This window comes from Schistocerca piceifrons, chromosome 4 (assembly GCF_021461385.2).
Source record: "Schistocerca piceifrons isolate TAMUIC-IGC-003096 chromosome 4, iqSchPice1.1, whole genome shotgun sequence".
Lineage (NCBI taxonomy): Eukaryota > Metazoa > Arthropoda > Insecta > Orthoptera > Acrididae > Schistocerca > Schistocerca piceifrons.
This window is the reverse complement of record NC_060141.1, coordinates 594,452,683-594,524,771: the sequence shown is the minus strand read 5'-3', so window position 1 is coordinate 594,524,771 and position 72,089 is coordinate 594,452,683. Positions and strand designations below refer to the sequence as shown.

Sequence of the window (72,089 nt, the reverse complement as noted above, 5' to 3'; positions counted from 1 at the left end):
TAAACATGACTGTCCTTAACTGACACACAATATTTTTAGCGCAACGCAATCTGACTTTCAAAAATCCCTACAAAAGAATGGCCCTGACTAACATTAACCTATACGTTTCACAAATCACTTACCTCACAAAAATCTTGGTTACTCGAACTACTGCAATACAGCGAGCACCACTACTGCCAGCTGAATAAAAGATTCAAACTACGGAAGGCACTAACTACTGATAGGCATAGTCAGGAAATGAAAGATTTTAATAGAGAACAAACAATGTATTTACCTTAATATCATCAAAAGTCATAACATATATAGGAGTTCATAACATCCATTTTTACAAATATCAAAACTCCGCCATTTCTCTCTCCACATCCACCACTGCTGGCGGCTCACCTCCAACTGCGCAACGCTACGCGCTGTTCACATCCAGCTGCCGCTGCCCGACACTACAATGGCAGACAACAATGCAAACTACCCACAGACTGCACACAGCACAGCCAGTGATTTTTCATATAGAGCGCTACGTGGCGTTACCAATAAGGAAACATAAACAGCCTACTTACAAAATCCATTTTCTCCATTCCCACCTAGATTTTTTTCCCTCCTAGTTGTGGGGCTGTCATTGATGAACATGGAGAAAGAGTCCATTGAAACATTTCTGTTATGGAACAAAAATATCAGGGCCCCTGTAATGAAGCAATGCTTGCAGATCACTTTTTTCTTTGTGTAGGGACGCTCCGGAGTTCCGTTTCCACAGGCAAGCTAAAAGACGACTATCTCATGCAGTCACCAGATGATTCTCTTCAGACCTAACTACATGGGAGGTATACTGCCCACAATTCAAAACACTTAAAATGTAACAACCATTGCAAGGGGGCTTAATTAAAAAGAAAAGACTAATATTAATGAATAATTTTGATAGCTGTGTGACCGGTTACGAAGTCTCATAACTGGTTGGCCCTGACTAGTATTAGCACGCAATCTGACTGGATAAAATAACAATAAAAAATGACAAGGACTTTCCATTAACACAATTGATTAATTAAGTCCCTTGCAACTATAAAAGCTACGAAACAACAAAGCACAAGTCTAACTGTTCTGTATGTGGTAGTGTGACTCAACGTACATGTATCTGGCTCGGTTCTTTCTCAATACGACAAAATATTTTAAACACCATTTACAACGAACTAATTGAAAAACCAGAAATACTATGATTTCACATAGAAACCAGAATTGTAAGTCTAATATATGAACATGAGCCAGATGCTTTCTTGACTGTACCTGTGAGCAAGAGGGATTGTTATTAAAGAAAACTGTAATACCTTTTTACCTCATTATGTACTGACGAAAATATTCCATTACGCCAGCATCATAAATCAATAGCCGATCTCCAATCTCAAATATATTCTGACAATTGCATCTTCTCCCATCTATACATTACACTTACCGGACAGTACAACATTTCAGTGAACACTCAGATCGTCTATTCTCTCGCCCAACAGAACAAAGACTGCTCTCGACATCCTCTGAACTACTACTGCGCCAGTGGAGGCGGCGGAATAATAATCTTTGGCGCAATCTCTGGCGCTGTCACTCAGTGTAGCCACCTTTCACCATTTAAAAAATTCAAGTACACTTTTAGTGGTAGTATACGTAATTAGAATGTATCTCTTTCTCTTAATCTGTTGGTGTGGTAGTGTACCACAGAATCTAGAACTAAGGAAAAATTTTCAACCAAAATTAGTAAGAACTAACTCATAAAGCGCAGAAAACACTAAAAAACGGTTTTTCTGCTGGACAGTGTACTCTCTCAATGCAGTTTCACTAACAGCGCACAGTCTCGCTTCTCGACAGCCATAATGTTCACTCAGGTTACGGCTTGTCAAACGACATCGTGTGTGTCACAGCCTCATACAATAACTGTACAGCACCAGATTTGAAGCTGGTGGCGAAAACCGGAACTTTTTTTTCCAGTGTAAATCGGTTACACACTAACGTATTATCATATCTACCAAGTTTCGCTAAGATAAGATAACTAAAGCCCACACCGGACCTACGTGAGTAGCTGCATTTTAATTAAACTACTGGCCATTAAAATTGCTACACCAAGAAGAAATGCAGATGATAAACGGGTATTCATTGGACAAATATATTATACAAGAAATGACATGTGATTACATTTTCACGCAATTTGCGTGCATAGATCCTGAGAAATCAGTACCCAGAACAACCACCTCTGGCCGTAATAACGGACTTGATACGCTTGAGCATTGCGTTAAACAGAGCTTGGATGGCGTGTACAGGTACAGCTGCCCATGCAGCTTCAACGCGATACCGCAGTTCATCAAGAGTAGTGACTGGCGTATTGTGACGAGCCAGTTGCTCGGCCAATATTGACCAGACGTTTTCAGTTGGTGAGAGATCTGGAGAATGTGCTGGTCAGGGCAGCAGTCGAACATTTTCTTTATCCAGAAAGGCCCGCGCAGGACCTGCAACATGCGGTTGCGCATTATCCTGCTGAAAGGTAGGGCTTCCAGGGATCGAATGAAGGGTAGAGCCATGGGTCGCAACACATCTGAAATATAACGTCCACTGTTCAAAGTGCCGTCAATGCGAACAAGAGGTGACCGAGACGTGTAACCAATGACACCCCATACCATCACGCCGGGTGATACGCCAGTATGGCGATGACGAATACACGCTTCAACGTGCATTCACCGCGATATCGCCAAACACGAATGCGACCATCATGAAGCTGTAAACAGAACCTGGATTCATCCGAAAAAATAACGTTTTGCCATTTGTGCACCCGGGTTCATCGTTGAGTACACCATCGCAGGCGCTCCTGTCTGTGATGCAGCGTCAAGGGTAACCGCAGCCATGGTCTCCGAGCTGTTAGTCCATGCTGCTGCAAACGTCGTCGAACTGTTCGTGCAGATGCTTGTTGTCTTGCAAACGTCCCCATCTGTTGACTCACGGATCGAGACGGGGCTGCACGATTCGTTACAGCCATGCGGATAAGATGCCTGTCATCTTGACTGCTAGTGATACGAGGCCGTTGGGATCCAGCACGGCGTTCCGTATTACCCTCCTGAACCCACCGATTCCATATTCTGCTACCAGTCATTGGATCTCGACCAACGCGAGCAGCAATGTCGCGATACGATTAACCGCAATCGCGATAGGCTACAATCCGACCTTTATCAAAGTCGGAAACGTGTTGGTACGCATTTCTCCTCCTTACACGAGGCATCACAATAACGTTTCACCAGGCAACGCCGGTCAACCGCTGTTTGTCTATGAGAAATCAGTTGGAAACTTTCCTCATGTCAGCGCGTTGTAGGTGTCGCTACCGGCGCCAACCTTGTGTGAATGCTCTGAAAAGCTAATCACTTGCATATCACAGCATCTTCTTCCTGTCGGTTAAATTTCGCGTCTGCAACACGTCATCTTCGTGGTGTAACAATTTTAATGGCCATTAGTGTATAACAGTAAAGAATTTCTTCCAGCTTTGAATGCACAGTGACAAATTCAAAACGTAACGGAGACACTGATGCTGGTACTAATCTGACGAGGCGAAAACCGACGGCGTTCTCAGTATTTTGCCGGGGATTCTCTTCTGCGTGACCAAATTACATTTCCAGTTATCAGCATACATAAAATGCGGAGTCGAGTACTGTGCAGGAGGGAAAAGTGCATTCCAGGGAAGGGCGAGTTTCCTCTGGCGGAGGGGCGCCGGGGCTCTTTCGCGAACCCTTGGCGGACTGGCGGCGGGCAGTTTGTTAGCATCCGTCGGCGGCAGACAGCTCCATTAGTACGCGGCCATTACCGGGGCCGGCGGCGACGCTGCTGCCACCTGGCCGCCGCAGCCAGTTTCCGCCGCCCTCGTCGGCCATGCAGCGAGTTGTCGAGGAAGAACTTTTTTTGCTTTTTTTTCCCGTGTGTTTTTTTCCCTCCTCTCTTTCCATGCTCTTGGCACCTCCGTTTTAATAGTTTTTCATTAGGGGGTAATGGCAGCGCCACCAATGAAGTAGGAAGCCCTCCTCCGCGCGAAAATTAAATTTGCCCTCGTGCTGACGCGGCGCGCGTGAGAAGACCGCTCGGAGCCGCGGGGGCCAGCCTTCTGGCGCGGCCGTTACTACCTGTTTGTAGGCCCGTCGTATTACTTAACGCCGAGCCCCGTAATGTTCTCAGACTTTGTATAAACACTCTCCGCGAAAAAAGCATCTGCTGCCTCTTTAATGTGCGCAGTCACTCCCTGCTCCGTAATGTGTAGTTTGCGAGTTTCACGAAGTACGTGTAAGCTATTACATTTAAAAAATGAGTTTAATTACGTGGCAACGCCTTACGAAATACTGCATACTACAATTACGACACATTATGTGCACAAGGCTCGATAAGTCTAAACTTAAAACTCGAAGACTTCTTTCCTCGAAGCACTTTCTCACTTTTCGACAGAACAGTTGTGACGCCTTCTAAAATATTTGTTTCCGTAGTCCTTTCTTTTACGTCAATAGTTAGTGGAAACTCTTCGCTTTCATTAACTGTTGCAGGAAATACGAGAAGCAATTGCATGCCACTCCACTTAGTAAGAGTTCTTTCTTTGTTTCACTGGTGCCATGTCCCGCGCTGACGCAGGGTCGGCATTGTTAGGAACGAATTTGGCAAGGTTAGTGGAAACGGGTGGCCGCATGCCGTTCCTGCCGCCACCCCGTATCCCCCGGGACGGAATGAGTGTACCCCTACTGTCTGCGTTGAGTGTAATGAATGGTATAGTGCGAGCGTGTTCAGATGTCTGCGAGTCGTGTAACTAAAGCGGAACGTGGGGACCAGCCCGGTATTCACTTACCGGGATGTGGAAAACTGCCTAAACACCACATCCAGGCTGGCCGGTGCACCGGCCCTCGCCGATAATCCGCCGAGCGGATTCGATCTGGGGCCGGCGCGCCCACCCGAGTCCAGGAAGCAGCGCGTTAGCGCTCTCGGCTACCCTGGCGGGTTACTCCACTTACTAACCCAACAAATGTACGAGCGCGATTGCCAAAATAGAGAATATTAAAATAACAACAAATGTAGGCTTTCAGCAGTGAAGCAGTTTTCCTCCAGTAATTTTTCGATGTACGTGTTGATATTTTGTGGAGACAATGGCAAAAAAACAGCGTTTTATACCTACTACATTAACCAACGAAGTTATATAATGACAACACACTTTGCAGATGACCAGTTTCCTATAGCCGACGGTGTGGGCATTCTTCAAAATGCTATTTACACACAGACGTGCTGAAAAGTAATGTCTCCGAATTTTTTGTGTGAAAAGTCTTAAATCTTTTTAAATAAAACAAACGTCATTTACATTCTACACCTTTATTCTTCATGCCTACGTATTTATTTCTGAAAGTGGTTAGTCTGGTGACGATTACTTTTCTACCAATGAAAGATCAGTTTGTTGATACTGTCGCTGTAGAATGTTGGCGGAGCCACAACCGCACGTCCGCTTCCTTTGCTTCATCATTATCAAAATGAAATCTTCGAAGGAAACAGACGAAAATCGGATGGGGCCAAGACGGGGTTGTATGGGTTGTTTATACAACGTCTGAGAACATTACGGAGCTCGGCGTTGAGTAATACTGTCTTCTCGTTTGTAAGTGATTGGGAATCTCTCTCTGTGCCCAACGTTTTGAAGGAATTCCAGTAGTTCAAGCGCTAGATAAACTATGATCTGTAAATTTACACTGCATGTTGTGCAGATACCACGCCCCCTCTATCAGATTCGGGAAAAGGGGAATCACTTAACGTATCTGAAGCTGTTGTACAGCAGAACAGTTCCGTTAGGGTAGACTCATTGTGTCAGACTGATACAGATGTCGCATCGCTTATGTGTCGTCTGACAATATCATGCTGAAGAAGAAAGTGGTTCATGACTGGACGAAATCTTCGAATTCGAAACTCGATTACAGCATGGTGTTTCTGACGCACCGCCATTGTTACGCTACAGACTGCCATGTTACAGGCTACAATTTGGGGCCCTCAAGCGGCTGATAATATGTAGTCATGAAGCATAAAAATGTAGAAAGTTAATAAGTTTATTTTGTTGAAAAATCTTTGGGCTTCCACATAAAAGATTTGGAAGCATTAGTTTTCAGCACGCCCTCGTAAATTAAATATATCTGTCAAAAGCTGTAACTTTTCAATCTGGACCAACAAACAAAAGTCGTGGCTTTTAAAGGTCAAGACCCAAACAAAATAATAATAAACAAACACCCTATTTTCGGGTGTGAATGAATTCAACTTGTCCTTCCAAAACGAAATAGATATGCCGTTTATATATAGAATCCTGAATGAAAAGATGAAGAAGGAAATCACAATGACGTTCTACAAAGTGATGGCAATACCGTCCATACATTACGGCAGTGACAGTTAGACAATAACGCCCAAAATTAAGGAAGAATACCAGCTGCGGAAGTGAAGATTTTGGGAAGTGCAGCTGGTTATAGACTATCTGACATGATAAGGATTATTACAAATATACATGAGCTATGACTTGAAAGCACAAATGGACAGTTCATCGAGTATAGAAATAAATGGAGAGAACAACTCACAAGAATGAATCAAAGGAAAGGACCCAACATAATAACGAATCAGTGACCAAGAGGCCAAAGATCAACAGCAGACCAAGAAAGAGGTGGTGAGATCAAAAGTAACCTACCCACAGACGATAAAGACACTGATTAACAGGGTGTAACAGACAAATACCTAACATTCGAAGAAAGAAGAAGAAAATGAAGAAGAATATTGATGGAAACTCTTGACTCGTCTGTTATTACAACATTTTTTAAGTTCGTGGATTAAAATGTATGTCAATATGTGTAGTTTTCTCCAAAGGAACTTTCAGTCCATGGGCTACATACTGGACAACAGTTGCGTAAGGTCCCTGTCTTCTCGTTTGTAAGTGATTGGAAATCTATCTCTGTGCCCAAAGTTTTGAAGGAATTCCAGACGTACATGGGCTAGATAAACAATGACCTGCAAATTTTTACTGAATGTTGTGCAGATCTCACGCCCCCCTCTATCAGATTCGGGAAAAGGGGGATCACTTAACGTTTCTGAAGCTGTTGTACAGCAGAACAGTTACGTTAGGGAAGACAGAAAATTTCAGAGTTCACCGGTAAATTTGCCACGGCGTGTGTCGTAAGCGAATACGCTGGCAGAAGCTGACAGAAGCTCAGCAAGGCAGTGAGTGTGACTGCGAGTGATTCAGCAGGAAGTGTGCGACAGGGAGAGAGCTGGGAGAGATTCGATGCGCCTCCGCAACGTAATGCAAGAAGCACGATTCGCTTTGCAACTTCACTCGTGAGCCGTGTGCGGCTCGAGTTGATGTTAATAGCTTGGCATCTTCTCATAGCGCTAGTGGCGTCTCGTTTTCTTAGTGTGTTCACTGGGCCACTACATTTGCTCACCTTGTCTGTCCGTGAGTGGTAGCAGCAGCGCTTATCGATACCGCGTACTGTGGTACCATCTTTGGAGCGGCGTCTAGTATTTTCGGGTCGTCGTGTGTCGAACGAGTTGGGCTGGGACGGAGCAGCAGTGAGGTCCGGACAGCCAGTACTCGCCCGACCGCTGGCGACACACATGGACTGTCCGACTGGAGGATGTGGTCGCGAGAGTGCACGACCACGTCAAGGACCAGATTCAGCGAGTATTAGTTGAATGGACCGTGATATTCGAGTAGCGCAACTTTCACCCGTGTGTGTGTCTGCCCGTCGAAGTGCCCTCATGGCAATATGTTGTCAGTCAACGATTTATACTGGGATCTTCATTGGTCGTTCGGTCGGTCGTCGCAGCGGACGACGTACATTTCGTCTTCCGACCACCTCAGGCTCCTCTGAGTTTGTTCCGACTTATAATTCGTCCGTTTTGTTTCACAGTGGCTGGTTTTAGTATTGTGAGTTGTTGGTGGAATTGTTTTCCCGGAGCCGTGTGTATCTTATGGTTTTGAATGATCAGTTATTTTAATGCTGTCTGCATACTGGATTTAGTGAGGGGTTCGAACGGATATCAGTTCGGTTGGGGCGCAGTAGGTCCGTGCAGCGGAGAGGCAAGCCGGGGCCGCTGGCGGCGTGCTGCCGCTGCCGGTTCGAGGAGGGGTAGCTGCAATAGCGACGACTTCGTTGCACACCGAACCCTGGACGTTTAAGTTGAGTGAAGAGTTAACTGCTAATGAAACCTCGACTATTCCGAGACCACGCCTTTGGTCGGCGGGTTGTTGCTCCCAGGGCCGCTGGGCCTAGCTGCAACGATTGAAGTGTTTCGAGGCGGTGAAATATTGCAGCCGTCTTGCTCTGTTTGGTATTCATCATTGAATTTAGTATTATTCTTATTAGTGAATTGCAACCAGCGGCATTTTCTGCCTTGTGACCGCTAACGCCCGAGTTACCTGCCCTGGAGGTTAGCATACTTTTCTTGCAGTGTACCTTTCCTCTTCGGGTTGATTCTGTCCGACACGGCGTGTAGTTCAACAGCCTCTTGTGTTGTACTGTGCATATTTTTTGAGAGGTCTGCCTTGTTTCTAGAGTGTCCTTCGGCCTTAGGTGTTTTCTGAAGATGTAGTGCTGTCTGTCTCTTCGCCCTTGTCTAAAAATATTCCGTCGTTGTACCGATGATCGCACGTTAGGCGGATTGGTTGGTTAGTCTGTCAGTCGGCGCTTAAGCTGTACATAGTTTCAGTTGCCATCCCGTTACGTGAGCACAGCTCTTGGTTGCCTGTCTCACCCCATCTTATGTTTATCTTCCCAGGCCGAGCTTTTGAACACTTGCTGAGAACCGCTTGTCCTGATTCCTTAGATTATGATGTTTGTTTTAAGAATATTTGTAATTTTCTAATTATTGTTGGTATGGCTTTCAGCTGAGCAATAATTTCGTTTGTTTCGTGATAAGGCCTTCAGCCGTGTTACAATAAGTTTTTTTAAAGCTAACTTGTTTTAAAAGCAAAGGATTTATTGTAAAAGTGTTATTTGGATTTGTTTTCTTTACTTCTAATTAGGCCTTCAGCCGTTTGTTGTTTGAGGTTATTGTTGGTGGCCTTCGGCCCTAAAATTGTGGAAATTTTTTCGTGATAAGGTCTTCAGCCATCATACAGTCAGCTATGTTTTTTTAAGAGATTGTTTTAAAATTTTAATTTCTTTAAATAAAGTTTACGTATTTGTTGTGCAACCGAGAGTAACTGATTACGGCCCCGTCCACAATCGTAACCTTACCCTGCCCCATCCTGAGAAACGAGCTCTCAACTCACTGTAGGTTTGCCAACAGGAGTAACGTAGCAAAACGAATCGTTAAGCAAATGTAACAGTGGGAGAGACTACTGACGGCTAGAATTGAAGGGGGACGCTTCACTTATTACGAAAGACGTCTAACAGCAAAACCCCTTCTCAAGGCCGGCCATTGTGGCCGAGCGGTTCTAGGCGCTTCAGTCTGGAACCGCGCGACCGCTACGGTCGCAGGTTCGAATCCTGCCTCGGGCATGGATGTGTGTGATGTCCTTAGGTTTAAGTAGTTCTAAGTTCTAGGGGACTGATGACCTCAGATGTTAAGTCCCATAGTGCTCAGAGCCGTTTGAACCATTTGAACCCCTTCTCAAAACGTAATGAACATGCCGACAGTGGAGCAGACACTCGATCAGGAGGATCGATGGCATTCATCTCGTCCGCAGTCGATTCTCTGATTATTGTTAGGTAACAGTTTGTGCAAGATCGTTCAACGTCTCTTGGCTGCACTGTTGGTCGAGGATGACTGCATCTTCGTCAGCTGTCAGGAGCCATCTACGAGACCAGAATAACAACTGCCATTGATGAGACTGTCACCGTGATATCGAGTTGGGGCATAGCTGCCGTCACCTCGCCGTCTCTGATCCATCACCGTCTTGCTGAAGGCCGGGTCAAGATCGGCGGACAGCACGTCATCACAACGCAGTCACCAGATGGGCAGTTGCGTCGCTCGCTACGACAACCGATAACACGGCAACATGCACCGCCTGGTAGGGCACTCCACAACGCGGAGTGGGAAAGTGAGAGGAGCCACGGGAGGTGACCGAGAAAGCCCACATCCTCTTAGAGGTCCGTCACGGGACCACAGCAACAGATGGACGCGAGGGTCCGTCCCCAAACCAGTAGAGGATGGGATACCGCCTTGATTGTAAAATTACTGAATAAAAATGTCTTAAAATTGATTCTTCTGTTTCTGCGTCCGCCGATGTGTCCAGGAACGTACAACGACCATCCTGGACAGAGTACGGTCACCAGTCGGGAGTGCCGTCCCCTAGAAAGCTAAAAAGGTATTCGAAGTCTTTGTTGTATGGCTGGCAACATTTATTGCAGGCAGATGTTTAGTCCCGCCATCAGATGTTTCGCAGTTCAAAACAGATGCCGTAAGCAAGTCTGAACCATTAACAGCAACACAGATGAGTTATAGCTAAATTTACATAGAACCAGTATTTATTAATAACTTCACAAATTTTTGTAGATAATAATATATACTACGAAAATTTAAGATTTAGAAGCATAACACAGTAATTTTGCCTGATACTGGATACAGGGTCTCTTCCAGCATACGAATGAAAGCTGAGCACTCTAGAACATTTCAGTCTGTCACGCAAGCGAGCTACGTGGTAATAGGAGCACTGATTCGAGCAAAGGTTGCTGTTTTTAAGGAAGTACTACTACTAGATGTACTATCGAGCCAGCACTCAAGACGTTCATAGCCGCTTGCATCGACTAATGGGTACTGATCATAAGTTCGATAAGAGAGGGAAGCTTTGTTTTCATTTAGATGAAAACATTGGGACTTTGTGGACCAATTCACCATGCCAACCCAGGTGGAGGCTAAGTTCACAGATCAGGACCACACACTCTGCAAAGTATTGGGTGGTTATACTTAAACTGAACCAATTCCGTGTGCTGCACTGTGGACTCAGTTCCTTGAAGGACGCTAAAGCATCATAGGTACGTTCATTAATCACTGCGCTAGTGGAATATGCTGAAAAAAAATTGTTCTACTTTTTGTCACAAGGTGAAAATATGGCGCTGTAGACAATCAGAATGTGGTGTGGGTGCAGGAAAATGAGAGAACATGATGATGGTTGCTTTGACAAGTTTATAAGCATATGTTCAGAATTTACAACTTGTAGTCAATATAGTCACTGGACTCAGCAATGTGTTACATCCGTAATACATCATGGTTGACAGCTGCTCGCAGGTTATTTAGTGTAATCAGAGCGATACGTCGTCGTATGCTGTCTTTTTAGATCTCGAAGAGTCCGAGTACATACCTGACAGAAACGATCGCCCAGTAGGTGGGGTTTCTCCTCTTCAGTTTCCATGTAGCATATGTCTCACATCAAAATTAAATGTTTTTCTTGTTCGCAGAATAAACCAACATTTTCTGTGCGTAATTGTAATATACAGGGTGTTACAAAAAGGTACGGCCAAACTTTCAGGAAACATTCCTCACACACAAAGAAAGAAAATATGTTATGTGGACATGTGTCCGGAAACGCTTACTTTCCATGTTAGAGCTCTTTATATTACCTCTCTTCAAATCATATTAATCATGGAATGGAAACACACAGCAACAGAACGTACCAGCGTGACTTCAAACACTTTGTTACAGGTAATGTTCAAAATGTCCTCCGTTAGCGAGGATACATGCATCCACCCTCCGTCGCATGGAATCCCTGATGCGCTGATGCAGCCCTGGAGAATGGCGTATTGTATCACAGCCGTCCACAATAGGAGCACGAAGAGTCTCTACATTTGGTACGGGGGTTGCGTAGACAAGAGCTTTCAAATGCCCCCATAAATGAAAGTCAAGAGGGTTGAGGTCAGGAGAGCGTGGAGGCCATGGAATTGGTCACCGAATCTGTTGTTGAGAAGCGTACGAACACTTCGACTGAAATGAGCAGGAGCTCCACCGTGCATGAACCACATGCTTTGCCGTACTTGTAAAGGCACATGTTCTAGCAGCACAGGTAGATTATCCCGTATGAAATCATGATAACGTGTTCCATTGTGCGTAGGTGGAAGAACATACTGACGAAACTAAAATGAGCTCTAACATGGAAATTAAGCGTTTCCGGACACATGTTCACATAACATCTTTTCTTTATTTGTGTGTGAGGAATGTTTCCTGAAAGTTTGGCCGTACCTTTTTGTAACACCCTGTATACTTCACACCATGTGCTTTCACTGTATCACTTGTTTTCCATCTCTGCGTGTTTCCAGTAGGTTGCACCTATGCATAAAAATGGTGTTCATCGTAGAGTCATTACTTCACTGAAAAATAAAGGTAATTTCTGTTTAGTTTTAGTAGTTTTGGACTAGATTCGTTTAGACAGTGCTGCGATATGCTAGCAGACCCTACACAATCGAATAAGTGATTGTTTATTTCATCACAACACTATGGCGGTGTATTGTTTTCGATGTAGCACTGGGACTGTATTTACCAATTGTTTGTATTTTCACATACAGTGACGGTTTTTTTCATAACTTTTAGGTGTTAATACTGAATTTTCTGGATATTACAAATATTTTAATTATTTTCTAACATGAAGAGAATTCACTTTGAACATGTTCTAAAATTTTTATGAATCGCACCAATTCTTTGGTTTCAGTAATTTAATCTAATATTGCCCAAGAACAACGCATTGAACCATAATATAAACTTTAATTCACAAAATATGAGGACTGAGGAGGACACGGGGGGCTGCACATCTTGAAATTACAAGAGATGAATTGGTTGTTGCGGAATGTTTCTCAAAGCAAATTTTTCACTTTGCAAGCGACATGTGATCTCGCTCTATCGTGAATGGAAATAATGGTGTCGGACACAGTAGCGATCTTGCAAATCTGGAATCACGTGTTGCACAAGGAGGTCCTTATAACTTGCAGATGTCATTGTACACCTAACAGGCCCGCGAGGTATCATCTCATCCTAGAAAAACAGACCCAGAATGAAGGAGCTGGTCAAACCACCCCACATAGTCACATAAGCTGAGAGCAGTAGACGTTCCTGCACAGTATGTGGCGGAGTAGAATCCCGTATGTAACAGCTCTGAGAATTCACGACACAGTGCAGTGTAAAATGTGCCCCGTGCGTACAAAGAATACTCCCCGACCTCATGTAATCTATTCCTACGCATGCCAAAAAAGCGAAGGGGAAAGTCATGGCGCTGTAGCCTGTCTTACGACTTTATTTGGTGGACTTTCTGAATATTGTAGGGATAAGAGTGGAAAATGCTCTGCAGAATCTTCTGAGCTAATGACCAGGAGAGAGACAACGGCCGTGACATAGCTGAAGCACTAACTGCAGAATTTGAGGCATTTGCTTCGCAGCAAGTACATCAACAACTGCAATGGGAACGAACTGCTTCGCTCTCCCTGCTGAGTCACCTAATTCACCTGTTTCTTCAAAATTTTTGATCTTATTCCTTAGCACAATTATTGACAGGGGGCCTCCTTCCAGCTGTTTCTTTCGGCGAGATACCCGGAAAGCAGGAAGGGGTAGAACGTTTCCATAAGAAACATAATGGCTATTGCGAAGAAAGAACGTTCACTACTGTTAAGTCCTGATAGAAGAAGTAGTGCACGTTCTTTCTTCTCAACAGCCATTGTGTTTCTTATGGAAACATTTTTACCCGTTTACACCAACAGCTGCTTCAAAAAAGAAATCAACACGTGTCACCAAGCGACAAACAATTTACTGGCGTCAAAACAGGAAACATTTCACTTTACAATTGCTTACAGCGCCATATTTTCACCCGGTGACAGGTTCGAATCCTGCCTCGGGCATGAGTGTGTGTGATGTCCTTAGGTTAGTTAGGTTTAAGTAGCTCTAACTTCTAGGGCACTGATGACCTCAGAAGTTATGTCCCATAGTGCTGAGAGCCATTTTGCAATATATACAGCCCGCACTGCGGCATTTGGAACACTGTCCATTTAATTGTAACCACCTGTATGACGTTATGCATTTCTCTGGTGGCCGAAGCAACTGGTCAAGGCTACAGACGCGGTGCTATGAACCTCGATGCAATGCGTACTTAACACTGATCTGAGCGGCCTTACTTTCACTGAAATATCAGTTCTGGGTTCTACCCTGACTACACTGTACGCTACGGTGACGTCAGGGCTTTGGCCAGGCATTGACCTCGGGATTGAAGTGCAGTACAAACTGAACAAACTATCGCGAATAACTGGTCAGATCTGGAGAAACATTTCTCCTCATGGTAAGTTCCCTATCAGCCACAGACTCCGTGAACTTTGATGGTGCAGGTCCGTTCCAGCGTGTCGTTATTTGTTGTGGGCGCTGTCTCCTATTTCCCGTGTGTTATCAACGACCTCGGCAGTTGTAGCTGCGAGCAGTAGCGACGATTTCCGCCATTGGGGAATGCCACATGGTGATAACTGACAGTGGGTCGCAGTTCACATCGGGCGAGTTTCTCCTGTTGTGAGAATGAAATGGCATTAACACACCTGAGCACCATCCTTTTCCACCTAGCGACGGCCTCTGAAGCAGAACGGCCGATTAGATCGTTCAGGGCCAAATAAGTAAAATGTTTTCTCGTCCAAGCGGTGACGTCGATATCCTACATCTACATCTACAGACTTACTCCTCAGGCCAGAGTACGTTGCTTGGCGGAGGGTACCTTGTACCGCTACCTGTTGTGTCCTTTCCTGTTCTATTCCCAGGAAGAGACACGCCTTCGTATGAGCCCTGATTTCTGGTGTTTTATTTTCGTGGCCCTTAGGTGACATGTATTTTGGCGGCTGTAGGATCGTTCTGCAGTCAACTTCAAATGCCGGTTCTCTAAATTTTCTCAGTAGTGTTCCTCGAAAGGAACGTCGTCTTCCCTCCACGTATTCCCATTTGAGTTCTCGAAGAATCTCCGTAACACTTCCGTGTTGTTCGAACCTACCGGTAACAAATACAGCAGTCCTCCTCTGAAATGCTTCGATGCCTTCCTTTAATTCGACCTTGCGCGGATCCCAAACATTCGAGCGGTACTCAAGAATAGGTCGCACTGGCGTTCTATATGCGGTGTACTTTGAAGATGAAACATACTTTCATTATACGAATAAACCGAAGTCGACCACTCGCCTTCTCTACCACAATCCTCACATGCTCATTCCTTTTCACATCTCTTTGCAGGATAGCGTCAAATATTTAAACAATGTGACTGTGTCAAGCAGAAACTACTAATACTGTATCCGAACATTACGGATTTGTTTCTCCTACTCAACTACTATAACTTTTTAAAAATCTACAGTTAACTGCAAGACTACAAATCAAGCTCTTAATCTTATACAGTATTTATTTGTTATGTGTACTCTCAGTTAAGGAGCCTGTAGTACCAAAGGAACAATAGATATCGTCGTGTTACTTTCAGGCAAGATAACCAAATAATTCCTATCTTTTATGAGGTCTTCCAATATCTCTTTCTCCATTCGGATTGTAGTTCATAGGATCTTCGCGAGAATTCGGTAAAGTAAAAGAAGAAATTAAGAGAAGTAATGATGAATATCTGAATGTACTTCCGTTCGCTGATGATATCGTTATTACTTAAACGAACAAAGATGACCTCCAACGGTCAGTATACCAGGTGAACGAAATAAGCAGTAACAATAGTTATCAGTAGAAAAGTGGCTTCACAAATGTATAATTTCAGAGGCAACAATCGTAAAATGGAAATCAATAACGCCGGCCGGAGTGGCCGACCGGTTCTAGGCGCTACAGTCTGGAACCGCGCGACCGCTACGGTCACAGGTTCGAATCGTGCCTCGGGCATGGATGTGTGTGATGTCCTTAGGTTAGTTTTAAGTAGTTCTAAGTTCTATGGGACTGATGACCTCAGAAGTTAAGTCCCATAGTGCTCAGGGCCATTTGAACCATTTGAATTTGAAATCAATAACGGACTAAGTACCAAAAGACTGATTCCGCGTAATTCAGTCTTTTTTGAGAAAAACATTTTAAAGAAAAATCGTTAGTAACATTTTTCATTTATAGTCTATGGTGAGAGTCACACAATTATTGCAATTTTCCTTTCATCGATGAAAATAAAAGATTTATTCTAAAAAGCGTAGAACGTTTTAAATGCCATGCATATATCGGCAAAAACGATGTAGATGGCAAACAATGAAATCTCAAGTATTAATCACTTTTGTTAATAATAAACCTTTTACAGATACATTTTGCAGATACCCCGTCCTGTGATTAATTTGTTTTTAATCGTTCATTTATATTTATAGAGAACAAAGCAATTTTAATTGATTAAATTTTCGGAAACTGTTCTATTAGCTGCTTTCAATAACGGCAGCATCTGTTAAAGAAGCTTTTTCGTACCACCTGACATGTTGTTTTCGATTGTTATGATGGTAAAACGAATTTCTTTATTATGTCAGTGGTAATCCCTTTATTGAAAATCTTGTATGTGATCCCGTCTTCAGTTTCGTCAAATATTGTTGTCATCTTGCTGACACGAGGTGCAACTTTTTTTCCGCTTGTAGAAATATTTATTTTCGTTGTTTTAATATATGTATCGGCTGCTTTTCTAAAGTAAAGAGTCCACGGGCTGGAGCGTAGTAAAAACAAATCGTTTGTTTCCTTTCCCATAAGTTTTACAAGGTCCTTAGGTACTTGACACTCTGACATTCTTCCAGCCTCTTACGTTTTTCAGTCTGGGCAAAATCTCTGTAACACGCTGCAAACAATTACAAGGCCTTGTGGCACTTAACCCACTTTAGCCTCAATATTGGGCAGCCACGTACCGTTCATGCTATCTTTTGTGCCTTATATGCACTACAAGAAACCGCCGCAGCGCTTATCCCGCTTTTCAGGTTGTTTGGTTTTTTGGATCTAACTAAAAAAAAAATTTTGGGACTTCGACCATTATTGATTTCCACTCTACAATTTGTATTATCATTGTTGATCATGAATCCATTCTCATCTAACATCTACAGAAGAATTAATTTGTTTTAAAATTAAGTAATAGATAATCTGTTGTATTCAGAAATGCTAATATGACACAAGCACTTTAACGACAAAAATCCTCCTTCGCAGCTATCAGAAGATACTAAAGAAACCAGCCAGGCACGCGGGTTGTGTGCTTTGGATTTTCTGTGTCGGACAGGGCGGGTGCCACGATGGTGTTCTTGCAAACTGGGCTATTGTAAGAAACGATATTTTTTTCGTGTCTTAAAATACATTAAAAATGTCACGAAATGCCTGACACGCATTCGCAACACACCAATGTGTCGTGGCATGGCGGTTGAAACACTCTGGTCTAGCAAAGGCTTCGTTGCAAATATTGTCTGAAAACCTACTTGATTCCATCAGGCACTGTTGTGCACACCAACTTAGACTGTTATATCGAAGGATATAGCAACACAGCAATCAGTCGCACTCACATTAATTTTTTATTGTTCTTGCTCCTTCAGTGAAAGCTATAAATAACCGTCGCTCAGATGAACTCAGGATGGCTGCTTTTAGCCGAAATCTGTAGATGCAAGAATAATAAAAAAAACTAATATGAGTGTGACTGATTGCAGTGCTCGTATCCTTGCTTATAATACTGTTTCAATAAACCACAGAATAAAGAGAAATTAGAGCAATACACCAGTAACTGTAAAACACCAGTTATTGAAACTAATGTTTATTACAAAGAAATGGTACTTTACGATATGGACAAGGCAGAGACAAATAACAGAACTGAATATAAATGTATATTAGAAAGTGACATCAAAAGCAGTGTGCAGGGATGGCTGTCCCGTGATTGCCTCACATTGCTACGGTCGCAGGTTCGAATCCTGCCTCGGGCATGGGTGTGTGTGATGTCCTTAGTTAGGTTTAAGTAGTTCTAAGTTCTAGGGGACTGATGACCTCAGAAGTTAAGTCCCATAGTGCTCAGAGCAATTTGAATTTTGCCTCACATTCCTTAAGAAGCGCTGACATACCGGCACGCGTCTTCCATACAGGATTCTCTCTCTCTCTCTCTCACTTACAAAAAATAGTTTTCTTGTAGCGTGGGTTTGGTGGCACTGACTTTTCATGTGGGCTTCATGTACTGAAGAAGGCGGTGTTGTATGCCATCTTGATAACTGAAACGATATTAAAACTTGTTTCTGCCCACAAAAAGTCATGGGCTGTGCGGCTGATCCCGGCGGAGGTACGAGTCCTCCCTAGGACATGGGTGTATGTGTTTGTCCTTAGGATAATTTAGGTTAAGTAGTGTGTAAGCGTAGGGTCTGATGACCTTAGCAGTTAAGTCCCATAAGATTTCACACACATTTGAACTTTTTTTTTTTTTGCCCACAAAACGTATCTTTCCGTTTCAGTTTTAAGAGTTTCGTGGATGGAATTACTGTCAGTCATATGTCAAAATCAGTAGTGTATTAGACATGCTGACAGTTGCAATACTGTGCTAGTGCTTTCCAGGAGGCCTTTGAAATGCGGATGAAATGTACTCACATGTAATGTAATCACATGTTTTGTTGGAGTGATCACACTCCCGCCTATCCGCTCATAATATGAGAGTCAACCGCTGCCTTCATAGGTCAAAATGGTTCAAATGGTTCTGAGCACTATGGGACTTACCATCTGTGGTCATCAGTCCCCTAGATCTTAGAACTACTTAAACCTAACTAACCTAAGGACATCACACACATCCATGCCTGAAGCAGGATTCGAACCTGCGACCGTAGCGGTCGCGCGGTTCCAGACTGAAGCGCCTAGAACCGCTCGACCACACCGGCTGGCCTTCAGAAGTCACATATGCAGATGGACCAAGGGATTTATAACCATAGCCACGTTCATTTAGAGCATGAATGTCCTGTTCCCATGTAAAACTTGTGATATTAATTTCTATTGCAGGCTTTCACTGCTGCACAATGTTCAACATATTTCAATGAGTGGAAAGTAGGAAGAGAACTAAGATGTATATTATTTTACATTATGAGTTCCTTTTATTAATCAGTAAGCATTAAAGAGATACAAAAAAGGTTACAAAGAAGGGAAAGCTATCTAAATCATGTAAAAAAAGGGTATTGTCGATGATAGGTGCAGGGCATAATAATTGCAAAAATTCGTAGCGTCTCTCACTCCTCCGCCCTCACAGGACCTTCTCGTAATTTTCGTCATCCACGATCCTGTACTTGTTCTTCCTGTAGTTCTGCAGGTCCTTGAGGAATTCGAAGCCGACGGCATCGAACATGTTGTGGTAGTAGCGCGGCGTGAGGCTGGCGCCCGACAGCTCCGCCAGCCGGTCGACGTACTCTCGCTGGAAGGTGGCCATGTTGTGCGGCAGCACCCCCTGCGAGCGCCGCCGCTCCACGTCCTCCAGCTCCTGGAGGCGCATCGTGGCCGGGTCTGGCAGCCGGCACCTGCCGTCCAGCACCGCCACCCAGAACTGCGCCTGTGGTGCACACCCGTAGTCACTGCACTGGCCAGAATGCCTACTTGTGACTTGAAGCATTCACTGCCTAAGCAGGTAAGCACATCGGACAAAACATTATACGGCGTGTCCCAAAAAACGCAGGGTCAAAGATGGACGGGTTGTAGAGGGTGTGCTGAGGAACAAATCGTCATCCAACGAGGCCACAGAGTGTCGAAGTTGTGGACGCCAGAGCACGCCACTAGACCAGCCTTTGGCAGCAAACGTGATTGTGTACAGTGTTTGTTAGTCAGTGACGGCGACTGATTCCCATGACTGCCATTGTAGAGAATGGAGCTAGCTGATGCATGGAGAGGCCTTGTCTCCTACGAATGTTATACTCTGTTGCCTCGATGGATAACAGTTTTGAACATAGTTTTCCTGTATACGGAAAACAATTCGAGATTTTAGAAGGTTTCAGGCGGAAAACCGCAGATCGAAACTCATACCCCAAATCGTCATCCACCGAGTCAACAGAGCATCGCTTTCGCAAGATTCAAAAATGGTTCAAATGGCTTTTACCACTATGCGACTTAACTTCTGTGGTCATCAGTCCCCTAGAACTAAGAACTACTTAAACCTAACTAACCTAAGGACACCACACACATCCATGCCCGAGGGGGGATACGAACCAGCGAGCGAAGAGGTCGCGCGGTTCCAGGCTGCAGCGCTTAGAACCGCTCGGGCGCCTCGGCCGGCTCTTTCGTAGGAGACAAAGCTTTTATAGGCAGCAGCTAGCTCCAGCTTCTCCACTGGCGATAGTGGCAATCAGGCGCGATCACTGAACAAGAAACAGAATTGCGAGTTGGTCCTCATACAGTGAGTAAGCGTACGAAGTCGCGTTTACTACTGAAGGTGAGGCCTAGTGGCTGGCACCAGTGCCTTTAAATACGACGCTCTGTAACGTCGGTGGAGGACTTTTTCGAATTCGGATTTCTATCCTCGATTTGTTTATTACACCCTCTACAACCCTTAAAATTTATAGGAGTATTTCTGGGACAACCAGTACACAGGGAGTTCGGAGAATGAATGGCGATATTGTGATCGTTGGTGCCTTAATACCTCGATTTTTCTCTGCATCAAACAATCTTCTTACTAATACACCATATAAATTAATACCTGATGTTTTGTTGCATGGTTTTAGATCCAACACTACGTGGGCTACACCTGCAATATAGCCAACCGTTTGGCATCAATCCATCCATCCTTCAGCAACTGACCTATTGCCTGCAGCTTGCTCTTGCCACATCCTCTTGGAGCTACTAACCAAACTAAAGGCATACCGCTCCTAGTAGCTTCAATTACTAGTCAGAAAATGAAGTAAATACTGTTATAATGTTGCCCCTCAGACACCAATAAAAATATCTGCACTTATACCTTTGCAGGCAGTAAATGAAACAAAAGAAAAATTCGGAGTAGGAATTAAAATCCATGGAGAAGAAATAAAAACTTTGAGGTTCGCCGTTGACATTGTAATTCTGTCAGAGACAGCAAAGGACTTGGAAGAGCAGTTGAACGAAATGGATAGTGTCTTGAAAGGAGGATGTAAAGTGAACATCAACAAAAGCAAAAAAAAAAAAGGATAATGGAATGTAGTCGAATTAAATCGGGTGATGATGAGGGAATTAGATTAGGAAATGAGACGCTTAAAATAGTAAATGAGTTTTGCTATTTGGGGAGCAAAATAACTGATGATGGTCGAAGTAGAGAGGATATCAAATATAGACTAGCAATGGCAAGGAAAGCGTTTCTGAAGAATAGAAATTTGTTAACATCGAGTATAGATTTAAGAGTCGGGAAGTCGTTTCTGAAAGTATTTGTATGGAGTTAGCCATGTACGGAAGTGAAACGTGGACCATAAATAGTTAACACAAGAAGAGAATAGAAGCTTTGGAAATGTGGTGCTACAGAAGAATGCTGAAGATCAGATGGGTAGATCACATAACTAATGAGGAGGTATTGAATATAATTCGGGAGAAGAGACATTTGTGGCACAACGTGACTAGGAGAAGGGATCGCTTCTTAGGACATGTTCTGAGGCATCAAGGGATCACCAATTTAGTATTGGAGGGCAGCGTGGAGGGTAAAAGTTGTAGAGGGAGGCCAAGAGATGAATGCATTAAACAGATTCAGAAGGATGTAGGTTGCAGTAGGTACAGGGAGATGAAGAAGCTTGCCCAGGATAGAGTAGCATGGAGAGCTGGATCAAACCAGTCTCAGGACTGAAGACCACAACAACAACAACAACCCTGTACAGGTAGATTCAAACTAGTTGTCACTTGAAAGGTAGCGGGCAGGACTGCTACCGCCAGCAAAACGGCAATGGGAGATATTCTCGCATTCTTGGGTATTACTGTGTTGCAACTTACGATCCGCTGCTCATAGAAGTGTGCTAGCCAGTCTTGCTGTGTCGTTGTAGTAAGCGATTCGGGTGATTTTTAGCTTCTAGTATCTTACAATGAATGATTCAATCATTCGATGGAGAGGCAGTCCGAGTGTGTGCAGTTATACGACACTTTAAAAAAGTGTCGGACGCGGCTTGGTTATACGTCGTCATTCGCGTGAATTCGTATGTTCCTTCAGGAAGCATCTTGGAACACAGAGAGGGATCCAGGAGCGACTCGCTTTCCTTTGGATAAAGTGGCGACCTGTAGCTGATCTACCAGTCAGTGAACAATTAGTAATAAGAAATAGCTAGGAGAAATTTGCGAAAGAAGACTTAGGTCAATCATCTAAATTGTCGACGCCTGAGAGGAAGAGACAACTCGAAAGAAGGGTGTAAAGCGCGTCTCTTTGCAGCAAGATGCAATTCGTCATGAAACATACGAGCTCTGTTCAAGGAAGTTAGAGCTGATACACAGAAAGTTACAAGGCAGAAAATCGTCCTTGCTAAGAGCTGCAAAAACATTTGGATTCCACTTTAAGTCTGTTTGTGGTCGCCAGTTATTAAAATCTAGTGCTGCGACTTTCTTTGGGAATTAGTAGGTATAAATTTTGACGATACCGTTTAGTTTCGTCAAACTTGGGTGAATACAGAACATAATTTTACATGTTTATGCCAGCGCAGAGAAATGTGATTCTCGCTGTGGGACGGAATGCGTGTTCATACTTTCCTTCGTCTGGCAGCGTTACTTTCCCTGTTTCTTGCCATGGGCCAGGGATCATATTCAAACGCCCTAGGTTACTGCCTTAATATAATGGTTTATTTCGAAATTACCTTAAGTCCATTATTTCAAAACAACGGGAGACCCCATAAAATGATTTGGCAGTAAATTAATCACAAATTATAGCATCTCATATGTTCGGAAAGCTCTCTCGTTGAAGGGCCACACAAAACTGCGCAGGATGATGCAAATAAAAGTGACCCAGACGAGTGGATACTATTTGTGGCAACCTTAACGAAGGAGGTACAGTTATTTCCAACAGGATGGAGCAACTGCGCATACAGCCGGCCGAACCTTGGAGCACATTTACTCAATCTTCAAGCCTGACAGGGTTGTTAGCAGAGTTTAGTCTTGTCGCGGCCCTAGCTGGCAACCCATGTCACCTGATATGTCACTGTGAAATTGTGTTGTGCGAGGAGCCATCAAGTCTAAGCTGCATCGCAACAACCCTCATAGGCTTCAAGAACTGCTACAGAATATTTCGGATGAGATTGTAGCAATTCCAGTAGTTTGGCAATGATCCACCTCCAGTAACTTGCTGACCAGGCAATATGTGCTATAATTGGGTTACTACTGTATTTCCTTTCCTCTGCTGTGTTTCTTCGTACCTTGGAGCTCTGATCTCCGGGATTTTTATTTTCCGCACTCTGTATTCTCTGCTGTTTGTTGCACAGGCTTATAGGTAATACATCATGCGTTAGTGTAATGGTGGCAGCGTAACTGACAGTCGAGCGGGAGCAACTGGAGGTACACGCTGTCCGATGTGAGGATCTAGCGTGAGTCACCGGTGATAACACGCCGGCGTGAACGTGGTAAGAAATGAGTGGACAGCTGTAATACGGCAGCTCCGATCGGCAATGCAAACAGAATAACTGTAGCGCTTTCCGGATATTCAAAATGTTTCATTTCTAGCTGTTATTCTGTTCAAATAAGAAGTACGACTAACACGAAGTGATGAACCACAATACTTTGGTGACATAGTTAGGATACCCTGATTCGAAACGTAACGAAAAATTCCACGATTGTTAGAATGCTTCATATCGTTTGATTATACATAATAAGGCGTCCACTTAAGTAACGAGGGATAAATACATCGTCAGGTGGCTGGAGAAGCATTACAAACTGGTTGACAGTAACAACACGTAAAAATAAATTTAAAAAAATACGGGCATGAAGCGCTAAGGTTTACTCCCACCAGTTGCCATTTCAACGCAATACAAATGATTGATCTCATGTCAAACGACTTATGCCGCTGAAGTACAACGCCTTTTGTATGATGAAACTGAAAAAGTGACACCAAAAGACTGAAAAAAATCAGTGAAACATCTGAAATGAGTGATAGAGGAAGTAGGGAGTACTGAAGGTATACTGGAACAGAGAGCCGAAGATTTGATTAAATCTCACACTACGAGCAGAGACTCCGATAGTTCCACAGTCTCTGGCTCTGGCACTGAACTGCGTTGTTTTCCCATTGTCTGACATGTGTATAGTGTACTTAAATGAACTTCTTACTTCCAATAAATATTACGTTTATTGATTTATTTGTGTCACTGTCTCTTCCTTGTTGTGAGACTATGGAATATTGTTCAGCCAACTCTCAGAACTTCCTAATTGTAAGTTGTACTACATTTTAATTATATTTAACTTTGTGTGGACACCAAGTTATTATTCAGCGAATGCCATAGTTTTCAAGATATAAAGTGATGTGAAGGAAACTTCTTCGGACGCGATAATTTTTCCTATTTCAATAATCAACATACTAACGGGCCTAATTAAAGTTGATGAAATATTTTTGACGTGTTAGCGATACTACTGAGACGAATACCAACATGAATTTCAGGATTTTTACGTTGCTTTCGTAAGAGTTAGAGTTCAAAACTTCACATTTGTTACGTGTTAAAAACTGACACAACTGCATAAAAACGGCGTTTCAGACCTTTGTATATGCAGGGAAGGCAATGCAGGAGACAACATTGAAAATATTTGTTTCTGAGAGAGATATTTTAGTAATAAACAAAAAAAATATTGCTCTGTGATCAATAACTTTTGAGACTGGACGTTATAAGTGTGGAACTTCGGATACTATTACATTTATTTAATTAATGCTGACAAAGTTATAAAATTGCTGATAACTGCAAAACAGCTGAAATAATTCATATTTTTAAAAAGAGTCAAAGAAAGGGATGTGACAATTAAAGAGGTAAAAATCCCACGAAAACAATTTATAAATCTTACTTAAAAATAAAAAGTAATCGCCTAGAAATAATAGAAGATGCACGTTTTGGAGAAGAGCAACTTGGGTTCAGGAAAGGAGTCTCGTGCAGGGATAATATTTTTACCGTAAAGAGTAGTCAGTATAGCAAATGTTGCTTTCACTGACTTCGAAAATACCTTTCGATCAGGCATTAGACAATGGACAATATGCTTAAGCCGGGACACCCCATGCATCTTATGCAGGTAATAAGAGGTATACGTGAACACACCAAAATAATTATAAACACAGCATCTTTAACAACAGAAAAAACGATAAATTTCCTTTACTCTACGTCTATGGTCACAAGCTTTTCGCCAACAGATTACCGGTTTCGTTGTATAATGACCATCTTCAGGTCTGTTTTATGCAAATAATGTCCTAAAGTACTGCAGCCATAGTGGCATTTAACATTTGGCGATGCCACTATGGCCTGAAAGAAATTACTGGCTAAGTGCTATTCTGTATGCAGACGGAATACAAAATACATAAGTAGGCTTACAACACTCTATGTGTAAGGTAGTAAAAGTTATATGAGTTGGGAAGAAAATATTACTGTCTAAAAATCTGTTGTATAAACGAAAGTTATGGCCTACTACAGAAAATACGCTGTTCTATCTAAAATTGTTATCGAAAACAAGATACCGGGTAGTTATCATAAATTGTAGTGCAGCTACAACTACAAAAGTATCATCCACATAACGCCAGAAGACGTTTGGCTTAAGTTCTACGGAATCAAGTGTACTCTCCTCATTGTCTTCCATAAAAGAGTTTGCTGTCAGGGGTACAGAGGACAACTCATGGCATCACATTCAATTCGTTCAAAATTATCACTGATGAATAAAAAGTAGGTGGAGGAAAGGGTGTGATGAGACAGTGCAGTCATATCAGCTTGGAACTTACTTTTCATGACTGACAATAAGTCCATGAGAAGCACCATTATAAAGAGTGAGACACATAACAATGAATAGACTTCAGTCTATTAATAAAGTTACCGGAGTTCCGAATACAATGTGAAGGTAGGAGACGAGGTACTGGCAGAAGTAAAGCTGTGAGTACCGGGTGTGAGTCGTGCTTCGGTAGCTCAGATGGTAGAGCACTTGCCCGCGAAAGGCAAAGGTCCCGAGTTCGAGTCTCGGTCGGGCACACAGTTTTAATCTGCCAGGAAGTTTCATATCAGCGCACACACCGCTGCAGAGTGAAATTCTCATTTTGAAAATGTGAACACTTTCCCAAAAAAATGATTCAGTAAGGACGCAGAACGTCTAAGTCTTACGTTGGAGCTCCCATATTGTTCACAATAGGACGTAATGGAAGACCTTTTTTGATTATTTTTGGAAGGACGGAGCTGTGAGGCCTCAATATTTTCTCAATTTCTTGCAGAAGGGGAGAAGAATTCAGCAACGCTGTCGATTTTCTTTCTACTCCCCATGTGGAATCTTTATCAATATTCCTGTGCGTTGATTCAGTCAGCAAGCTATAAATCTTCTCGTCATAGCCCCCACGTGGGAACAGCATAGAGGCGTTTCCCTCATTCGCTGGAAGGACCACCGTGTAAGGTTCTTCTCGTAGCTGCCACCATCCATCACAAACGTCTTTCGGACGTTGGTTCGCCGGGAACATGTTGTATCTGATGCAGACAGCCTTGCATAGGAGCTGGAACACCTACAATCAGTGTTCAAAGATAATGGACATTCTCCATGTCAGATCAGCACAACTTTAAGGAAGAAGGAACGTGACCACACATGCGGTCAAGAGGAGAAGTAGCGAGTCAAGTCCTAGGCACTCTTCCCGTATGTCGGCTAGGCAATATTTCGTCGAAATTAGGCAGAATAGAATTCGGCTCTTCTCGTTTCGGCAGAGGACGATCTGAGACTGCGGAAGACTAAAATCTACAGAATACCTTGGCAGTGCAGCAAAGTTGACATTGGTCAGACAACGCGCGAAACTACTTGAAAGAAGCGTTGAACGTGACCGCCAAACTCGCCTTTCGCAGCCCAGTGGGTCATCCATAGCCGAGCATTGCATCTCCACAGGACACTCCATGGATTACTCTGCCACGGAAATCTTGCCCTGTATGAGATCCGTCTGGACTTAATTATTAAGGAATCGGTGGAAATACGTCTAGCACAAGATCTTATTAATCGTGATGCCGGGTTTCATCTTGTTAAAGAGTGGGGACCCGGAGATATCTTTAATTTCTTCAGAACGCAAACGGTTTAGGACTCATGACATAGCCGGCCGGTGTGGCCGTGCGGTTCTAGGCGCTTCAGTCTGGAACCGCGTGAGATGTATTTCAATGTCACTGAAACATATCTATTTCACTCATCTTTTCAGTGATGCAAGAATTAAATTTTGACAATGCTCCTGCGTGTTCCTTTCCAAAGGAACATTCGAAAACAGAGTTAAGAATTTCTGCTTTTATCTTCATTCCCACAGTTTCAGTTCTTGTCTTGTCCATGAGTATGTGGATTCTAAATCTGATGCCACTAACTGCCTTTGCATACGACCAGAAGATCTTAAGGCTTTGTGAAAGTTCATTCGTAGTGTTCTGCTACAGCAGTCACTGATGGCTTCACGCGTTGCTTTCTTGACAGCCGTATGTTTTCAATTACCTCTCAATATGTATTCCTAAGCTTTGTTTTATACCTATTATGCAGTAGTCTCTGTTTCTTTAGAAGTTACTTTACAGGTACTGTATACCACTGAGGGTCGCTACCACCATCAACTGTTCTAGTTGCGTATTTGCTCAGTGCATGATCAACTATTCTTCTAAACTTGAGCTATAGTTCCTCTACATGTTCCTGTCCTGAGCTAAAGTTTTAAGTTCCGCATTTGGATATAACACTACGGTTTCTTTGTCGCATTTACTGAACATATGGATCTTTTTGCTTCTTTCAACTATTCTTTGTACTCTGTTCAGAATTCATGGCTGCTATAGCTTTCTCATGGTCACTGAGAGGTCAGTTTTGTTTGTTGCCACTAGGTCTAATACGAGAATGTTCTTAAAAGGAATGGCTCCGAAATTTATTGAAAACTCTTAAAGCTTTTTAAATAAACCAACTTTATTAATATTCTGCATCTTTATTCAACATGTCTATATGCTTATTTCTCAGCCGGGTCACCCTAGGGAAAAAACGCATTCCTCCCAATGAGACACCAGTTTTTTGATACCGTCACTGTGGAAGGTTTGAAATTGTTGACGGAGGCACAGCATTATCTCTGCTTGCACCGCTATCAAAGTTAACTCCTCGACGGTGTTCTTTACACTTTGGAAACAGATGGAAATCGTATGGGGCCAAGGAGGACGATCGAACGCAGTAAACCCAAGGCGACGAATAGTGCTTGTGTGTGCTCTGGCATTGTAATGCTGTGGGAAAGGGTCCTCCATGTGTGGACGAACTCTTCGCATTACTAATCTTAGGGTTCTGAGCTGTTTCTCAGGTGCCGATGTAATTACGTTACACACCGTCATCTTACACGCTAAGCTTCAGAGCCCTCTAGCGGCAGGAAAGTCGATCAGATAACATTCTTGACATGTAATATGTCAGTGTGTCCGAGCGGTTCTAGACGCTACAGTCTGGAACCGCGCGAACGCTGCTGTCGCAGGTTCGAATCCTGCCTCGGGCATGGATGTGTGTGATGTCCTTAGGTTAGTTAGGTTTAAGTAGTTCTAAGTTCTAGGGGACTGTTGACCACAGATGTTGAGTCCCATAGTACTCAGAGCCATTTGAACCAATTTGAACTCATGACATATCGAGCGATATCTTTTTTCTTATCTTTTACTTCATTTGCCCAGTGCGGGCTGCATCTAGTCATTGAAATATATACATTTTGACGTTAGAAATTTGGCTCCACCAATGCGCAATCCGACTGAGAGTGCGCGTTTGCCTGCGCGCCATATATGGAGCAATGTTCGAAGCGGACACGTAACTCGACTGAGGTCTCTCCTGTAACGGCTGTCTTTGCACATGCTTCTTCGGGCCAATTTTTTGTATGAAGGTAGCGATGTGAACTAGCAGTCTCCAGTCCAAAACACTCACCTGAAGATATTTGAATGGTGGTCAGCCGAAACATGGTGGCAAGAAGTCTACATTATCCGGCTGCGAACCCGAAACTTTACAGAGTACTCGTTATGCCGGGAAAATTTCAAGACTCTCATTATTATTTTTGCTATTATTGGCAGCGGCCAGACACAAATCCTTGGCAGCCTGAAGCCTTTCAATTTCTGTGAGTTTAGAAATAAGGAGTCCAGCTATAATGTGATTTACAAGCGGTAAGTATAGTGTACATATTCTAACTCGGTTGATTTTAAGTGGGGGTATGGTGAAGCAAGAGTCGTAAGAGAAGAAAGTGGTGCATTCAAAATGGTTCAAATGGCTCTGAGCACTATGGGACATCAGTCCCCTAGAACTTCCCTACTTAAACCTAACTAACCTAAGGACATCACACACGTCCATGCCCTAGGCAGGATTCGAACCTGCTACCGTAGCGGTCGCGCGGTTCCAGACTGTAGCGCCTAGAGCCGCTCAGCCACAGCGGCCAGCAAAGTGATGCATTCGAAGGATGTTCTGTAATAAGTGTCTGCCCCCAGTGTAGACAGTTAGCTTTCTTTTCTGAGAAGGTATTGTAAGTATAAATCGTGCTTCACTGAGAACTTGTTCATCATTTCAGAAAAAGGTTGGTAGAAATAAGCGATACGAATTGTCTCACTGACTCATTAAATCGTGGTTTAATAAATCACCTACAGACACTAAATCTCGTTAGTCTTTCGTCATTTTAAATCTAAAAGTGTTCAAATACTTTTTTCATATCAAATTTTAGTTACGCGCTAATATTGATGATGGCTAAGGGTGAGGGAAGGGAGGAGTGAAGGGAATTGAAGGGGGTTGGTGGTACTAACCTACACATGATTGCACTCAGGGGTAAGGGTCTCGGAAACGATGAAAACCCCTCATGTAGCCGAACTCATGCTACGAATACATCTAAACTACGTTGACTTTTTTACTGCAAAGAACTGTCTCCAGTATAATGTTAAACAAAAGACTTCATTGCCTCATGAACTTTTGCTTAATTAACTGTCTACGTCATGATTTAAATAAGCAATATTGTTTAATATTATTTAAATAATTTCTGGCTTTGATAAAATACTGAATACGGCGAACGAAATTAATTCTGTAATGTTGTAGCTTGTTGAAACACAGATAATTACTATTATTTTTTCATTCATATCTCAAGAGCAAAGTTAGTAAGAAACTCCGATTTTTCCTTAAGTACAGGGTTCAGTTGGGCTCGACTGTTCCATGAACCTGAATGTCGCCTTTCAGTGTTTTTGGTTAAAGCTTTGTATTCAGAGCTCGGGTTAATGTGTGGTGGAAGGAATAATTTATATTACAACTCACAACGTATCCGTGCTGTGCATCACTGCTCCAAACAGTGTAAAACAAAAGAGGTATGGGAGCAAGGATAGCCAGCCTGTTACCGGCGACCGGGAAGTGTCGTGGCAGTAAATTTTATCCTTTAAAAAGCTGCCGGAACAGACGATAAAAATGGGACGAGAATGTTCATGGTGTTAGTAGTTAACTTTGCTGATGAATCATGAAAGTACTTAAACTGACAAGGATAGAGATGTAGTCTTTCGCCACAACTGCTCAATCTGTATGTCGAAGAAGCAATGTCTGAAATGAAGGGAAAGTTCAAGAACGGAATTAACATTCAAGATGAAAGGAAATGGATGATATGATTCCCTGATGATATTTCTACACTCCGTGAAAGTGAAGAGTTTCACGATCTGCTACATGGAATGAACGGTACAGATTATGGGCTGAGAGCACATCAAAGAAAGACGAAAGTAATGAGAAGTAGCAGAAATGAAAACAGCGAGAAGCTTAACTTTCTAATTGATGGTCGAAGCAGATGAAGTTAAGGAATTTTCCTACCTAGGAAGCAAAATAACCAGTGACAGATGGAGGAAGGAGAACATCAAAAGTAGAGTATCACAGGCAAAAATGAGATCCCTGGCTAAGAGAAATGTACTACTATTAAACATAGGTCTTAATTTTAGGAGTAAATTTCTGACAATGTATGATAGTGAAACATGGACTGTGGGAAAACAGCAACAGAGGAGAATCGAAGCATTTGTGATGTGGTGCTACGGACTAATGTTGAAAATTAGATGGACTGATAAGGTAAGGAATGAGACGGCTCAGTGCAGAATCGGAGAGGAGAGGAATACGTTGAAAACACTGACAAGGAGATGGGACCGATTGATAGGGCATCTGTTAGGACGTGAGAGAACGAGTTAAGTGGTACTAGAGGGAGCCGTAGAGGGCTAAAACTGCAGAGGAAGACAGGGGTTGGAATACATCCAGTAAATAATTGACCACGTGGGTTGCAAGTGTTACCCTGAGATGAAGAGGTAGGCTCAGGAGTGGAGTTCATGCCAGGCCGCATCAAACCAGTCAGAGGACTGATGCCTCAAAAAAAAAAAAAAAAAATGCTCAATGGGATCCATGTCGGGTGATCTCCGCGGCCAAATCATTTGCTCGAATTGTCCAGAATGTTATTCAAACCAATCACGAACAACTGTGGTTCAGTGACATGGTGCACTGTCATCCATTAAAATTCCATCGTTGTTTGGGAACATGATGTCAATGAATGGCTGCAAATGGTCTCCAAGTAGCCGAACTTCCAGAGGACCTAGTTCATTCTGGGTAAACACAGCCCATATCATTACGGAGTCACCTGCAGCTTGCACAGTGCCTTTTTGACGTCTAGGGTCCATGGCTTCATGGGGTCTGCACCGTGCTGGAACATTACCATCAGCTCTTTCCTCTGAAATCGGGATTTATCTGACCAGGCCACTGTTTTCCAGTCGTCTAGCGTCCCACCGATATGGTTAATAGCCCGGGAGAAGCGCTGCAGGAGATGTCGTGCTGTTGGCAAAGGCACACACGTCCGTCATTTGCTGTGCACTGTCCTAACGGATACGTTCGACGTGAGTCCCTCATTGATTTCTGCGGTTATTTCATGCTGTGTTGCTTGTCTATTAGCACTGACAACTCTATGCAGACGAGCAGCCTAGTGAAGGCCATCGGCAACTGCGTTGTCCGTGGTGAGGAGTAGTGACTGAAATTTGGTACTCTCGGCACACTCTTCACATTGTGAAATTCCCTAACGATTTCCGAAATGGAATGGCCCGTGCGTCTAGCTCCAGCTACCATTCGGCGTTCAAAGGCTATTAATTCTTGTCTTGCGACCATAACCACTCCGGAAACCTTATTCTGTGAGTCGCCTGAGTACAGATGGCCACTTCACCAGTGCATTGTACTTTCATATGTTGTGTATGCGATACTACCGCCATCTATATATGCACTTACTGCTATCCTATGCTCAGTGAATATCCCCACTGATGACATGCAGAGTTATGTGCCGCTGTGTGGCATGGAATGTTGCGAAATACCTCCAAATTTCCTTTGCGTGGAGTTCCCTTCGCAACGAGATTCGCATGCACTCACTGACAGCCGAAATTCCTGCCGAGTTAGAGAGTGACACTCGTCTCCAACCCTTGTCGGTTAGCAACACTTCACGATCACAGTTTTTACGCCACGTTGCATGGCTGCGGTTGGTTCATCATTCCTTGAATACAAATAAGGCGGTTCCCTTTGACACCATCGCATGCACATCTTCAACTTTCGTGGTCCTGTCCTCCTCAGTTGCGCGTAATACTACGGTATGTTGATGATTTTCACTTATGGACCGTCTGACAGCAACTGAATAAAACACAATTTTAGTGCCATACGCGTTTCGCCTTTACTTTCTGCAAGGCATCATCAGTGGCAGGTTGCGTAGACAGTTTCTTACATATTACGCTCCTGTTGCATTTTTGGTCTTGTTCTTCTTCCTATGAGCGCCAATTTGCTGTTTTTTCCGCATTCCACAGTACTATGCACTGAACGCTTCTTTTAATGCAATGTTTTGGTTTCTGTTCAGTGCATAGTGCTGTGGAATGCGGAAAAAACAGCAAATTGGCGCTCATAGGAAGAAGAACAAGACCAAAAATGCAACAGGAGCGTAATATGTAAGAAACTGTCTACGCAACCTGCCACTGATGATGCCTTGCAGGAAATAAAGGCGAAACGCGTATGGCACTAAAATTGTGTTTTATTCAGTTGCTGTCAGACGGTCCATAAGTGAAAATCATCAACATACCGTAGTACCATCGCATGGGTTTGGTAATGGGCACGTCCAAACATAATAGTTCCATTCTGCCGCCCTCTAATGTCTGCACGTCCACCCATCTTACTGCACACATTGCAAACATCTGACTAACACATATACACTACTTCACTGCCATGGTAACACCGTCTACAGCGCCCCCGTGCGACCAGTTTGCGCTTTTAAGGTATGCCTAACATTTTGTACAGTGAGCTTACAATACAAGTAGCGCATACTACTTTCGGCCTCTGTGTCGCTTTTGTAACAGCAAGGGGAACGCACCTGCTGGTCACACAACAGACCTCACATCATAATCAGCAACAAAGCAGTAGAGAACTACTACTAGACAGCGAATTCTAATACTAGAGCGCACGCAAACTGCTGTTTCCAAGAGTATTTCGGTCTTGAAGAAAGAACGACTATATTGACAAGTGGCACAATCACAGTCATCCAATTCATGCAAGACAATTCTTCCGCAAAATTAAAAGCAGTTACCACATGTGTACTACTTGTTAAGCTACTTAATATCATGATACACTATGTGATCTAAAGTATCCGGACACCCACAAAAACACACGTTTTCTATATTAGGTGCATTGTGCTGCCACCAACCGCCAAGTACTCCACATCAGCGACTTTATTAGTCATTAGACATCGTGAGAGAACAGAATGGGGCGCTCCGGGAAACTCACGGTCTTCGAAAGTGGTCACGTGACTGTGTGTCATTGTATCACACGTCTGTACGCGAGAGTTCCACACTTCCAGATATCCCTAGGTCCACTGTTTCCGGTGTCATAGTGAAGTGGAAACATGAAGGGACACGTATAGCATAAGAGCGTACAGGCCAACCTCGTCTGTTGACTGACAGAGACCGCCGATAGTTGAAGACGGTCGTAATTTGTAATAGGCAGACATCTATCCAGACCATCACACAGGAATTCCAAACTGTATCAGGATCCACTGAAAATACTATGACAGTTAGGCGGGAGGTAAGAAAACTTGGATTTCATGGTCGAGAGGCTGCTCATAAGCCACACATCACGCCGGTAAATGCAAAACGACCTCTCGCTTGGTGTAATGAGCGTAAACATTGGACTACTGAACAGTGGAAAAACATTGTGTGGAGTGACGAATCACGGTACACAATGTGGCGATCCGATGTCAGGGTGTGACTGTGGCGAATGCCCGGTGAACGTCATCTGCTAGCGTGTGTAGTGCCAACAGTAAAATTTGCATTCGGAGGTGATGGTGTTATGGTGTGGACGTGTTTCTGATGGAGCGGGCTTGCACCCCTTGTTGTTTTGTGTGTCACTATCGCAGCACAGGTCTACATTGATGTTTTAAGCACCATATTGCTTCCTGCTATTGAAGGGCAATTCAGGTATGGCGATTGCATCTTTCAATACGATCGAGCAGTTGTTCATAATGCTGGGCCTGTGGCGGAGTGCTTACCCGACAATAACATGCCTGTAATGGACTGGCCTGCACAGAGTCCTGACCTGAATATTACAGAACACCTTTGGGATGGTTTGGAACGCCGCCTTCATGATAGGCCTCACCAGCCGACATCGATACCTCTCCTCAGTGCAGCACTCCGTGAAGAATGGGCTGCCATTCCACAAGAAACTTTGCAGCACTTGATTGAAAGTATGCTTGCGACAGTCAAGGCTAAGGGTGGGCCAACACTGTATTGAATTCCAGCATTACCGATGGAGGCCTCCACGAACTTTTAGGTCATTTTCAGCCAGGTGTCAAGATACTTTTGATCACATAGTGTATCATGGGCTACACAGATAGACTATTCACTCAAAAGAGAAAATTATATCTTAGATTGATGCACAGCAGTGTTAGAGGCAAGATAAGTAACATTTTGTGGCGTTGTAACCCACCTGCGCATCGAAGAGCATGCAAGGGCAGGCGTAGTACGGCACACCGATAAAGGCCATCGTCGGGCGGTCGATGTGCACCACCTGGTGATACAGAGGGCGCACATGCTTGTCTTCCACAGTGACCCCGCACTCCGGAGTCAAGAATGGGAATCTGTAGCGGTATCCTGCGAAACAAAAAGTAGAGTCTTTCAGCATTGCCACTCAGGACTGTTAATATGCAGTGAACTGTCATTCTGTGAGTCGCTATTGCCATTCACCGAATTTTCTTGTGAGACTGTGTGTATAATCATAATTATCAATATTAGGGGTGGAAAATGCAGATAGAGGGTGAATTAACTTGTAGTTAGTTGTTGTTGATGTTATGGTCTTCAGTCCAGAGACTGGTTTGCTGCAGCTCTCCGTGCTACTCTATCCTGTGCAAGCTTCTTCATCTCCCAGCACCTACTGCAATCTACATCCTTCTGAATCTGTTTAGTGTATTCATCTCTTGGTCTCCCTCTACGATTTTTACCCTTCACGCTGCCTTCCAATACTAAATTGGTGATCCCTCGATGCCTCAGAATATGCCCTATCAATCGCTCCCTTCCCCTAGTCAAGTTGTGCCTCAAATTTCTCTTCTCTCCAATTCTATTCAATACCTCCTCATTAGTTATGTGATCTACCCATCTAATCTTCAGCATTCTTCTTTAGCACCACTTTTCGAAAGCTTCTATTCTCTTCTTGTCCAAACTATTTATCGTCCACGTTTCACTTCCATACGTGGCTACACTCCATACTAATCCTTTCAGAAACGACTTCCTGACGCTTAAATCTATACTAGATGTTAACAAATTTCTCTTCTTCAGAAACTCTTCCCTTGCCATTGCCAGACTACATTTTATATCCTCTCTACTTCGACCACCATCAGTTATTCTGCTCCCCAAATAGCAAAACTCAACTACTACTTTAAGTATCTCATTTCCCAATCTAATTCCCGCAGCATCACCGATTTAATATAACTACATTCCATTATCCTTGTTTTGCTTTTGTTGATGTTCATCTAATATCCTCCTTTCCAGACAATGTCCATTCCGTTCAGCTGCTCATCCAGGTCCTTTGCTGTCTCTGTCAGAATTACAGTGTCATCGGCGAAACTCAAGGTTTTTATTTCTTCTCCACGGATTTTAATTCTCACTCCGAATTTTTCTTTTCTTCCTCTTACTGCTTGCTCAATATTCAGATTGAATAACATCGGGGATATGCTACAATCCTGTCTCACTCCCTTCCTCACCACTGCTTTCCTTTCATGCCCATCGACTCTTATAACTGCCATCTGGTTTCTGTACAAATTGTAAATAGCCTCTCGCTCCCTGTGTTTTACCCCTGTCACCTTCAGAATTTATTAGTTGAATTATGTCATATTTATAGCGGATTCAGGAAAAAAACGTAGGATTTTCGCTATTGTCACATCTAGCGATGTGCTAACCTTCATACCTTTTTGAAAACTTAAGAAAAACAAAACATTATGTCAATTTTACACTTCAGAACCGTCTCATATCAATTAAGGCATGTCAGTATGCGGTTATACTCCGACGAACATGTATATAGACGACCTAAAGAAGGCCAATCACGAAGAGATATGTTCATCGTAATGTTGGTGTGCTACCTTTATACATATTCGAAGTTGCCGTGTTTCTATATAACCTAACTATATTCAGGCCATTCCAAACGTCAAGAATAATGTGTGAAATAGGTTTCCTTCATTATGAATCTCTTGGAAAATGGTGTATTTTAGCAATGGCAAGTCTGACGTGGAGTTTAGCACTATTAGTATTATAAAGTACGCGTCTAACCTATCACTTCACCTTTTGTATCCTTAGTGTCAATTCTATACCATTAATCAAGTAATTTTAAGGCTCTTTTTCGGAACAGCATTTTTATCTTGGGTGTAAATTTGGTGAATTTGTTAGAATTTTTCCGCGAGTGCTTCGAATCAGATTCAAATTTCCTTTGTCTGATTATAACGATAGCTGATCGCCCTGAGAAACGTACAGATGACAGAAACATACTGCGACACTCACCAGTGCAGTAACAAACATCGTCTATCTCTGCGGATGTCCCGTCTTCGAAAGTGGCAGCGTACTCAGACAGAGATACCAACGTCGGTTTCTCGATGACATTATCGGGGAACTGGCCTTTCTGAGCAGTTTCTTGATGGTAACTGATGATTACCTGGATAAAAAAATATCACATTTATGAGATAGACATTTAATGTTGTTTTGCATAGAGTAGTACATAAAAAATAATGTTATGGGAGAAATTGTAATAGTTATACAACTTACGCGTGACAGAAAGTGCATTTCCGTTTCATAACAGGAAACCAGTTTTACGCGACACAGTGTCTAGAGTACCAAGATGTAGCCCACTATCAGAGGGAGAAAACGGCTGAAACAAAGTGTGTTGTCTGAATAGGCGGGCCTAGAGTTTCAGCAAATCACCGTTAGATAATCGTCTCCGTGTCTTCTCAGTTTGCAATCAGTCGAAAGTAAGATGGTGTCCGCTCAGTAGAGGGCGTTTTGTTTGCTGCAGTTTGCAAAGAATGAGTCAGTTATTTCGGCCCATCGAGCTTTTCTTCGGCGTTTTGGAATTCATCAACCTGCACCCAAAAATATTCGTCGTTGGTATCCCCAAATTGAGAAGACAGGGTGCTTGTGCAAAGGTGAGAGTGCAGGTCTAATTCGCACTTCTGATGACGTCATGGAAGGAATTCGGCGAACTTTTGGGTGGAGTCCACGAAAGTCTACTCGCCGTTGAAGTAGAGAACTGGCAATGCTCCATACAACTGTCTGGTGAGTGTTATGAGTGTTACGGCGTCGTTGGGTCTATAAACCATACGGAGTACAATTAGCGTAACTCTTCGGGTTGGTGGTAAAAAGAAACGGGTTGACTTCAGTAAAGCTCAGCTAAAAAAGGTGGAAGACGACACATTTTTACCACAGTTAATTTTCAGTTATGAAGTAACATTTCATGTGAGCGGTAAAGCAAATCGACGTAAAGTGCACTTATGGGGACTCCAGACTCCTCGTGACACTGTTGCGCACAGAAGAGACTCACCTAAGGTAAGAGTTTCTTTTGTCATTTCTCGTGAAAAAATGTATGGTCCCTTCTTTTCTGAGGAAAACACAGTAACTGGAACGAACTATCTTCAAACGCTGCAGAATTGGCTTTTTCCACAACTACACGACGGTTTCCACCGTACTGCCACAATATACGTCGGTTTCTCAGTGAGTCTGCCTCAACGCTGGATAGGACGCACGGACCCCTGAGACACTATCCTGCACTCTTGGCACCCAAGATCGTCAGGCATACCCCTAGCGATTTTTTTTGTGTGGATATGTGAAGGAAAGTGTGTTCATCTCCCTTTTATCTCATGACATAGAAGGAGGGGGAAATAAAATAAGAGATGCCCTAACTTCTGTAAAAGCAGTTACATTTTGTAAAGTTTAGCTATCGTCTAGGTGTTGTTCGTGCTGCTGCTGGTGGACACGCAGAGCATTTGTAAAAATATTTACAATTCATCCTACGTCAATAGTACGTTTTTAACAATAAACATGGACTACTTTTGGCCTCAGTGCATCGTAGTTAAAAAGCTCTTCGCTGATGCATAACTTTAGTCCGGTCAATGTAATGTAATTGCCGAATGTGTAATAAGGTACGTAATTTGTTAAAAAACGCAAATGGCAAATCTCGGTTGGACGGCAACAGTCTTGCCCTACTGAATAAGCGGATGTGTTGCTTAAGAAACGAATGCATAACTGCAGGGAAAGAGTCCACGAAGAACAAATGGCGCCTGTTTTCTAAATTTTAGAGGATTTTTGAAGAGTTGAAACATAAAGGTATAGATTTCGTTTCAGATATGCCAGATTATGAGAATTCCAAGGCTACATTGTTTAAAGCAAGGAACGGAGCTACTGGGACGACCCAAAACCCTGGCACTAGTTTGAAGATTGAGTTGAGCGAAGATATTTAGAAATTAACAGAAGGTAACAGTTTTTTTCAAAAATGACCATGAATGTGTTCCTGACAAAAGAATTCTGGAGCATAGTTGCGAAGAAGTGAAGAAAATCCCATGTGAAAAATGACCTCTTGTTGTGGAGCGGATATTTGACGATCGAAACAATTCAAACAGCTCTACAACATACACATTGACAACAGAACCAAATGAGAGCAGACGGACGTATTTCCTGTTTTATTTACTTTGCTCCGTGACAAGTAAATATACACTGAAAGATTTTTTTCTGGATTGAAAGACGAGATGCCTAGGTAGCCATCGAAACCTCTGCTTTCTAGTTAGAAATTATTAAAATTAAAACTATGAAAACAGTGGTCCTCGAAACATACCTTTCCGTTTGCAGTTTTCACTTCGGCTGTCTGTGAAAGTAAATACGAAACCTGGGATTAACTGTGAAATACAGGGATAGAGAAGAAGTCCTATTGTTTTGCTGCATGTGTGCTGCCGTGGTAGATGTTCGTACAAACAGTGTTGCTGAAGCGTGGATGATAATAGTGGAAGAAACGTCCAGTAAAGAAAAGGTCATGAAATTTGCTGCTATATAGTCAAACCAATGGATGGAAAATCCTAGCATGCCAACTGAAACGTGAAATGTTCCTAACCAGCAGCGCGGGACCAGTGTCGAAGGTTGGAAAAAATGGAAGAAACAGTAAATGGTGTAATTGAAATTAAAAGATTCCATGAGCCTGCCTCTTTAAAGAAGAGGAAAAAGATACGACAGGTTAAGTCACTATAAGAATTATAGCGATTTGGGGGATTTAAGATGTTTAAGCTATCTGACTTTCTTACAAAAAAATTTATTGAGAAATTAAAATTCATAAAGTAAGAAAAGAAGTTTAATCATACGCTGCAGTAGAAAGATGAAAACGTAAAAATAGCAATTAAACTTGGTTATGTTATTATGTGCATAGCCAGCCCTAAACCTGGATGAAACGAGAAGGGATATTTTTATTACAAAACGGTCGTCAGAGCCTCCACCGCAGCTGCGGCTCCCTTTGACACTTGGAAAACCCTCGGTCAAAACATTCGTGGTCGGAAACATCACGTTCACATCTCGATCCGAAAGCCCATGACACGATTCTTCTTCCGTCGAGCATCAGGAAGTTCAAACTCTTGAGAAACTTGTTCACTGATTGACACTGCTCGTCTTCTCGTCCTTTCTTTGGCCATAGTAATGGCCTTAGACCTCTTGGCTGCCATATGAATTTCATTGCGGAATATTTGTACGTCCCATTCTAATTGATGGCTTTCTTCTTATAAACCTGTTACTAAAGTCTGAAACCTTTCTTTTTTCTTATTTCCGTTCTTCAATGTCGTATGGAAATTTGGGAAAACCTACTGGATTTCATTGTAGTCCTAAACCAGTAAACCCCCAGTCTTTTAAAGAATCTAGCTTTCACGTACAAAACAGCTTCAGATGACTAATTTCCTTACAAATGAGTTAATGTATTAAATATTCGACGTTAAGCATGTAAGGAAGAAGAAGTTTAGAAAAGGTTTGAAATCATGTTTATACTTAGTTGGAGGTCTCTATGTATTCTCATTATGAAAAACAACGGATGATTAAAGTGACGATAATGTGTGCTCTATTTTATGCAAGAGCTAGTTTTTCCAGCATCTCAATAATTTCAATGCCATATCTCATGAATTATGTAATTTTGCAGGTACTTAGTGATACGTGTGAATTCGGCATGAAAAATATTTTGCGAATAGAGTTAACAGTAAACAAGCAATAAATTAAAGTTTCATCTCTGATGCTAAAGTTTTACTGCAAGAGCAAAGAAAAATCTTTTAAGTGATTATTTTTTTAACAATTTTTTTGGGTTTGTCAGAGAAATCAAGTTTCATAAAGGCTTCAAATTACATTTAAAGTTTGTTGGCGGTCGGTAAGTGCTCTCGCTGTCTAATGCTGGAAGAATATTGTCGGGGTAATAAACTGCAAAAAGGTGGGAATTTAAGGAGATGGGACCTGGATAAACTGACTAAACCAGAGGTTGTACAGAGTTTCAGGGAGAGCATACGGGAACAATTGGCAGGAATGGGGGAAAGAAATACAGTAGACGAAGAATGGGTAGCTCTGAGGTATGAAGTAGTGAAGGCAGCAGAGGATCAAGTAGGTCAAAAGATGAGGGCTAGTAGAAATCCTCGGGGAACAGAAGAAATATTGAATTTAATTGATGAAAGGAGAAAATATAAAAATGCAGTAAACGAAGCAGGCAAAAAGGAATACAAACGTCCCAAAAATGAGATCGACAGGAAGTGCAAAATGGCTAAGCAGGGATAGCTAGAGGACAAATGTAAGGATGTAGAGGCTTATCTCACTAGGGGTAAGATAGATACTGCCTACAAGAAAATTAAAGAGATCTTTGGAGAAAAGAGAACCACTTGTATGAATATCAAGAGCTCAGATGGAAAACCAGTTCTAAGCAAAGAAGGGAAAGCAGAAAGGTGGAAGGAGTATATAGAGGCTCTATACAAGGGCAATTTACTTGAGGACAATATTATGGAAATGGAAGAGGATGTAGATGAAGATGAAATGGGACATACGATACTGCGTGAAGAGTTTGACAGAGCACTGAAAGACCTGAGTCGAAACAAGGCCCCCGGAGTAGACAATATTCCATTAGAACTACTGACAGCCTCGGGAGAGCCAGTCCTGACAAAACTCTACCATCTGGTGAGCAAGATGTATGAGACACGCGAAATACCCTCAGACTTCAAGAAGAATATAATAATTGCAATCCCAAAGAAAGCAGGTGCAGACAGATATGAATATTACCGAACTATCAGTTTAATAAGTCACGGATGCAAAATACTAACGCGAATTCTTTACAGACGAATGGAAAAATTGGTAGAAGCCGATCTCGGGAAAGATCAGTTTGGAATCCGTAGAAATATTGGAACACGTGAGGCAATACTGACCCTACGACTTATCTTAGAAGCTAGATTAAGGAAAGGCAAACCTACATTTCTAGCATTTGTAGACTTAGAGAAAGCTTTTGACAATGTTGACTGGAATACTCTCTTTCAAATTCTGAAGGTGGGAGGGGTAAAATTCAGGGAGCGAAAGGCTATATAGAATTTGTACAGAAACCTGATGGCAGTTATAAGAGTCGAGGGCATGAAAGGGAAGCAGTGGTTGGGAAGGTAGTGAGACAGGGTTGAAGCCTCTCCCCGATGTTATTCAATCTGTATATTGAGCAAGCAGTAAAGGAAACAAAAGAAAAATTCGGAGTAGGTATTAAAATCCATGGAGAAGAAATAAAAACTTTGAGAGTCGCCGATGACATTGTAATTCTGTCAGAGACAGCAAAGGACTTGGAAGAGCAGTTGAATGGAATGGACGGTGTCACGAAAGGAGGGTATAAGATGAACATCAACAAAAGCAAAACGAGGATCATGGCATGTAGTCGAATTATGTCTGGTGACGCTCAGGGAATTAGATTAGGAAATGAGACACTTAAAGTAGTAAAGGAGTTTTGCTATTTGGGGAGCAAACTAACTGGTGATGGTCGAAGTAGAGAGGATATAAAATGTAGACTGGCAATGGCAAGAAAATCGTTTCTGAAGAACAGAAATTTGTTAACATCTAGTATAGATTTAAGTGTCAGGCAGTCGTTTCTGAAAGTATTTGTATGGAGCGTAGCCATGTATGGAAGTGAAACAAGGACGATAAGTGGTTTAGACAAGAAGAGAATAGAAGCTTTCGAAATATGGTGCTACAGAAGAATGCTGAAGATTAGTTGGGTAAATCATATAAGTAATGAGGAGAAACTGAATAGGATTGGGGAGAAGAGAAGTTTGTGGCACAACTTGACTAGAAGAAGGGATCGGTTGGTAGGACATGTTCTGAAGCATCAAGGGATCACCAATTTAGTACTGGAGGGCAGCGTGGAGGGTGAAAATCTTAGAGGGAGACCAAGAGATGAATACACTAAACAGATTCAGAAGGATGTAGGTTGCGGTAGGTACTGGGAGATGAAGAAGCTTGCACAGGATAGAGTAGCATGGAGAGAGAGCTGCATCAAACCAGTCTCAAGGACTGAAGACCACAACAACAACAACAACAACAACAACAACAATCTGCGCATAGTGATCTACGCTACCTCAAAATATATACACAATAATACGGTACTTGTCTTGTGGCGTGTTGAACCTTTATCATAACATTATACAGCGTTTTGATTTTTACATTCGATCGAAAAGTATGCTATCTTTCTGAAATGTATATGGTTTTGTCCTCTGAGGCCGATAGATAGGGAACCTGAAACTCGGATCATGAACCATGAACCGTTCAGTTTGTTAGTAAGAAAGATTACGTGCTGTTGATATAATTTAACCTTTTTTATTTATTTTCAAAGGCCGTTTCTTCTATAAAGGATACAGTGTGACCGAATCAAGAAAAATTAACCATGAACCGGTTTCGTTTGTTACTATACAAAGATTATGCGCTGGTGATATGATTTAGTCATTTTTGTTTATTTTTAGTGGCCGTTTCTTTTATTAAGGATATAGTGTGTCCTAAAAAATAAGTAATTCCTTTCTATTATTTTTTATGAAGGGGTATTTTACATCTAGTATGTTATAGTGGTGTAAATGTTTTGCCTTTCGTCTTATTACTCGAGATATTAAGGTAAAGTATGTTAAGTACAGGATCTGGACAGTTTGTGAATTAATCTTTGTAATGATTGCTCATTATCAGCTAATACTACCTAAACCTGAGTTACTGTTAGAATTGGGAGTATAACAAAGTCATCTATTCATGAAGTAACAAAACTTTAAAGAGAATTCAAAGAAGAGTATTGCTAGTTTATTAGGGTTGATCTACGAAGCAAGGGTGAGAGAGAAATATTTGTTGCATTTCTGGAGATTGCCTCCAGAAGTGGATCTGTAATGGGGAGATTTTCAAAGGTATACAATGCATGTGGTGAAGCCACAACGGCAGTCCATACCAGTTCTCAACACAAAGAAAGAGAGTTTCTCGTAAAATTCCAAGTTCGTTGATAGAAATTGGAGACTTGACTGCCAGTTAATTAAAGGTCATTAAAATAAATCGATCATTTTATGTTGTAACTTTTCTCTGACTAGCCAACGGACACCACCCTTGGCTTGCCTGGATGGACAACCATCGACTGATGGGTGTGAATTAGTTCTCACACTCACCAGTTGGTTAACTTCGAAATTATGCAAGATGGCGAAAATCCGAAAAGATTTGGAGCCATTATATTGGACTTTAAGTTGGAGCCGTGCCAACACTGATGGGAACTTATTCCTCCCTGTTCCAAAAACTGGGGCCAAGACAGGTCACTCAACTTGTGGTCCAAAAAGCCGCGCCGCTCCGTCTGTGTGTGGCAGCCTCCATCCCCGGTCATGTTGGCAATGGGAAACGTTTTGTATCCGTTTGAGATCACTATTCTAACCCCATTCGGATGCATCTCCTGGATGTCTTCGCATCGTGGATACTAGTAGTGTGCAAATTATCACAGTTTTGATACACAAGCACTGTCGTCCATTATCAAAAAAATGGTTCAAATGGCTCTGAGCACTATGGGACTTAACATCTATGGTCATCAGTCCCCTAGAACTTAGAACTACTTAAACCTAACTAACCTAAGGTCAGCACACAACACCCAGCCATCACGAGGCAGAGAAAATCCCTGACCCCGCCGGGAATCGTCCATTATCTTGGGATCATCTTTGTGTGAAGGTAGTCCTGTTTGATTGGCATGTTTTGTTGACAGTATGTGTGAAGCAACTATGTTGCTTGCTAACGTGCAGTCACACCATTTGCACCGCGAGCTTCTGGCATTGCAGTTCTACCGATAGCAATGTGATAAGCTTCGTCAGTCTGCCACTGTCTTTGTGATTTTATTTCGTAACTCATAACTGACCTCTTAACTTTTCTTAATTTATTTCAGTTCAACAGTTCTTGTTCTCTCTAGGGACTGGAGACATTCTTGTTTAGCTTCCATTGTATTTAGGTGTATTTCCCATTTCCTTATTTGTCCTACAGCAACGTGACACCTTGACATGTGATTCAGAATGTGAGTGGACTCCATAAAACACCGTAACAGCACTAGCACACAGTTAGTCTTAGTTTTTAATATATTGGATGTTAAATTACTGTCTATTAGTCATCTGCAGCTTTCCACTGTCACTTTTCTTTAATTGCATCATTAGTTTCGGCGAAGAAACAGTAGATGAAGAAGGCAGGTGTTTCCATGGTCTGGGGGCAGGAATATCAGATGAATGGAACTGTCTGGCGGATGGGAAACAGGAATAGAGATTATAATCTCAGCGTCAATCAACTTTCTCTAGAGACGTGACGACTGACAAGGTACCATTCCTACTTCAGTCGCCACAAATCCTGAATATCCTACGATCCTTGAGAGGTGAGTCCTTTACGTGTAGCTTCCCGTGGAAACTGTACAATGGATTTCTTCAGCAACGCCATGAACAACTGTTGTATTTCCTTCACAAACTTGTGTGCAACAGCTTACATAAAAGGCATTTTGTTGTAAAATAACCACAACCAGCTGCTAAAAATCTGTTGCATTTCTCCGCATTTAGTCGCGACCTAATTGTTAACATCTGATAGAATGTTTTTTTTTAATGTATGGTGAATATCACGATTCTATAACTTTGAGAAATAATCTGTGATTACCTTCAGTATTATGAATATGTGGGTTTCGTATGTAGTTTGCCATCGTTCCAAACATGAGGATGTCACACTATATGTAAGAGCCGCGCATTCACTCAGCGTTAAGTAATTAATAATTACTTTTCAAAATTATAGACATCATAACATTACACTTGAGTGTCAGTGTTGAAAAGATCCAGAAAACTATCACAGGTAAGGAACTGCCAGTCGTCATGAACTGAGTGAATCTGGTAGAACACCAGAGCCACTGAAGAGGGAAGACTCATTTGGTACCGGAGAGCGTCAGTTAGGTGATAAGAAAGCGACCCACACCGTTAGCGAACGGCGCGGTCAAGTGCGGCGAGATAACGAGCGGTTTCTCTGCACACAAAGAGCAGTTTAAATGAATTATTTTTCAGTTTTTAACCTTTGTGTTTATACTACGGAATGAAACATAATATTATCACCGGCAGTGAACCAGATGATGACCAAGCATGTTATCTGCAATAAGAATCCAATGCAATATTGTTCTAACTACAACATGGTTGCAGCACCAATCTTAAATAAAACGTGACGTGTGAGCCTGACTTTGTCAGGTCGACTGCAATTGTACGCAAACACGATAACCACGGCATGGTTGTCGTTCAATAGCGTTTATGACACAATAAGAAACATCAAAAAACACGCTGTATAACTGTATACTTGAGTTGTGGAAGGATATATAACTTTTGAAATCCTTAAGGTATATGACAAGTTCTAAACCTTACTACCCTTTGAAAACACACTGACTTTTTGTGGAGGTTTTGTCATTTGTTGAAAGGGGATTGCCATTTTTCCTTACTGCGTATCGTTTTAATGTAGTCAAAGGCGCGACAGATGGTTTCGATGCTTTTTCATGAGTCATCGTTTTATTAATTACCTATTCAACAGCTTGTTCCATGTTTTTCCTGAACCAATCATATCTCTCCGTTTTGTCAAATGAAGAAAACAGACGACCGGGGAGGAATGGACCTTACCAGCAGACCATTTCCTCCCATACCCATTTGTATTAAGAAAATATTCAGTAACCACTGTTTAAATTTTTTTACTACTGAACTGTAAAACAAAGATAGCTAAGAACACGGTGATTTAGGTAGAATAAATGTTGATTGTGAAGAGAGAAATATGACATTCTTACCTCAGCAGGAAACGATCCGGAAAGTTACAACAGAGCAGCAAATTTACTTACTTTTATAGGCAGTTGCTACCTTACTAAACCATAAAGACATTGGTTTGCTAAACTGGTGTCAGTCTGAGCGCACCCTAGCACCTCCAGACGAAGTCAGACGACCGAGACTTCTCTGACTCTATAGTCCATTCCGCCTCCCCTCCCCACTCCTTCTCCCCTACATCTGACAGTTGACAAATCTACGAAGTTTCTGGTATTACACTTTTTGAATTAGATTCACTGTGGCTATAAGCAAAGCTAGAGTAGTACAGGAGTGGTGTACCGTACCTGCTCAGCCACGGCCGATATGTTGAGGGCGAGGTCGAAGCCGGAGGGCCCGCCGCCCACCACCAGCACCCGGCGGCCCTTGAAGGGCTCCGGCCTCCGGTACTCGTGGGAGTGCGTCTGCCGGCCGCGGAACAGGTCTCGCCCCTCCACCGCTGGGTACTTGGGACACCAGAATTGTCTGCGAACAGAGGCCGGATGTCTCACTCCAGAGTTATCTCTTAGATAAGAAAGAGAAGGACATAGAATTCGCCCGGCAATTCCAGTTAATGATCACAAACAAACTTGAGCCAGACTATCGATTTCGGTGCATAATCACCATATCTCAAGAAAAAACAACAAAACAGAGCTACTGAAATATGCAGGGTGAACATCAACAAAACCGACAAACTACAGGGACGGATTCCTGACTGGAGAAGGAGAAAGGTAGTCTGAATATGTGTCCGGAAATGCACCGTTGCCACAGTAGATGGCGCTGACTGACGGAATACACTTCCTCTGACCACGTGCCATGTATTCCTCGTGTGTTGCAGGTTATGTGATTGATGCAGCGTCCTGTAAGCAGCAGAATGGTCCGGTATTCAAGTCGACAACAAGCCGAGATGATATTTGTGTGCGGGAAAGCTGACGAAATCGGTCGAGAGGCAGCGCAGCTGTACCAAAACAAGTACCGTCACAGACACCGACCACATCACATAACATTTCAAGCACTTATTGGGCATTTGGGTGATCATGAGTCCTTTCAGATAGTTGACGCGTAGGGAAGCGGCAAACTGTGCTTACACCATATTTGGAGGACCGGATTCTACAGATATTGAGACGAACCCTAGTACAAGTTCCAGGCAAGCGGTCCGCGAACATGGTTTAAGCCGAAGTACGATTATGTGTACCCTGAATGATACACAGTTCTATCCCTTTCACCTGCAGTACCATGGAGGCAACTTTGAGCATGTGACATGCATCCAATTCTACTCTGTACTGTGTTCAGGGACGATTTATTGTCATTTGCACACACTGACCATTTCCGGACACCTCTTTTCTTCCATTTCAAGTCAGGCATTTGTCCCTGCAGTTTTTCGCTTTTATTAATGTTCACCCTGTATACCTCTTGTAAACAATCAACTATAAAATAATAAACTACCACTAATTTAATATAGATAGAATACTAGTGGTTAACATATTTTTGAGGTGCACGTGAATAAAACTACAGAAGCCTTACTTTATTTTCATATGATTAATCCTAAAAATCGCGTCGTACGGGTATAATAATGCAGTGCAGGCCGGGTCAAAATAAGAACGATGTTCCTGCTCTCAGCGAACAAGAGTGCAGTTGCGAAATGCAAAACAGGTTTGTGACGTAAACTCGACAGATGTCGCTCCTTCACACATATTTCACGAGTATGTACTGTTACATGCAATTAAGTGAAAATCTACTCATTAACTAAAATGTATTATAACTTGTTACAGTAATTATATAAAATATAACAAAAATAGATAAATAAATTTTTTTAAAATTTCTTAAAAGAAAATGTGTAAGTGACTGACTTAATGTGATTTCAAAAGGCTATGGTGGTAACTTATATAACTGTAATAATAACAAGAATAAGGAGCTTACAAAATAATCCGAGTAACTCGTTCTTATTCTTCAATTCTTATTGATTCCTCTTGGTTTTTGTATGTATTGTATATTAACCGTCTTTCCTTACAGCTTACACCATTTTTGTGAGGATTTCTTGGACCAATTTGCATTGTCCAATGTAGGTCTACAAATCGTAAAAGCATATCTTGATTTTTCCTTATTCTCGCTTCCATTATGAAGTGCAACATCCGAACCCTTCCTAAAGCAAATATAGAGAATCGTCGTGGTACTTAGAAGATTGAACAAATCTTCGAAAGACATTACGAACAGTACGTTTGTTCATCGCCTTCGGGATTATTCTTGCGCATATTGTGTACTTACCAGGCAGGGTTGACAGAGGACATTGAAAAACTGCAAAGAACGGTAGATTGTTTTGTACTGTCGCAAACTGGGGAGAGAGTGTCACGGGTGCCATGAGTCCGCGTTCCTATCACTAAAACATTAGGTGTTTTTCGTTGGGGCGAAGCCTTTTTACGGATGTTCAATCACTGACTTTCATCTCCGAATGGCCAGCTACGTTGTTCACTCCCATCTACACAAGGGGGCATCACCATCAGAATATAGTATATGAAATCAGGGCTGACACGGGAAAGTTTGGTTATTCCCACTTGATTTTCGGGAGTGGAAAGGTCGAGAAATAGTCTGATAGTGGTTGAATGAACCCTCTCACTAAGCGTGACTTGCATAGGAATCATGTATATGTAAATGACTGTTGTTTGGAGCTTCATTTGACCTCACAGAATTTCTAGTTGCAAAAGGAATAAATATAATTGCTTTTAGATCTGATTATGTGCATCCACGGTATGTTTCCCGGTTCTGTACACATTATGAAGTCGCTCGTCGCAGGCGGTAGATATTTCGTGCTTATAGAGCGAAACGAGGGCAGGCAGGTCTCTAGTGTAATATACGGTATCTTTCTATGAAATTGTATCACACTTTATTACATTTCTCTTTCATGCCCTTTATGCTGAACATGCTTTCTGTGGTAAGCCAACTGTGCTTTTCATCTCACAATTTGCTGCGGCCTTAGTTATTTTTAAGCTAAAGCGGAATGTCGTGCCTTAACTACAGCGTTTATTCTCTTTGCTCTTGTATCGTTGTTTGGTCTTACAAAAGACTAAAACAGCTCATCTATTTTGGGATTTATTGGCGATTAATACAATGGCTCACTGGAAAATGAAATCGCACAAGCACAACTGAAAAGCTGTACATAGCAACTGAAAAGTAGCAAACTGGGCAGAGCATCTCACCCGGTACACACAGTAACGGAGTCGAATTCGTAGGTGTGCAACTCGCGTGTCCGCAGGTCGGTGACTTCCACTGCCCAGCGTGAGCCGCGTGGGCTCACCTTCTCCACGTGCTGCTGGAACTGCGAAGAAAGAAATGACTTCTCACCACAAAATATTTCTCCTCTAAGCAATTCAGCTGTCTTTGGCATTTATGTACCACCACCCAGTCATTGTCTTTCAACGTGATTTGATACACTTCAGAAAAAGAACAATCGTGAGGCGTTGTGTGTTCTAATAGTGAAGAAGTACTTGAGCCACTGTTCCTGAATGCTCATGGGAAGGTCAGCTTTAGAATAATCGGTTCCTTGAAAGTAAAATAAGTTACTATCTCTTTCCCTTTGCTCGGTAATTCACACCAGAAAGAACCACCTACCTTCTATCTGTCTACCAGCATATACGAGTACATAAACAAGAGAGTTCGTTCGTTCATTTGTTTGCTTGTAATTCATACAAATCTATAGTTTTATTACGACCTTGATCAAATCTGCCCTTCAGGACAAGAGGAGGATCATTGTCTACATAAGACTTCGTAATCCGATTTCAAACATATACAGGCTGGTCCATTGATCGTGACCGGGCCAAAAATCTCACGAAATAAGCATCAAACGAAAAAACTACAAAGAACTAAACTCGTCTAGCTTGAATAGGGAGACCAGATGGCGTTATGCTTGGCACGCTAGATGGCGTTGCCATAGGTCAAACGCGTATCAAGTGCGTTTTTTAAATAGTAACCCCCATTTTTTATTACATATTCATGTAGTACGTAAAGAAATATCAATGTTTTAGAGGGACCACTTTTTTTTATTTGTGATAGACGGTGCTGTAATAGTCACAATCATATGGCTCTCAATTTTAGACGAACAGTTGGTAACAGGTAGGCTTTTTAAATTAAAATACAGGACGTAGGTACGTTTGAACATGCTATTTCGGTTGTTCCAATAAGATACATGTACCTTTGTGAACTTATCATTTCTGACAACGCAAGCTGTTACAGCGTGAGTACCTGTAAATACCACATTAATGCAATAAATGCACAAAATGATGTCCGTCAACCTCAAAGCATTTGGCAATACGAGTAACGACATTCCTCTCAACAGCGAATAGTTCACCTTCCGTAATGTTCGCACATGCATTGACAATGCGCCGACGCATGTTGTCAGGCATTGTCGGTGGATCACGATAGCAAATATCCTTCAACTTTCCCCACAGACAGAAATCCGGGGACGTCAGATGAGGTGAACGTGCGGGCCATGGTATGGTGCTTCGACGACCTATCCACCTGTCATGAAATATTCTATTCAATACCGCTTCAACCGCACGCGAGCTATGTGCCGGACATCCATCATGTTGGAAGTACATCGCCATTCTGTCATGCAGTGAAACACATTGTTGTAACATCGGTAGAACATTATGTAGGAAATCAGTATATATTGCACCATTTAGATTGCCATCGATAAAATGGTGGTGAATTATCCTTCCACCCATAATGCCGAACATACATCAACTCGCCAAGGTCGCTGATGTTCTACTTGTTCCAGCCACAGTGGACTTTTCGTTGCCCAGTTATGCTGGTTTACGTTAGCGCTGTTGGTGAATGACGCTTCGTCACTAAATGGAACGAGTACAAAAAATCCGTCATCGTCCCACAATTTCTCTTGTGCCCAGTGTCAGAACTGCACACGACGTTCAAAGTCGTCGCCATGCAATTCCTGGTGTATAGAAATATGGTACGGGTGCAATCGATGTTGATGTAGCATTCTCAACACCGGCGTTTTTGAGATTCACGATTCTCGCGCAATTTGTGTGCTACTGATGTGCGGATTAGCCGCGACAGCAGCTAAAACACCTACTTGGGCTTCATCATTTGTTGCAGGTCGTGGTTGACGTTCTACATGTGGCTGAACGCTTCCTGTTTCCTTAAATAACGTAACTATCCGGCGAACAGTCGGGACACTTGGATGATGTCGTCCAGGATACCGAGCAGCATACATAGCACACGCCAGTTGGGCATTTTGATCACAATAGCCATACATCAACACGATATCGAGCTTTTCCGCAATTGGTAAACGAGCCATTTTAACACGGGTAATGTATCACGAAGCAAATACCATCCGCACTGGCGGAATGTTTCGTGATACCACGTACTTATACGTTTGTGACTATTACAGCGCCATCTATCACAAAGAGAAAAAAGTGGTCTAAAACATTCATATATCTTTACGTACTACACTATCATTTATTAAAAAATGGGGGTTCCTGTTTTTGACCTATGGCAGCACCATCTAGCGGGCCAAACATAGCGCAATCTGGTTTCCCCCTTCAAGCTAGACAATTTTTGTTCTTTGTAGTTTTTTCGTTTGACGCTTATTTCGTGAGATATTTAGGCCAGTCACTATCAATGGACCACCCTGTATATATTATGTATAATATACACACAAGGGAAGAAAGCGCAATACTGGGATAGAGTTGTGCGACAGGCGTATTTCTCCATCTGCAAAATGTTATCTATTCAAATTTCACGCCGGTCGCATAAGAGTGGTGCTAATAGCGCAACTAAGAGGATGCAAATCAGGTTTGCTTTAAATACGCGCTGTAACGGGCATGAGAGTCGGTTAGCTTTGAGACTGGACGTAGTGAGCTAATACTAGTCAAGAATCCCTTTAAGACAACAAAGATGACATTATCGACACCTCACTAACATTGAACTAGGTCGTGTAACAGGGCTACGAGAATCTGGATGTCCCTTCTGCGATACTGCAGAAATACTGGCAGGAATGTAGCCACCGTACGTGGCAGCGGTGTTCATGAGAATGTGCGGTCTCAAGAAGACCGGGCTGCGGATGGCATGTGGCATTATCGAAAGGGAAGACCATACGGTTCGACGTATGGCACTGGTGCATCGTACTGCATCTGTAGCTGCAGCAATTGGCACCACAGCGACACACAAACCTATTACAAATCGGTCACTTCAACGGCAGATCCGAGCCAGACACCCTGTAGCGTGTATTCCACCGATCTCAAACCACCGCCATATGTGACTTCAGTGGTGTAAAGGCGAGAGCTCATTGGAGGGCAGGGTGAATGTCTGTCGTGTTTTCTGATGAAAGCTGGTTCCGCTAAGACGCCAGAGAGGCTTTTTGTTGGATATAAGTAGCCCAGCTGAGGGCCTGGAGCCAACATGTCTGCGTGGTAGACGCACTGGACCTGTACTTGGGGTTATGACCTGGGGTGCGATTCCGTATCACAGCAGGAGCGCTCTTGTGGTTGTACCACGCACTCTGAGTGGGTGATTCGACCGGTTGTGCTGCCTTTCATGGACAGCATTCCATCGGCTGTTTTCCAACAGTTTAACGCTCAGATGCTCTACAGAGTGCCAACATATCGTCTTGACCTTCTGGATGACAAGATCTGTCTCCAAAAGAGTGTATTTGGGTGCTTATTGGACGACAGCACTAGCGCCATCCAGACACAGCATGACTCGTATCCCTGTTGACCGACGAAATGCAAGAGGCATGGAACTTCGTCCCACAAACTGACATCCGGCAACTGTACAACACAATGCATGCACGCTTGCATGTTTGCGTTCAGCATTCTCTCGTATACACCGGCTGTTAATGTAGTAGCATTTCACATTTGCGAAGGCTTACTTTGCGCTTACATTAATCTGTGATCTTGCAATTTTAGTCGGTTAAATAAGTTACCTAGACAAATGCATTTCCGAAATTTCATTTCTCGACATTAATTAATTTTACATGGATATGGTGTCCGTTTTTTCGGACATGTCCGCAAGCACAGACATCACTGATGACCTGCAGCCGTATAGAACGAAATTATAATTATATATTGATACCTTCAGCTGCTGACGGGCGTGTTGGGTAGGGACACTACGAATGTAGTGTGTGGACATGTAAGGTGAGAATGTGGGACTCGTAGGAGGCGTGCGCGAGATAGTCCCTGCAGACGCACTATCCCTGTGCCTTCGGTGACTCAGATGGAGAGTCACCTTTCGCCACGTTAGCGGTACGGACGTCTTGTTTACGTCCTCGACACGCAGCTCGCTCGCGGAGTTGTTTACGTAATTCTGCCGTCTTAGCGCGCTTGATTTCCTTCCACAGAGAATGGCTTATGCCCACAGAAAATCTAAACTGAAAATTAGCTTTGCACCTGAATATGCCCGACCAAAAGCACTGGAAATCGAACGGTTTATCAGAGATGAAGTCAAGATTGATTGCAACGGTCTTATTGGCATCCACCTGTCTATAGTGAACAGTGTACTATACGTGTGATTGGTTAACGAAGACATATTTGACAAAATTCTAATTGCAACTCGAAGCGGTCTTACGTTCCGTCACTCTGACAGACACATCGGTGACGTAACTGTGGAACATGCGGGACTCGGATTGCGGACGATACGTGTATTTGAACTCCCTTTCGAGGTGCCTTCAGAGGTGGTGGTATCTGCATTCCGCTCATATGGAAAGGTGATTAGTCATACTGCTGAAAAGTGGGTTCAGTTCACTATATACCCGGGTCTCAATGGAGTACGACAGATCCGCATAGAGCTAACCAAACATGTGTCATCCTACTTATATATTGGTGGCTGCCGTGCAATTATTGTTTATGATGGCCAGCCGAAGACATGTTCGGGATGTGGGAAAGAAGGACGCCTCCTTCCAGGTGGCTGCAACGCAGAATCACGCAGTTACCGCCTGGGGACCTGCCGGCCATGACTGCTCCGACGACGCTACCGCTGACATTTGTCGAAGTTCTCCATAAAGATCCCCGACCGCTATCACCACTGGCTCCTACTACTGCCACATCGTCGTCTCCAGTAATGCCTCCGACTGTAGCGGAAGGACCGCCGCCTTGGCCTCCTCCTCGCGACATGTGCAGTGGTGAGCTTCCCGAGGACAGGGGGCGGCCCTTGACCCCATGGTTGTGCCTACCGATGCTTTTGTGCCCGAATATCAGGATTCCCAGGCGTCTTCGGACACTGAAGATCACGGGCGCAAGCTACGGTCGTCGAAGAGACGTCGTAAATGGCCGATCGCCCCCTCTGACACCTGCAGGACGCTGTCTCAAGACGATGAGGATCACACCTATCAAGATATTGCCCCGGTGGAGGATTCCGTGTTGGAAACATCAGTATGCACCCCGTCAGAGGTACAACCATCTTTGCATGCACCAGACGCTGTACCTATGGACGGCGAACAGCAGCTGAGCCAGCACCACTTCCACCGACGACGTGACGCCGCCTTCGGACTCCACAGGTACTCCACCGGAGACACACCATCCACGTATCTTTGCGTGGTCTGACGATGTAGACGACGAACCACACACCGTTGAGACAGTAGCGAATGCTGCTGCTCCAACTCACGACCGGTAATCGACAGGGTTGCTGGATGGGAATGTGCAGCCTACTGGGACAACATTCCTGTTCGCTGCTGCTCTTCGTGCCTCCATGAGTATCCCATTAGTGCCAGTTCCACGAAAAGCTTACAGGATTGGCTCCATCAATGTCAACACCATTGGCAACCCTGTCAAACTACAACTGCTCCGTGAATTGCCTAATATCTATGGCTATGTTTCCTACCTCACGCCGTGTGCTGACGAAGGCAGTGGGACAGCTATTCCTTTAAAGGAAGGCATTGAGGTAGACGACGCGATTTACCTACCTTCGGCTAGGTGTCTTCCTGTGACTTTCCACGGGAACGGTCGCGATTCTACTCAGAACATGTCGCTCCATTGTTTGTAGGCCGCTACGACCATATTATTCTTGGCTGTGACTTCAGTTGTGTGTTATTCCAGAAGGACCAACATCCTCATTTCACCACATGTCTGGAACTCAAGCTGCTCGTGCATGAACTGAACCTCACCGATAGTTGGGACCGCGTGCATGGTGATCGGCCTAGATATACGCACGTCACCAGCCATTCAGCAAGTCGTCTTACATTCGCACTGTTTCGCTCCAGAGGCAGAAGGTGTGGCGCGGTCGAGACCTGTGGAAGCTGAATGTCGCCCATCTCAAGGATCCGGAATGCAGGCAGGTCGTAGAAACGACGCGGAACAACTGTGTGAGACGCCTTCCAGCGTATCCTTCAACTCTCGGGTGGTGGCTCGACTGCACCAAACCTGCTTTACGTCGTTCGATGATGAATTACGGTCGGAACAAAATGCTGTGGTAACGACATACCATGGAGTGCTATTTCGCAATTCTCCGGAAGCTCTCAAACTATGCTCCCTCTGTTCAACGACAGGTTGAAGTTCAACATATTAAGGCGAAGATAATTTCTCTTATGCGTCATCGCCTTGAAGGTACAATAGATGGCATACCGGCAGAGATGCTGAAGGAGGGAAGGGCTACTCTACAGGCGAGACTATACCACGTAATCTGCTTAATTTGGTGGAAGGAAAGGATCCCAGAACAATGAAAGGAGTTTGTCATCTGCCGTATACTAAAGAAAGGGGGGCCAATGAGATGTAGCAATTGCAGAGGAATCACACTACTGTGTAAAGCTTATAAGATGTTGAGCATGTTGTTACTGAAGCGACTAACACCACATGTCTGGAAAGTACTGGGATTCAAACAAGCAGTTTTCAGAAAGGGAAAGTCAACTGTAGAAAATTTACATACAATACGGCAAGTGTCAGCAAAGTTCTGGGAATCACGCAAAAATGTTCACTGCCTTTTTGTGGACTTTCAAAAAGCATATGATATAGTGAGTAGACAAGCAATATGGCTAGGACTCGAAAGGGCTCAAGTTCTCAGAACACTAATAAAACTGACACAAATATGCACCCAGGAGACAACATGCATGGTGAAAGTAAATTGAAACATATCGAAGTTCAAGATGAGAACTGGAGTGCGACAAGGAAACTGCCTCTCCCCTCTTCTGTTTAATCTGGTACTGGAGAGAGCCCTGATGAAGGTAGCAACCCTAGAGACAGGAATACAGCTGGGAAGAAGGATCAACACCCTGGCCTATCGGATGATGTAGTTTTAATAGCGGACAAAGAGCAAGACCTGGTTCAAACAACAAGAACTTTAATGGAAGAGGCAATGAGATTTGGCCTGAAGTTGAATATGGATAAGACAAAATACCTCGTAGATAGCGGAGAAAATGATGACGGACGCCTGAAGGTGGAGGAGAAAGTCTTTGAAAGGATAATAGACTTTAAATATCTTAGGGCTATCCTCACTGAAAGAAACGAGATAGACCAGGAAATTTCCGCACGAATACAAGCAGAAAACAGGTCAAGGTTTGCTCTGGGAAATGTGTTGAAGTCCCGGCTTCTATCGAGATCCTGAAAGACCAAGACCTGTAGTCTTATATGAAGCAGAGACCTGGACCATCACCCAAAAGATGGAAAGAAAACTCCTGACATCTGAGAATGCCATCCTCACACAGATTTTTGGGCCAGTGAGGGATGGAGATGAATGGAGGAAAAGAAAGAACTGTGAATTGCAGGAGCTATACAGGTCGATGCACATCGTGGCGGTGATCAAAGAAAGAAGACTCAGGTGGTATGTGGTATGGACATGTAATTCGTCGAAAAGGCCAGATGATTAGGCAGGTAGTGGAGGGAGATAGAGGCAAAAGACCACGGGAAAGACCACGACTCCGATAGATTGATCAGGTCAAAGAGGATATGAGTACGCTAGGGCTGTCTGAAAAAGAATACACGGACCGAGGACGCTGCAGCAGGCCGGTTGGTGAGGCCAAAGACCGACTGCTGTTTGTGTGGCCAAAGCAGTAGTAGTATTAGCAGCAGTAAGTATTCACTTTGTTAAGCGTAGTATTGTTCAGACCAATGTTAAGTGTGAAGATGACGCGAAGTATTACTCAGTCTAAAATCTTTGTCTTGGCTTAACATTTCGTAAGAATACTTACTCTACCCACTCCACTGTTTATTATTACGCATTACCGCTACAGTTCGAACACGAATTTAGACACTGTTTATTATTACGCATTACCTCTACAGTTCGAACATGAATTTAGAAACAGAAATCTAGCTTAGCTGCTGCCTGCATGCTGTCTGCCGCTGTACTCTCGAGAAATCTGCAACAGTGTTGTCAAGACGCGAGGTAAGTGGAAAGTTTGATTACTTACTTCTGTTAAGTATTTAATGCAAAGTCAAGCTGCATCCAGATCAGTTAAAGTTCAATTCATATTAAGTTCTGTAAAGTTGGGCTCAATTTTAGACAGAGAAAAATATAAAGAGCATCTTACAACTCCATACTTAAATACATAATCCATCCCAACGCAACTCAAACCAACTCCGTCTCCCAGACAATGAGATCCGCTGTGATATACACTACTGGCCATTAAAATTGCTACACCAAGAAGAAAAGCAGATATTGGACAAATACATTATACTAGAACTGACATGCGATTACATTTTCACGCAATTTGGGTGCATAGATCCTGAGAAATCAGTACCTAAAACAACCACCTCTGGCCGTAATAACGGCCTTGATAAGACTGGGCATTGAGTCAAACAGAGCTTGGATGGCGTGTACAGGTACAGTTGCCCATGCAGCTTCAACATGATACCACAGTTCATCAAGAGTAGCGACTGGCGTACTGTGACGAGCCAGTTGCTCGGCCACCATTGACAAGACGTTTTCAATTGGTGAGAGATCTGGAGAATGTGCTGGCCAGGGCAGCAGTCGAACATTTTCTGTATCCAGAAAGGCCCGTACAGGGCCTGCAACATGTGGTCGTACATTATCCTGCTGAAATGTAGGGTTTCGCACGGATCGAATGAAGGGTAGAGCCACGGATCGTAACACATCTGCAATGTAACGTCCACTGTTCAAAGTTCCGTCGATGCGAACAAGAGGTGACCGAGACGTATAACCAATGGCACCCCACACCATCACACCGAGTAATACGCCAGTATGGCGATGACGAATACACGCGTCCAATGTGCGTTCACCGCGATGTCGCCTAACACGGATGCGACGTCATGATGCTGTAAACAGAACCTGGATTCATCCAAAAAAATGACGTTTTGCCATTCGTGCACCGCGGTGCGTCGCTGAGTACACCATCGCAGGCACTCCTGTCAATGATGCAGCGTCAAGGGTAACCGCAGCCATGGTCTCTGAGATGACAGTCCATGCTGCTGCAAACGCCGTCCAACTGTTAGTGCAGATGGTTGTTGTCTTGCAAATGTTGCCACCTGTCGACTCAGGGATCGAGACGGGGCTGCACGATCTGTTACAGCCATGCGGATAAGATGCCTGTCGTCTCGACTGCTAGTGATACGAGCCCACTGGGATCCAGCACGGCGTTCCGTATCACCCTCCTGAACTCATCAATTCCATATTCTGCTAACAGTCATTAGATCTCGACCAACGCGAGCAGCAATGTCGCGATACGATAAACCGCAATCGCGATAAGCTACAATTCGACCTTTATCAAAGTCGGAAACGTGATGGTACACATTCCTCCTCCTTACACGAGGCATCACAACAACGTTTCACCAGGCAACGCTGGTCAATTGCTGTTTGTGTAATAGAAATCGGTTGGAAACTTTCCTCATGTCAGCACGTTGTAGGTGTCGCCACCAGCGCCAACCTTGTGTGAGTGCTCTGAAAAGCTAATCATTTGCATATCACAGCATCTTCTTCCTGTCGGTTAAATTTCGCGTCTGTAACACGTCATCTTCGTGGTGAAACAATTTTAATGGCCAGTAGCGTATATCCCCCACACCGACTTTAACTCTTGCCCACCTGTCCCACTCCTCCTCAGGGCTTCTCTCTCCTTTGCCTCTCCATCCCTTTCCTCTTGCAACCAATGCCCTATCCACACGACACATTACTCCCCACTCTCTGTCTTTCCCACCGACAGTATTTTCCACCATCCAGTTGAGGTCCTACATCTCATCTTCATAGTTTGGTTTTTCGTACCTAACAGACTGCTGTTTTTCTACCCACACTAGTGACCCCTAGGGAACTTACTTTTTACTCCGACAATACCTCTCACCATTGTCCAGGTCCATCACTTTTTAAGTGAAACTGCAGTGGTTCTGTGTTTTTTATCAGCATTTCACCTTCCTGCAATGTGTCTTTAAAATGTGTATATTTCCGTTTTTTGCCTGTGTCTTTGAATTTTAATTTAAAAAGCAAAAAAAAAAAACAAGTTCTCATTGAATTGTTTTTAATTCGCTTGGTTGAACAGTGGAGAATTGGACTGCTGACAGCCAATATGGAGCGAGGGAGATGAAATAAATCGGATAAAAACTAAATGAGCCATTTCTTCCATTTTCTAGGGCCTCTTCTGGCTTCCGAGTGGGTGCTGCTCGTCTCGTCGTCTCAGGACGCTATCGAAGCCTGTCGTTGGGACCAACTCCGCTACTCTCAACTTCCTGCATTAAGGATAGATTTTTCTGTGCCTCTATTGCACCTAATCCTGGCGACAGTCTCGGAACTTGGATATTTTCCTACCGAGCTGCTACTGGTGTTGCTACATACTAGAAACAGTCAGGCGATTTTTAGATAGCAGCATTGTGAACCTCTAGTGAGACACAGTATTTTGTGCCTTTTGTTCTCGCCGTCGAATCAGGGATATTTTGTTGTTGCTGAACTTGTTTTCCCCGTGTCCCCGTGAGAGACACTTCATTATTCCCTCAGTTGAAATACTGGAACATTCGTGGAATGTTACTGCCTTCGACATCCCAGATGTTTTTTGACAGTACACTACGAAAGTGCACTTAAGAATGAAGGAATAATTTTTTTTGCATCAATATGTCTGCTACACTGCATTACAGTCAACAAACTAAGACAGTCTTGGAACCCATGGTGCCTTTGTTGGCAAATAAACAAAATCATTTCCTCGCAGTTGCTAAACGCAAACTTATTGGTCTCCTGTGGTACATTGAGAATTTATCTGTAATGGAGTGGCGTATTTTGAAGTAACAGTCTTTAAATATGTTGAATTTATGCATCAAATAATTCTGATAGATTGCATCGAGCTTCCAGGAAGATTTAGCTCGACGTGTGTTATACCATCACAGTTGTAGGAAGTGGTGTCGAATGCCATGCCACGAATACTGAATGAGAGAGGAATATGTAAAATAAAACAGGCAAATCATGAAACACCATATATGAGACAGATGGTGTTAGGTGTAGTCATCAAATAATACCCCTGTCTAACGCATTCTGGGCGAAAATCAAGACAGCATGGCTTTGATTGCTAATATTTGTCTGCATTTCATTTCCTAAAATGTATTTCAGTACATGGTGACTATTAACAAATGTTTCTCTTCTACTAGCCAGTAGGGTAAACGTGACGACTCTCTTCCGGGATGGGGGACTGCAAATAACTGTGGGACGCAGTAATATCAACGTGCTCTACGAGGCTATGAAAACCGCAAGGATTGTCCGTATGGTGCGTAGCCCCAACGTTTTCTGAGGTGTATCCAGTCCCACGTAGTAGTCATATACCGATACCAAATGTACGTTAGAGGTAACGCGTAGGTCACCCTGACTGGGACTACTCAAATGTACTTATCGCCGTTTACTAGCATCCAGGAGTAGCTTTAGACTTGTAACAAATGAAACATCCGTTTACACAATCTATTAGCTCGGAAAATTCACGTCATTGTAATTTAAGCAAATATATTACGAGACTTCTTGCTTATGTAAATAAATGCGATCAGCAACGAACGATCTACATAGCAGACACATATTTAAAAGACTCTTATTAGGGAAAACCACTGCCAACTAAAGAACGTTTAGCTGAGAAAACCGTTTTGTAGCCCTACACACACTAGCGCTGTTAGGTGCTGGAAAATTAGATAAAACAAAGCAAAGAAGAAAACATTGGGTCTACATTACCTCTGCTGTCAATTTTAATTTACTCAAAATCTACGACTTACCTTGATGAGTTTTCTGATTCCAAATTTGTCGGCGAAACTGTTGATATATTTTAGTATTTCTTCTGAACGCACGTATGAGTCATCCACATCATGGAAGGGGAAATCTGGAAACGTCATCAGCTGCTTCGGAAGGTTGGTGCTGTGAAACAGCAACAGCTTTTGAAAATTCGTCAGATCTGGCTACTTACTAGCACTATAATTACAGAACAGCGGTTTCATATTAAGCATTTTCAGGAAAAAAACAAATTGTGGATATGGCTAAATTATATATATGTAGATATTTCACATATATATGTTTGAGGAATGAGTTTGCGAGAATGCAAAATACATAACGTAAGCGGCTGTGTCTTTGGAAGGCATATACTCAGAAGCTTAAACTTTTTACACCGCTAAGAGCCGCAGACTTTATTAATTCAACTTGATACCTTTACCCGTTTCTTGAGAAAAAGGGGTGTTAAGAGAGAGACAGACAGACAGACGGGATAACAAATGACAAAAAGTATTTTTATGTGATATAATTACAAACTAACGATTTTCCGGTTTACGGAGAAGTTTTCTGCTTGCCAAATTTCATGAATCTACAGCAACCGAAAGTATCATATAGGTTCCAATGAGTGATTGTGCGTGTTTCAAAATATGTGACATAGATGGCCGCAGCTAATGGCTGCACTAACTTCGAAGCTTAAACCTTTTTACTGTCAAGGGACAGTAGCTTACAGTATTTGACATAAATTTCAGCTTGATACCTCAACCCTTTCCTTGAGAAAAAGGGGTCTTAACAGACGGACAGACAACGAAAAACAAAGTGCTCCTATAAATACCATAGTGCAGGAAAGATATACATAGAGTTTCGCTCTTAGATCAATGGTATGTTTATTCCTTTTTAACAGCTGCGGCATTTTCGTAGTGGCTGTTTCTGATGAAGGCCACCATTAAATACATTTTATTGTGAATGAAGGGAGTAAAAGACTCCAGTATACCGTCAACGATGTTTCACAAGAATAAGCTAGGCCCTCTGTGAGTGTTTTTACGGTGGAGTGGAAACGACAAAGAAGCACAAAGACTGCCCCTCGTTCTAGCAGGCTCAATGTATTAACTGCAGTGGGCTCTGAAATCTAAAACGTAATGAACGAACGGAAGTTAGACGGTCTTGTCAGATGTAAAGAACTTCCGCTGCAATCCCCGTGAAGACGTCAGTGACACAACGGCCCGTCAAGGTGTGACAGAGCTTGATCTTCAGGATCTTACTGTGACAAGCTTGTAGCAACGTGATAATGGTAAATAAATGTGGAGTGGATTCATTCAGCTGGTCTGCTCACCGCCCAGACATAATCCATATCCTTCATCTTTTAGATGAATTAGAGACTGGTTAGGTGTCACCATAAGTTAACCAAAACGGTGTCAATAATTTTTCAATATGAGGGAAGCTGGAGACATATTTCGCCTGAAATATAGCAGCTCTTAACGGAAAACACTTTACCGAAGCTAAAACTTCCACTCGCAGAAGAACGCAATTGTTCTCCTAAGCTGATGTGTTTGGAACGAACAGTAATGTAGACCGAGAACTTTGTACCGTATAGCGTGCTACAGGGCCTTGCGCTCTGAGCGCCCTGAAATAGAACCGATATATCGACCCCTGCCGCGGTTGTCAGCAGTCCTGATTACTGGATAACCTAGATTTTGTCTAGTTTTCGGCGATACTGCAGTGCATCTCGAGCAAATAGTTTGGTTTATACACTTTGACACAATGGATCCCCATGCAAACTAATTACAAGAATTTTCCGCTTTCGAAAACAGACCAAAGGTTTCTGAGGGTTTTCCCCAGTTGTGTGGCAAGATACGAGACTAGTAATTGCCATCCACGGATTCGCATGTGAAAACGCCCCTCCCTCCTCCCCCACCTGCCCCCCCCCCCCCCTGGCTCTACTCCGATTTGAAAAGACCAAAGCACTACGATGTGGTAGATCTCAGACGAACTACCTTGCATGTTGTGAATAAAAAGTATAAAATAATAGTAATTATCTATGTTAGGACAATCAAACAGCAAAAACGTAAACATAAATTCTTAAATAAACAGCAGAATGCGTAGGACTCCAAACACCAACGAAAAAAATCTAGTAACAACCTGGCATACGAAGTTCTAAGAAGTAACTAGGAGAAAATCGACTGAGTTCCTCAGTTGCAATATTTAGGCGAAACGATTCCAGAATTGAAATAGTTTCGAAATTCTGTGTCAGAGAATGGAAACACCTTTCAAGCTTACAAAAGATGTCTATAACAAAAAAGACACTGCAGCGCAATAACAAATGATAGTTTCATTAAGGGTTTGAAATACTCACTAAAACAGAAAGAGAGACATTAAAGATTTTAAAGCAGAAACTAAGAGTAATTATGAAATCGTTATGTGTCAATTACAGTGAAGCAGGGACGTGCAGACTATAAGCAAATAAAGAAATACTACTCGGAAATATGCTGGGACATAAAAATGAGCAGGTTAAAATTTGGGATCGCGAAAAAAGACTGGAAACGACTAGATTAACCAGACAAGTTGTGGAACTCTACGAAATTACAGTAAAGCTAAAATCGAAATTCCAGAATGGATCGGTGCAGCAAAAGGAGATGTGAAGGAAGCAAGAGTAGCGCAACTTGATGAACCAGAAAGAAAAATTTTTAGGCAGAAATTTCACAACTGGACTGTTGGCCCGGCAGATAAACCCAAAAATTACGGAACAACTTGGTCTAACGAGCGGAAAAGAGCCCGATCTCAGAGAATGAAAGTGACGTCGGACACAAAGAAAAGCGAAAACAGAATACAGAATAATAATAATAATAATGGTTGAGACACTAATGAGCAAAGCTGGTGCTCAATATCATCTGACAATCTCAAGCGTTGAGGTGCTATAGAAAATCGTAGCTATTCGATAAGCATTACAATAATTCTACTGTGGCAGCCATCATACAGTTTGTTTGAGAATTCTCCAGAGCACATTCAGAAAGTTCGGTAAATATGTAGAGAATTATGGGTGATAATACGATTATCTATAACATTTCTCAGCTTGGAAACCAATTAATGTGGTGATAGGCATATATCAAATATAGTTCTTAATTTAATCTGAAACCAAAGAGGCAGTGAACTTTCAGAAGACATAAGAAAACAGTGGAGTCTTGTTAAGAATGTATAACGTTTTACATGCTTCAGCTCTGCGTAGCCTAGTGACTATCTTGTATCTGCTGCAGTGTATGAGACCATTTGTGAACTCGGCCTACTCTTTCAGTGTCTCCAGACCTCGTGAACATGAGTGACGTAGCGGAGAACAGTTAACTACATTGCAAAGCGAGCAGACAGAACGGTAGCTGCTGAATAAACATCTCCTGGTGACTCACGCTACGTTAATAATTGTCGTTACTGAGTGGTGGGAGAGCTCTTCTTGTGAATAATGAATACATATTTCTACTAGGCGGAGAACTAGAATATACGAAAGACTCAAATGAAACTCAATGGACTAGAAGCGCGATCCCAGTAGCTGTACTGAGAGTTTAGGAAAACAGTAAGGAAAATACCGCTACGGTTATAATGCCTCAGCATGTTTCATTATTGTGTCGTCTCAGGCGTCAAGCTGAAGGTAAATCCCCCCCCCCCCCCCCACCATCCTCAAAAAAACTACAAATTTCAAACATTGACGAAGACGATCTTGAAAATACTCGGTTCATACTGAGAAGCTGGAAAGAAGAAAGGAGACCCGTTTAAATCAAGTTTGCAGAAAGATATTAAAAATGAATAACGACAGATGAAATATATTTTTAGGAGAGACGAAAAAAGGTACTGAAAGAAGAAAGTAAGAACAAAGTATCCTCGCTATCGGACAGGTGTTATTTAAAATTGTTAAGCATGCAGGACTGGTTAATTGGACAACAGGAGAGAATGAAGGTAAAATGTACAGGATGATTCCATGATGATGTAACAAACTTTTAAGGATCATGGAGAAGGGTGAATGTGCCAATCTGAGGTAAGCTATCCTGGTCCGGAAACGACAGAGTTGAAAGTTACACTACTGCCCATTAAAATTGCTACACCACGAAGATGACGTGTTACAGACGCAAAATTTACCCCGAAAGGAATAAGATGCTGTTATATGCAAATGATTAGCTTTTCAGAGCATTCACACAAGGTTGGCGCTGGTGGCGACACCTACAACGTGCTGACATGAGGAAAGTATACAACCGATTTCTCATACACAAACAGCACTTGATCGGCGTTGCCTGGTGAAACGTTGTTGTGATGCCTCATGTAAGGAGGAGAAATGCGTACCATCACGTTTCCGACTTTGATAAAGGTCGGATTGTAGCCTATCGCGATTGCGGTTTATCGTATCGCGACATTTCTGCTCGTATTGGTCGAGATCCAATGACTGTTAGCAGAATATGGAATCGGTGGGTTCAGGAGGGTGATACGGAACGCCGTGCTGGATCCCAACGGCCTCGTATCACTAGCAGTCGAGATGACAGGCATCTTATCCGCATGGCCGTGACCGATAGTGCACCCACGTCTCGATCCGTGAGTCAACAGATGGGGACGTTTGCAAGACAACAACCATCTGCACGAACAGTTGGACAACGTTTGCAGCAGCATGGACTATCAGCTCGGAGACCATGGATGCGGTTACCCTTGCTGCTTCATCACAGACAGGAGCGTCTGTGTACTCAACGACGAACCTGGGTGCAAGAATGGCAAAACGTCATTTTTTCGGATGAATCCAGGTTCTATTTACAGAATCATGATGGTCGCATCCGATTTTGGCGACATCGCGGTGAACGCACAGTGGAAGCGTGTATTCGTCATCCCCATACTGGCGTATCACCTGGAGTGATGGTACGGGGTGCCACTGGTTACACGTCTCGGTCACGCATTCGCATTGACGGCACTTTGAACAGTTGACGCTGAATTTCAGATGTGTTACGACCCGTGGCTCTACCCTTCATTCGATCCCTGCGAGACCCTACATTTCAACAGGATAATGCACGACCGAAGTCGCAGGTCCTGTTCGGGCCTTTCTGGATACAGAAAATGTTCGACTGCTACCCTGGCCAGCACATTCTCCAGATCTCTCACCAATTGAAAACGTCTGGTCAATGGTGGCCGAGCAACTGGCTCGTCACAATACGCCAGTCTCTACCCTTGATGGACTGTGGTATTGTGTTGAAGCTACATAGACAGAAGTACCTGTACACGCCGTCCAAGCTCTGTCTGACTTAATGCACAGGCGTATGAAGGGCGTTATTACGGCCAGAGGTGATTGTTCTCGGTACTGATTTCTCAGGATGTATGCACCGAAATTGCATAAAAATGTATTCACATGTCAGTTTTAGTATAATATATTTGTGCAATGAATACCCGTTTATCATCTGCATTTCATCTTGGTGGAGCAATTTTAATGGCCAGTAGTGTATAACCCAAAATTGTTCCGATATCTCTGACGGTGAAACTCTTTTTCTGCAAACGCTTTGTTTTCCGTATTTTTAGTGATCGTACTTTTGACTAAAACAAGAAAAAAATTGCAGTAAACTCGAGCCTAAAGTACGTACATTATGAGATGTGAAAACCAGTTCTTCTTTGCTACTGTGAAACACATTTACTAAACAAGTGAACATAGCTCTTAACGTAAGCACTTCAGAGCCCATGTTTATTAGAAACTTTTTACTTGTTTCAGTCCATAATTCATCCTCGAAAAATTTGGAAAGCAAAGAGCTTGGAGTAGAAGAGGTCCATTGCCATAACGATTTTCGCGTATAACTTTCGACTCTGTCGTTTTCGTGTCAGCGACCCCTTACCCTACTGTAATGTCATCGCGGATTCATCCTTTACATGCATCACAGATAGCTGGGCCTCCAGCACCGATTACAAGAAACCTCAGACTAGCGTACACACAGAAGTAAAGAAACATATCGATGGTGAGAAAAGAAATGCAGAAATACATCTAACTGGTCGTAAGATTCCCCTGGATTGTTGCAGATGGGAATTTACGGTAATCTAAATTAGAGATACAATGCAAAAGGAAACCACATTCCTTTAAACTGCATTTCACGATTCTCTGCGTATTGATTAGTGATACGACTGCAGATACACAAACTATCATTCTTGTTGTGTTTTTTGTACTCACACCAAGTTCTCATACATGCTGGTGTACACTGGTCTGCCGTCATCATCCAGCCACGTGCTGGGAGTGTATGCCCAAGTACCGCCCAGCTTATCTGATCGCTCGAACACCGTGACCTGCAAAGTGAAGTAGGAAATATCCTTTGTACATCATTCTTCGTTATTCATTGTGCAATGAACACATAATTTAGGTATCAAAACAAAAACACACACACAGACACCTACGGCTGAAAACTCTGCACTCCCTTCAGACAAAATGGGACAATATTTTTGTAGCATAACAATACATTATAGGCTTTTATGTTTGGAGAAACATGGAGCACATTACAGCGTCCTCACATCGGTATCTGCTTGCCTATAGAAGTCCAAATCTAGCTACGTAAGTCACTCCCACGTGGAGTGCGATGACATACAGTACGTAGTTCTAGGCTGCATAATAACATTCTCAATATATACATTCGCGTTCTTTTGAGGTCCCGCTTTATTCACAGGTCTAAGGTAATAGTATACTGAAAGAAACATAGAATTTTTGCCTTGTATGCATTTAGGTGCTACACGTCTACTAAATGAGACTGCTTACGCCACGCTTGTCCGCCCTATTCTGGAGTACTGCTGTGAGGTGTGGGAACAGCATCAGATGTGACTGACGGATCGCATCGAAAAACTTCAAAGAAATGCGGATCGTTTTGTACTATTGCGAAATAGGGGAGACATCATACGTGAACTGGAGTGGCAATCATTAAAACAAAGCCGTTTCTCGTTGCGACGGGATCTTCTCATCAAATTTCAATCACCAATTTTTCCTTCCGATTGCGAAAGCATTCTGTTGGCACCCACCTACGTAGGGAGAAATGATAGTCACGAAAAAACAAGAGATATCAGGGCTCGCACAGAAAAATTTAAGTGCTCGTTTTTCCCCGCGCGTCGTTCGAGAGTGGAGCGGCTCATTGAACCCTCTGCCAGACACTTTATTCTGAATAGCAGAGTAATCACGTAGATGTGGATGTACGCACGATTATATGAGCAGTCTGGAAGGAAGCTGCACAAATATTCATTCAGATTTCGTTAAGATTTTAAAAAGGAGCGAAGTGTGGTGATTTGCTTGAAACGTTCAGAAGCGTGAGACTGTGCAGTTCTCAAAACACAGAAACAGAGTTCATTTGACTACAGTATCGACGAGTCATAACTGTAATCAGTCAGCTCATATAAACACTGCGTGTAGCAGTTTATGGGACTATTAAGCGAAATAATTACACAGTGGTCGGATATTGGGAAAATATTTTCGGTCTACAACGTAGATTGCTTACAAACTCTTGTGCGACCAATTCTAGAAAATTGCATAAGTGTGTGGGACCAAAATCAAATACATGTAACAAGTGTTCTTATGTGTATAGCAAGAATAACATCGTCGTAGGTTTATTTGACAGTGTCACGAAAGCGACCGTCAAGAACAAGGCGAAAACCCTTAACTGCGACACCCTTGAAGATAGACTCACACTATTACTCGAAATCCAACTAACAACGTTTAAAGAACCGCAATTAAGTGAGAAATCTAGTAATATACGACAGCCCCCTATGGATCGTTGCCGTACTAAGAGCACAGACAGCATTAGCTTAGTTACAACGCGCAGAGGGACATTAGTCATTCTTCCTGTGCTCCACCCGTGAATGGAACGTAGGAATATGTAATATGGGGTGTTCTAGGAAATATCCTATGCTATGGACTTTACAGTTGTTTGCAGATTTGGATCTTGATGTAGATAACTTTAGGATTAGATATAAAAAAAAGAAACAAAAACAAAAAATACCTATATTCGATATGGGACATTGTTTACAAAAACCGTTTAAGGAAGATACTAAAACATTATGGACAGATTGCACGACACTCTTGGTTTCTCAACTCGACGTTCACGAGAAACAAATTGTCACTAATAGCAGGTCACAAGAATACTAATAAAACGAGCCGTATGTTGACATTAATGCTGTCTACAGGTTGTGATTCCTGATTTATTGTCGAGGGCATAGTGTAATAAGTAGTATCGTTCAAGAACAACTAGCCTGCACAATAATTTAAAACTTAAGGATTATCTTTCTGTTAGAGTAGTTACTACCGGCATGTATGGATCCGTATTTGCCACTTTATCCGTCTTTGTAAAACGGAACTATGAATATTGAGGAGCTGTTATTATTGATGATTAAATCTTATGAGTCGTGAGGCGGCGCCATGTTCCTCTACAAATTTGTTCACCGCTCATCGTTTCGGACACACCGCTGGGGTCCAAAATGGTTCAAATGGCTCTGAGCACTATGCGACTTAACTTCTGAGGTCATCAGTCGCCTAGAACTTAGAACTAATTAAACCTAACTAACCTAAGGACAGCACACACATCCATGAACGAGGCAGGATTCGAACCTGCGACCGAGCGATCGCTCGGCTCCAGACTGCAGCGCCTAGAACCGCACGGCCGCTCCGGCCGGCACACCGCTGGGGTCTTCTTCAGTATTCCAGTGGTGTTCACGGATGGCTGCGCATGTAGCCTTATGACTAAGATGATTTTACCATAGGTGACAAATTTCACGAAAGCCTTTAGACTGATATGGCGTCTATTACGCTTGTTGACATTCGTACACATAATGAAGCATAAGAAAAAATCGGCAAATTTTAAAGTTTACTTTAAAAATCTTTGAATTTTATTATAATGGTGCAAGTCGGGTTGTAGTAACAAGGTGAGTCGATCGAATACTAAGGACACGTAGTTTAGTAACGAAAGAGCAGAAAAGAGACGTTGCGAAATTAGAAACGGTAAACACCCAAAGAATGAAGCCTCATTCCTCGCTTAAACTTACTTAGAAAGTTTCATGAATCGGTTTCCTTAGCGGAGTCTACTAATATTCTCCAACGTCTTAGACACCAATCTCACAAGGAAGGTAAACATAAAATTAAACTAATAATAGTTTGCACACATGCTCGTAGAATCATTCGTTCCTCATTCCATCTGTGGAGGTAACAGAAAAAAACCTAAAAGGTGGAACAATGAAAATATTCTTTGTCTCTCACGGTTTAGCGATTTGTAGAGCATACAACCGGAGATAGGAAAGAAAACAGTACGCTATTTAGTGCAAAGGAGCCTGCAGACTCCACATACCTGGTAACCAGCATCATTCAGACGTCTGGCGGTCGCTAGGCCCGAGATTCCTGCTCCGAGAACCGCGACGTGACTCATCTTTCACCAAAGTCGCTCTTAGACTGGCACTGTGCTGCCCCTCTCGTCTATTTGAATCCTCCGGGATTCTGCACAGTAACGACAAGTGGCAAGGAATTTTTTAGAGACGTCACCCAAGTATCGTGCACTGGCCTCAAAAATTTCGGACAAGTCGATCACTAAACACTGACCGTGCAGATTTCGTCGTCGCGCTCTTAAATGTCGTGTCATGCAGCAGTACTACAGCCGCCGTCTGCCTATCTGCGAAGCAGAATGCTCTGTGGTAGCAGAAACGATGAGGGCTATGGAATAAGATTGTATAACAGACGTTACGTAAGTCCTCTCGTTTGATGCGGTGACCTCGGCGGGACTGCGGAGCTGCACGTTTGTTTTGCTCTCACTATCCTTGCTGTGATAATCTTTTGTTTGCTGCTTGACATACTTTCGATTCGAAAGCGGAAGATTTGGGGATGGGTTCTTTATGCGCCGGAATACCTCTGGACAAAACTCCGTCGCTGAATGGGCAACGTAGCTGTTTTCCAAGCGGACGACAATGATATTCAACCATTTACATCTATGCACATACATACGCTAACTACTGTACATGCATGGTGACGTCCCAAACAGACCTGAACTTTTCGAATCAGTTAACATAGACTTGAGGTGCGATATGATGTCGCGTAGTAGAAGTGCGACGATTATGTAAACATGAATCTTTAACCACTGCTGAATAGTACAGCAAATAATTATGC

The 72,089-nt window shown here is 42.9% G+C and overlaps 1 protein-coding gene across 3 annotated transcripts; it reads right to left on the bottom strand.

The window, feature by feature from the left end:
* Positions 1-18,972: 18,972 nt before the first annotated feature.
* Positions 18,973-71,637, bottom strand: LOC124795126 (senecionine N-oxygenase-like). 3 transcript variants are annotated; one of them, XM_047258990.1, is made up of 9 exons: positions 71,529-71,637; positions 71,281-71,426; positions 68,139-68,251; positions 61,981-62,119; positions 50,056-50,174; positions 47,170-47,347; positions 37,044-37,194; positions 34,984-35,147; positions 18,973-19,444 (listed from the first exon to the last, which is right to left on the bottom strand). In XM_047258990.1, the coding sequence occupies exons 2-9, from the start codon at positions 71,356-71,358 to the stop codon at positions 19,142-19,144; spliced, it is 1,245 nt and encodes a 414-aa protein (XP_047114946.1). In that variant the 5' UTR covers positions 71,359-71,426; positions 71,529-71,637; the 3' UTR covers positions 18,973-19,141. The 3 variants fall into 3 exon arrangements, with proteins under 3 accessions (XP_047114946.1, XP_047114945.1, XP_047114947.1); XM_047258989.1 differs by having other exon boundaries at positions 71,281-71,629; XM_047258991.1 differs by lacking the exon at positions 68,139-68,251 and having other exon boundaries at positions 71,281-71,630.
* Between the last annotated feature and the right edge of the window lie 452 nt (positions 71,638-72,089).

Bases quoted from the DNA above. Each gene is read 5' to 3' on its own strand.
- LOC124795126 (XM_047258990.1), bottom strand. From the start codon at position 71,358: ATGAGTCACGTCGCGGTTCTCGGAGCAGGAATCTCGGGCCTAGCGACC. The intron at 50,175-61,980 runs GTAAGTCGTAGA...CTTTCTTCGCAG, and splicing joins GAATCAGAAAACTCATCAAG to TTCCAGCAGCACGTGGAGAA. The intron at 19,445-34,983 runs GTGGGTTACAAC...TGTGCACCACAG, and splicing joins GCATGCTCTTCGATGCGCAG to GCGCAGTTCTGGGTGGCGGT.